General features: G+C 45.9%; 1 protein-coding gene across 1 annotated transcript; it reads right to left on the minus strand.

Moving 5' to 3' along the window:
* Window positions 1-1,275: 1,275 nt before the first annotated feature.
* LOC115322217 (phospholipase A1) lies at window positions 1,276-24,969 on the minus strand. The gene is made up of 6 exons (XM_042292544.1): window positions 24,961-24,969; window positions 24,695-24,820; window positions 15,743-16,042; window positions 7,356-7,608; window positions 5,752-5,946; window positions 1,276-1,514 (listed from the first exon to the last, which is right to left on the minus strand). The coding sequence occupies exons 1-6, from the start codon at window positions 24,967-24,969 to the stop codon at window positions 1,276-1,278; spliced, it is 1,122 nt and encodes a 373-aa protein (XP_042148478.1).
* Between the last annotated feature and the right edge of the window lie 30,591 nt (window positions 24,970-55,560).

The raw sequence follows: 55,560 nt of genomic DNA on the forward strand, positions 1-55,560 counted from the left end.
ACAATCCCACACAACGTCTAAAAACGCAGCTACTACATTACAACGTCGCACGCGAAATAGCCTAAAATACACGCACGAGGCATTTGTTACATAAATAGTGTAGAACTTCCATTTTAACGCCAATATAACATATAAAATTGAAGCCTGTAAAAAATATTTTTTAACAAAATATGTAACAAAAACGTTTGACACTAACTACGCTTATCAGTAATTCGCTCAATCCGTTCTGTTTTTGCGCAACACTATGCGAGCTAATATGCTACACTCAGCTTCACTTTAAGTCTTACAGCGGTCGAAGCTATGACCCGACAAAGCAGCACCAAAAAGTGCAACGTCACGGCCCCCATATCCTTTGTGCGTTTGTCATACCGACTAAACCATTTAAGCTCAGGAAATACGGCGGACGCGATCCCTTCGCTTTTGTGTGTGCATGTTTGGTTTAGCCGGCGGTATCGAACGAGGTAGAGGGCCTTAGAGCGATGAACTGACATCTGAACGTGACCGACAATTGGCCGCCGCCACTCTGCACATTCTTGACCACTAGACACGTCACCTTATAGTTTTACATCTAGATCTTAACAAAGTACTGCGCACAGCTAATGTCTCATTGATCTTTAATGACAGTACCGACGAGATAGTTGTTTCGTTTTAGTCCAAAAGGTGCTCTTACGAAACGAACTCGGGCTGCTTCGCAATGTCTCGGCTAGATATCGTCAGCTGCGGTTCTGTAATTCGTCTTTTTTTTTTTTTTTTTTGAGCTAGCCATTGATTTTTGGTGTGAACAGAAATAAAAAAAATAGTTTATCATGTTTTTTACAGCTATCGCAATACGAATGTTGGCTTAATTTTTCGTTAAAGCCTCAGGATTTGGTACGGTCACGTGTCTAGTGATCAAAATTGTATAACATGGCGGCGGCCTATTGGAGGACACTTCTGCCTGATGAACGGGATACCAGTTTATCGGTCTAAGCCCCTCTATCTCGTTGGTGGTACCATATCGCCGGATAGACAAGAAGTGCCGCAAGAATAAAATTTTTGGTGCTGCTTCCATTACAACAATTATTAACGAGTTTTAATTGAGCTTCTAAGGTATTCATAAAAATACATTAGAAAATCAATTGAAACTCATTGATATATTTAAGGGTTGATTGGGCTTCATGGGATTGTAGTGTTGGCTTCGGTCGCACTTAATGCGAAATGAAGTGTAGAATGTCACTTCATTGATCGCCACGTATTCGAGTCAGTTCTTCTTCCCTTAAAATTTACTGTATGGCTCTACGATTTGCTAATGCAAAATTCTGCTTGTGCGTTAGTGTTCAGTATTTGGATTCCTCGTCCAGGGGCATCGATACTGTAGTAGCCCAGTTGACCGAGGTCTTTCTTTCCGGGGACGCATTTGTTTTTCTTCAAAGCTTCCAGTCCTCCGAGGCAAGGTGTTGACGTGAAGTTACAGTGGTCGTTTGTGAGGGACTCCAGGTAATACAGGGTGGAACGTTTGTGGCTGCAGAATAGGCCTGAAACCCGAGAGCATAGAATAAGTAACGCCGCACAACCGTGTCTGTAGTCACTGACAGCTTAAAAAACCCGTGGCATAGTGAGTTCCAGGCAGCTTCCTGATTCAATAAAAATGCGGCATTAGCCGATAAGAACAGCCAAGAACGAATCAGGAGGCAAGAAGGATGAGCAGCCACACCCTACTTTCGTAAGCTGTCACATTCTTAAAACGTCTGTACGTCTACTTTCTCGTACAACACTTGGAGAGCCAATCACCGCAACTTACGGAGGCAGCTCAGCGAATGACAAGGCCGAAACATATGTTTAGACCAAAAAACGCAGTCTGAGTTTTGACATTAAGCAATGCAAAACTCAGACAGCGTCTTTTGGTCTAAACATGTTTCGGCATTGTCATTCGCTGAGCTGCCTCCGTAAGTTGGGCTGATTGGCTCTCCGAGTGTTGTGCGGGAAAGCAGACTCACGGGGTTTTTTAGAGTCTATAGGTGCCGAGAACCTAAAAGGGAGAGGAGTAGACGAGAGCGCGCAGGGATTGCAGAATGCCGAGGTCTGGTTGGAAGGATTAGTCGGTAGACCTAAAGCCACATAGCAGCCTTTGTCTCCACCGCACTCGCCAAACGCGTTAGAACGCGATACGCCGGCCTCCGGCGTTTGGCTCGGCATTCCAACGTCCCTTCTTGTTTCCTCCTCTCCCTCAGTTTCTCGGCGCACAGGTATACTGATTTAAGCGCGATCCAAACCAACGCTTCTTTTTGCGCCTGTAGGTCGTGCGGCTGCGGATGTGACGCATTTCGTAGCGTTTTTGCTGTTTCCGGGCGCGCTTTCTGAGTCAGAACCGTGCGCGTTGGTTTGGACGGGCGAAACTTCGGGCGAGCGCGCACGCAGGCACGAGCGCACAAGCCAAGTGCAACTGCGACAGACTGGCCGGCCAGACGGCGAGAGAAAGAGAGAGAGAGTGATCGCGTTGTCATGTTGGAAGAGAATAAAAGGGAGGGAGGAGAGGGCAGCCAGACGGCGAGACACGCGGAGCCGGAACTAGCTTGCCCTCCTCCGATTGGCCGGGGCACAGGAGCGCCCTGCTACGTCACCGCGCGTTTTTGTGCGCGTTGAGAAAGAAGTTGAATTCAACCAACTTTTTTATGCGCGCCCGGAAGGAGCGAAGAAGCGGCGCGACGTCACGAATATACGTCACATCCGCAGCCGCACGACCTACAGGCGCAAAAAGAAGCGTTGGTTTGGATCGCGCTTTACGGCGCTTATCATCCCGGCGAAGAACGCCGAACCGCTGGGCTGTGAAGGCATGCGCGGCGTATGGCCTTTGCCAGAAGAAAGCTACGGCGCGTGCTCAGAACGCGTCCCACAGCGCGGTGGGCAAAGACAGTGAGAGACTTTCCCGCGACGAGTCGTGGTTCAACAAAATTATTGGCTGCATCTTTTTTTTTTCTTTCTTTTTTTGGACATCCCTGGGGCAACGTAGAGCTGTCCTATAGGTCGCTTTTCGCTCGATAAAGTTTCTAAGGATCGGTCTATAGATTTATATACTCGCATTGGCTATTTTTTAAGATCGGTGTAACAGTTTTGTTAGCGACTTCCGGGGGTAAATTACAGACATCGGAAGCGCCATATCAACGTGTTATCAAAAAAGAGTGCCGATGCTTCCCTACTTTAGTCCGTTTCCCAACAAGTACGACCAAATCCGACGAATCGATGGAGTCAATCAATCAGCGCCAAAAGTGCGTCGTCAAGGCTCTCGTACTCTTTGTGTGTTTAATATCACCGGATAAACCGTTTACGCACAGAAAAGAAAAAAAAAAAATGGATCATGGGGCAATCACTGCGCGTAATTGGTTTAGCGTGGATACACTCTCAGAAATGGAAGGTGTAGTACTAACACCCGTTGTCCCTTATACGACACCCCAAAAACTACAATTCGACGTTCAGTTCACCGACGTCGAACCGCGACGATACCAACTTTTACGAGCGGCTTGATAGTTGAGTAATATAACTCATTAAAATATCTAATTTACGCATTAAAGAGTACAGGGGCCCTAGTCTTCAACATCGCCGCCTGCTCCGATTGGTCAGCGGCGCGGAGCTGACCAATCGCAGAAGACATGGATGTCCCGGTCCCTCGGTCCCGCCATGTAGTTGTGTTTGAGACGTTCTCCCTGTCTTCCTTGTCGTCGTCTGTCAATACCTCAGTCTCAGGTTTTTCACTAAAATATTTGATATACACCTGCTTCACTTGCGCCCTTACATTCTGTTGATTAGAGCATCAGGAAAACACTCAAAGGTTTGTTGGCCCTGCTGCGAAACCTCAGTGCTTTTTTTTTTTTTCTTGCTGCAGTTTTTGACATGTACATTAGCTGAAGCGAAAAATAGGGACTCTAACCAAAAATTTTTAATAAACATTTACCCGACGTTTCGGGACCAGTTCGGTCCCTTGCTCACGGGTGAGTGACGAAAAGAAAAGAACACGTGTCGTCTAAGTGCACATACGGATGTAGGGGGCTTTGCTCACGTCACGCAGTCCCGAGACGTAGCTGCTGGGCAGGGAGCCCGAAGAACGATTCGCGTTCCCCTTTGTGCGCTAGATAAACCAGGACTCAACGAAGAGCCGCTTTCGCCAATTCTTCTCCAAGGCCAGCACGCTGCTTCCCTCGAAGTCGACAGTGTGGCCGGCTGCTCCTGCGTGCTCCGCGAGGGCGCTCTCCTCCACATCCTTCTTCCGGACATCATATCTGTGTCGCTCAAGCCTCTCTGCGAAGTTCTTACTTTCGCCAACGTATGAGACCGGGCAATCCTTGCATGGTATGCGGTAGACTAAGCCTTGGGCCCTTTCTTTGGGGGGCCGATCCTTTGGGAGGGGGAGGCGATGACCGATTGTCGACACGGGCTTATGAGTCACCGCAATCCCTTTCTGGATGTACTGGTAACCAGGAATGGCAGTGGGCTAAGCTTCTCTGTTTACAGGAAGCCAACTCATACTGGCAGATACTTGGGGTTTGATTCCCACCACCCCCGTTGTCATAAAGCGTCGGTGGCCTCTGCACTCTTCAGGCGCGCCTTCGCCACCTGCTCCACAAAGAAAAGCCTCCAGGAAGAAATCAAGGTCATCACATCGGATCTCCGCAAGAACGGCTACCCTAAACGGTTTATTCTTCGGATACTCGAGAAATCAAGGCATCCACCCCTAGGGCGCAGCAGTCCCCCTTCCGTTCGCGTCTGTCCCCTACATTAGCCGCACCAGCGAGACCCTTTCCCGCGTCCTCGGTAGCTACGGGATTGCGGTGACTCATAAGCCCGTGTCGACAATCGGTCATCGCCTCCCCCTCCCAAAGGATCGGCCCCCCAAAGAAAGGGCCCAAGGCTTGGTCTACCGCATACTATGCAAGGATTGCCCGGCCTCATACGTTGGCGAAAGTAAGAACTTCGCAGAGGCTTACGCGACACAAATATGATGTCCGGAAGAAGGATGTGGAGGCGAGCGCCCTCGCGGAGTACGCAGAAGAGGCCGGCCACACTGTCGACTTCGAGGGAAGCACCGTGCTGGCCTTGGAGAAGAATTGGCGAAAGCGGCTCTTCGTTGAGTCCTGGTTTATCCAGCGCACAAAGGGGAACGTGAATCGTTCTTCGGGCTCCCTGCCCAGCAGCTACGTCTCGGGACTGCGCGACGTGAGCAAAGCCCCCTACATCCGTATGTGCACTTAGACGACACGTGTTCTTTTCTTTTCGTCACTCACCCGTGAGCAAGGGACCGAACTGGTCCCGAAACGTCGGGTAAACTTTTATTAAAAAATTTTTGGTTAGATTCCCTATTTTTCGCTTCATGTCTACTCCTAACCAGGCAGAGGGCTGCCGAACGTTTACCTTTAATGTACATTAGCTATTTAGTAAGTTGTATCACACAGCTATCAAGCCACTCGTAAAGGTTGTTATTGTCAATTCGACGTCAGTAGACTAAACGTCGAAATTTAGTTTTGGGTGGCATATATGAGACAAGGGGTGTAAGTACTACACCCCCTGTTTATGAGGGTGTAGCAAACGCACCAAGAAGACGATTCCCGTGATGATGGGCGCTGCTTGAATGACCCCATCGGACCGTTTAGCGGCGCTGCGGTCGGAGTTAAAGTGAAACGGAGTTAGACTGTAACTCAAGTGTTCAGCACCTTACGAGGCAGTGAATGCGAATTCATTTTTAGCGTCTACATCTTTGTGGGTATTAATCTCGTATCTTACTCAATGCACTGCAGCCTGGTTGCTCCTTCCCGCCGTTGACGTAGAAGTCGACGTGTCCGATGGGGTTATAAATGCCGAACTCTTTGAGTATGGTCTTGTTACCTCCGCTCGTGTGAATGGCGTCCACAAACACCGCGTCCCTGAGAGACACGTAGACACTGGTGTCCGCATATAGAGGCGCGGCAGCGTCCAGAGCTGCGTAAGATGACAAAAATTAGGTCGGTGCATAAGCCTCCTGCGTTACCCAGGGGGCGCTGCGAAAAGGGACCTGTTAAGACTTTTTTTGGGTAGTAAAAACTTGAGCGTCTCAAACCGTCACCCATGTACACGCGTGCCGGCCCTGGTGCGGAAAGCTAGATACCGAGGAAAACGCAAGGAAACAGCAAACTTTCGAACGGCCTCGAAGCACAGTAAAAACTAAGACGCTAAGGGCATGAGCCGAGAGATGTTCTGGGCATTATTTTCCAGAGAGAAGAGAGGCGTACCCCAGCGGTGGTATCATGAATCTTTCACTTTCGATATTCTTGCGGCGTTGAATCGAGCCCATTTCGGACGTCCAAAGGTGTTTTTCAGTTTTTCAGCACCACACAGAAAGACAAAAGCTCACCCATCGTACTATGAGTAGTAGGAGGCCCAATCAGATGAGCTTGTACTACCCAAAATGAGGGCACCACAGTTTATTCAAAGCTTCAGCTCAGGAGTCCTATAGTATACTATGCTGCATAAATTTCCGTATTCCTATGGGTGGGTGGCACAAGAAATGAGTGGAGGGATTAAAGGGATGCTGAACCAAACATTTCAGTGTCTATAAGTGGCGCACGATCTTTCCACGACCCAGCAGCCTCCTCCTCTCCCCTCCTCCTCTTCCCTCCTCCTCTCGTTAAATTTCCACGCGAAATTTTCCTCTAAATACATTTCTCCGCTTAGCGGGGAAAATGATGTCACATGATTTTCTGTCGCGTCACCCATGAAAAAATTGAGTTTCTCCGCTAGATTTAGTGGGAAAATTGACTTCACGTTACCTCAACACCAATTCAATTTCCAGCTAAATTTAGCGGGGCGGGACATGGCGACGGCGACGTCGAAGCCGCTCAACGCGGAAACGGGCGCCTAAGAGCTGTGCTCTAAAACAACAGCAACGGGCGAATATAGGTACAAAAATAAACGAATCTACTTTAAACTTATAGTACTTGCAGCTGCATCCCATCAATATCATAACAAAAAGCTCCCATTAACTGCTGCCAATCGCCTCCTCCTATAAAAAAAAATGCTACGAGCGGATGAACTTAAGTCAGCGGATGTCAATACACCTAGAGCAATTTTATAGGCCTTCAGATGGCTGCTCTTCACAGAATTTGCGATACGCTGGGCATCGCAGATGCTATAAGATGTGGAGGATGCATAATAATAAAAAAGCTTATTTATACAAACACGAAACAAAACATAATAAAAGAGCTTTGATGCATTAAAGCTCAAGCAACGCACGAAATTTCAAACACGTGCAGTGGTACTAAATTAGTTATATGTACGCAAAAAAAATCAAGTATCATATTCACTCCACGAACAAAACGAAAATGCATTCCATATGTGTGCCAAAGACGTACCTGAAATTCGTCCAATCAATGTACCGGTGCTATTCTTGAAGTGCTTCGCAAAGAAACCGACCACTCCCGCGCCCAGGCTGTGACCAATAGCATGGACGTCTGAGGCCTTCAGGGCGTCCGGGTACGACTTCATCAGGCCCTGTACGAGTACAGAAATTTGTCTTCCCACGAGGGCTGTGTCACCGGCGCTCTGTATGTAGTTCAGTTGGGAAGCACTTCCTCTCCAGTCCACCAAGATCACGTTGAGGTCTTCCTGCATTTTTTTTTTTTTTGTAGTGTGGCTGAGTTTATGTTTGAAATAGCTCTATTTTTTACGCCTATATACCGACACGCTCTTTGAAAACAAGTCGGCGTTTGCCGAGACCAGGTGTACACTCTAAAAACAGCACGTACATCTACTTTTCCGCACAACGCTCGGAGAGCCAATTACCGCAACTTACGGAGGCAGCTCAGCGAATGACAATGCCGAAACATATGTTTAGACCAAAAAACGCTGCCTGAGTTGTGGCATTAAGCGATGCAAGTGCGACGTTTTGCATTGCTTAATGTCACAACTCAGATCGCATTTTTTGGTCTAAACATATGTTTCGGCATCGTCACTTGCTGAGCTGCCTCCGTAAGTTGCGGTGATTGGCTCTCGAGTGTCGTGGAGGAAAGTAGACGCACGAGCTTTTTTTAGAGCGTAGGCACTACGGGTGCGTAGACACCAGATTCGCGTGAAACGTCTGCGCAACTGCAGTGCCGACAAGAGCGCCACCGCTGCGGTGTTACGTCAGGGTCGAGTGTTGGTGTACGAAAGAAAACAACAACATGCGGCGCGCAAGTTCTGCTGCTTCCTGCACAGGAAGTTCGATGACGTCAGAACGCTGAGCTCTTCTTGGCTGATTGAAAACAATAGTGGGTAGACCTCAAGGCAGCTAGCATTGAGGCCTACCCACTATGCTTACCTAAGCCAATCAGAGCTTGGCATCGTTCTGACGTCACGGCAACCCCTGCGCGAAAAGCAGACAACTTTCTCTCCGCATAAAAAAAAAAGAAGTTTGGTTTATGGTATTGAATATACGAATTTTAAGGGCGCACAAAAGGTTCAGCTTGGTTCGGCTGGCAGAAAACTGAGTCTTACAAGTGGCCAAGTAAACATGTGCAGTCGTCGACAATGCAAGCCGAAACGACCGAGTGACGGCCGGAAGGACCCCGGGGGGCGCTGCCTTCACGCCAGAAGTTGAACTATAGCTGCGAGGGATGGCATGCGGACGAGGTGCCAGGGTTAGTGCTATGTGACTCAACGGATATTCCTTTTCCGCATTTAGAAACGCCTCAATGTGAACCAGTCCTGACTCGGGTTTACTCTTTGCTGCCGCCCCTTTCTCGTCGTCGCTTTTATTATCTGGGCGCGAGGTATCTTTTCCAGAGAACTGATTTTTTCCATGTCCGAACGAGCAAAGGTTGTGACAAATAGAAACAAGCTTAGTAGAACCGCGTGCGCAGAAACGACAAGCGCAGTTGTGAAGCTCGATCAGGCTCAGTCAGCATGCCAATGCAGTCTCGTCCGCATGCTGAATCTGGTTACTAGCTCAACTTCTGGCATTGGGGCAAAGCCACCGGTACCTTTTGGTCGTCACTTGGCCGTTTGAGTTTGGATTGTCCCCGACTCTATTTTAATACCCGTCAGCACAACCACACTCTGCGTGCCTATCCCTCCGAAGAGCCGCCGGTGCTCAGTCGCACATGTGCACACCGCGTCGACATACTCAGAGATCAGCAACACATGACTTTTGAGGATCGGGAGGACTGCCTCTGTGCAACCGGTTCGCTTTGAATAGTGGGTAGACAGAAGGCAGGGCTAAAACGAAAAATCACCTATACACCCGCTCGTGCTTGAAAATAATATTAAAAAATAGGAGCACCCATTGCAGGGCTAGTGTCGCGACACATGCGCGATGGGGTATGGGCAAGAAGAACGACGTCCCTTTTCATAAAACCATTGAGATACGATATTGTAGGCGGCTAGTCGCATTCATTCTCGAAAGGATTGGTCAGGTGCGAAATACGTTAAAGCCGGTCTTGGCAACTCGCCGGGGGGGATCGGTGGCCGAGTACAGCGCTGTTAGAATGACATGAATGTTGCTGTAACTACCATGCAATAAAGAAAAAAAAAAGGATTGGTGGCCGAGTGGGCTAGCGCACACCAGCTCGAAGCACGTGGAGCGAAAGCTCTCGCTGCAGAACCCAAGATACTGGGTTAAATCCTCTCCCCTGCTCGTTTCGATCTGGATGAGCATCATACCGACAGGTGGTCGCACTACTGCGTGATGCACGTCAAAGAACCCAGACAACCGTTGTATGCGCTGGATAAATTTTTCATCTACAGCTGGGAGACTCGTCGCCCGTTGAGAGAGACCAAGTTCTAGGCTTTATAAATATGCGCACAACGCAGTTTTTTTTTTCTTTTTGTACAACTCGCCCAGCTTTTTTGATGCAACAACATGCAGTCCACCGTGACATTTTGACGCAAAGCAAGTTTTCATATTGGATTCTACCAAAACGCCTAACTTGAGTGGCGTCTTTTCTTTTTTTTTCGCTGAGAGTTTTGATTAGGAGTTGGCCCGAAACGCCAGCACCACGGCATGACGCAAAGGAGTGGAATGATGAATATACAATTAACAGGAGATTAATCTCGAAGAGACTCGATAACCATGAAAGGTTTGGTCAATTCTTAACCGCAGCCCTGCGTAGTTCAGGCCGCAGGCACCAATAACCCATGTCGCTTAACCCCCAATTGTTGTCAGGTATAGCGTAGCACTATGCGCTTCTGAAGTATTCACTATATAAGGACATGTTATAGGTCTGTTTTATCTTCTTTCTTTCTTAAGACTTAAATATAAAAAAATAAAATGCTGATCAGCTTGTCAGCAGTGCTCTGGCATGCTTAAACCCTCATAGAAAGGTAGCATAATTTCCCCTCCTTTAGAGGCATCAGACATGGCGAGTAAACAGGCTGGCACACCTATTTTGAACAGGCGCAGCTCTGACATGTGAAATTCCTGACAATTATTTTTGTGCGAACTCTCGAAGGTGTGTGCGTAGGTTCCTCGTTGTGTCTGTACACCCACCACTCAGACTTTAGTTACGGACAGGTTTTGAAATTCCAGCGTGGTGCGTCCCCAGTATCTTTTGACTGATCCGCTGCCAAAGTGATTGCGCCTTTACCCAATCAGTATCTCAAAAAACAACTCAGAACGCAAAAAAAGGTGAGGATAATAGGGTTTGCTTTGCTTTTATTTAGCTCTCAGTGACTTAAAGCGAGGCCCCCTTGCTCATATCCCCCTCTTCCTTGAGGGAGCGTGTGCATAATGCGACGGCACCAACGCGGTGATTGAGCACGTGCCCGAAGCTGAGTATACGCCGACGCGTCGGTTGGATCTCAATTCTAGCCACACGCTGACGAAACACTGGTATCCAATTCGTGTCTGCACTAGGCTGTAGCCCAATGAGGAGTGCAAGTTCATGTGCTTTTTGAGCAGGTGTTGCGGTGACTTCAGAATTCGCCGAGCTTTGATTAGCTCCAATTGCAGGATAGTGGATAGACCTCGAGTCAGCTACTGTTGAGGTCTAACCACAATCCCCCCTTCGGAGCCAATCAGAGCTCGTCGTTCTGACGTCAGTGGAACCTCCACGCAAGGAAGCAGACAAACTTGCGCTGCTCCCCATAGTGCCAACGTATCGAGAGCGCAGCAGACCTTGTCTATAGCGGTGTTGGTCCGACACCGCCGAATATTTTTGCGTGAATACCCGCCTAACCAATACAGATTGGTCGCAGAAAGAACTAATTGACAATGAAACGCACAAAAAAGATGCACGTACGACGCGACATGATACGAACTTCATTCTCATTACACATGTGCCGGTGGCGAAAGCGAGGCAATACAGCTCGACGAAGGTCCAGACCGCCCCCCTTTTAGCAACCACGACAGTGTATTGGAGTAAAGAGTTATTGATTTAATCAATGACAACTTGGGAAAAACCGGGCGGGGGCTCATTATTTTCAGGCGTCTCGCTTCGCGTGATTCGTTTTGTGGAGTCGGACAACGCCGCAAGGTCATTGAATTCAAAGTGGTAGCATATGCGGAGCGCAATTGCGTCTGCTTCATTTGCAGGGGTTGTGGTGACGTCAGAACGCCGAGCTCTCATTGGCTTTGATTGAAGGAGAGTGGGTAGACCTCGAGGCAGCTTGCTTTGAGGTCCACCCACTATCCTTCAATCGGAGCCAATCAGAGCTCGGCGTTTTTCTGACGTCACCAGAACTCCTGCAAAAGAAGCAGATGACTCGCTCTCGGCATAAGATGCACGAGTGGAACGCCACGTGTCCTTTCACGTGTCCCTTCAGCCGCAGTCGCGCTGCCAATACGTCGTACGAAAGACAGTCTTCAGACACTGCCTCAGGCGTGTTTCCTCCTGGTACATGACGGTCACATTGTTCACACAAACACCGTCTGCAGAACAGTTGCGAAGCATGCACGAAGTTTCCAAGATGCCGCAGATAATTACGTCAACATGTCTGCCGCCAACGCAGTAATAACAAAAATTGTGTTGCGTGCATGTTTGGACAGCCGGAAGTCAGTCAGCCTCAATGGCAGTCTCGTGTTTCACCAGTAGATGAGAAATTCAGCCAGCGCAGCTGTACGACGGTCAGCCTGCGGGGTCCTTGACGCGTACCACGCGGTATAGTGATACACGTGGTGTTAAGTAGTGGAACCACTGACCTGCACGGCAGACCACAGGACCCGGGCACTTACCATCCGCAAGCATGCCACGGCGCGAGACTACTTCTTCATAAACTACCATCAAGAGACTCGCGCCATCCTGAACAACTGGCTGCAGCCAAATTGCTGTCACTACCACCTCTCGCTCTACCAATCAACCGGAGCGAAGGCGGCGCAAGCCGTGACGTACATCAACGGACCGCATATAAAAAGGGGAGCGCGGGACGAGGCGCGGCGCGCGACCAGTGGAACACTTGGTCTGGTTGAGCCGAGAGCTACCATTCATCTTCTCATCTTTTTAATTATATCATCTAAAACCGTACCCTGGCTTGACGTTCCTGCGTTCTCGTCCATCCCACCGCTGCCACCAGTTGTTAGGTTCCGGAGGGAGGGACGAGAACGCAGGAACGTCAAGCCAGGGTAGGGTTTTAGATGATATAATTAAAAAGATGAGAAGAGGAATGGTAGCTCTCGGCTCAACCAGACCAAGTGTTCCTCTGGTCGCGCGCCGCGCCTGGTCCCGCGCTCCCCTTTTTATATGCGGTCCGTTGATGTACGTCACGGCTTGCGCCGCCTTCGCTCCGGTTGATTGGTAGAGCGGGAGGTGGTAGCGACAGCAATTTGGCTGCAGCCAGTTGTTCAGGATGGCGCGAGTCTCTCGATGGTAGTTTATGAAGAAGTAGTCTCGCGCCGTGGCATGCTTGCGGATGGTAAGTGCCCGGGTCCTGTGGTCTGCAGTGCAGGTCAGTGGTTCCACTACTTAACAGTGGCCAGATCGAAGCGACACGAGGAGGGTATTTGTGTTTTTCATACGGTGGACGAGAACGTCAGTCGAATATTTCTAGATAGAAATGTACGCTGGTTTCGCCTCCTTCGTTGGGTTCCCTCTCGTTGTAGATTAATATAATTAGACCTCCCAGATTCTGCGTGCGACAATGAACACGCGGCCGTTTGTTCGAAATATCGTGCGCAAACTTGAACATGTATTTATTGAAGGCAGAAGAGGGAGTCGTGGTATCCTTGAAACTTGGCCGAATTGATTTTGCATTTGTGATAATTAAAAACTTTCCGCCTGTCCACTCTGGCGAAGAAGGAAGACCAGCGAAGCTGTACTATGGTGGGAATGAAGTAATCGCCGGCTGCAAGTCGGCAAGCCAGAGTTGAAAGGTTGAAATGGTTGCCGCCATCTATGAGCGACGGCGGTAGCTGTCCGGGATATTGTGTCGACATTTATTTGCTGGCGGACACGATCCTGGAAAAACTAGCCCTTAACAGCTCCGATGTAAAAACAGCGCGATTATGGGAAGAGGGACGAGTACGGATGCACACGGACAGAGTGGGGGTTCGTCCTTTTTTCCCATCGATGTTTCTGAAGCGAGAATGCTGCAGCTGGGCTACATTGGGTGCAGCTGGGCTCGTCAATGCACTTCCACGAATCGGGGCGCCTAACTTATGTACGCAAGGTTAATATGTTTCTCCTGTTTTGGCGCCCATATTTTGATATTTTTATGAAAGAGCTCATGGAGTAATGTTAATGCGGAGGTGTGTGTTGAAAATGAACCGAAATATCAAATAAATGTGAATGCCTGCGCGTACTTGCAACGTGCCATCGTGGACAGGAGTGGTTATAACGCGCGAGAGGTTGCCATCCCATGCCGGATGCACTCTGACAGGACTGAGAAATTGTGATTTCTCTCTGAAATTAATTGCTCTCCCGTTTATGGTCGCATCGCCACTTGGCCGTCCGCAATACTCCATTTAACTAAAAAAATAACAACGAAAAAAAGTTTTAAGCAGTCTGGTCGAGACACGCATGTCAAAAATTAAATTTTACGCGAAAAAAAAAATTTTAGAGCAGTAGTGATGGCGAGAGATTTATTTGAAGTTCTGCGCGCAAACTCCATGACGTCACGGAATGGTCATCCGCTCAACGAGATGGTCATTCACTCTTTCCACCTCAACGTGAAGGCGAAGCCGATCCACTTCTCCTCCACGCGTCCGAAATTTCGAGAGAGAAAGTAAGTGAAAAGGAATTGACTACCGACCACCGTGCTACCGACTAAATCGCGTCTCGCGCCGTCAATATTGCTCTAAAATTATTTCCTGACACGCGTGTCCGAACCGAACTGTTACTTTTTTCTTTTTGAGGGGGAAAGGGGGGTTTAAATCCGGCAGCAGCCGATGCTATATAGGATCCGATGGAGTCGTCTTGGCAGTGGAAAACGTGCATCGTTTGTAGTAATCATGGACTGTCGGCGTCGCCATCTTGCTCCTGGTGTGTGCACTGTCCACGTCAATATTACTAGATCGAAGTAAGTTGACAAGCCTTCTAGAAAGCTTAACGTCTTTTCGTGGTGCGTTCTCTCGGTGGCGCTCGATATGCTATCGGCCCGCCATTTATGGGCAAAAGCGCCGGAACCGGTGGAACGTTGGATGCATATTGCCTGTGCTGGAAGGTGATTTTATATTGCTTCTTTTTTTGTGTGTGGTAGACATTAAGCTTGCCGTAAAGTTTAGATAAAAAGAGCGTCATTCGAAAACCGGTCTGCTTATAATAAATACTTCGTTTTATAAGACCTTATGCAGCCGTCGCTACGAGGTAATGGTACCAACCAAGCAGCGTGAAGAGCGGAAATCACTATAGGTCGTTTCTGCTCATGGTTGGTTCACCGATGATAAACCAGGTACAGAAACATAACAAACACCATGATAGTGCGCTTTTGGCGCTCCTTGGTTGGCCCCATCAGCTCGTGTCGTCTGCTGATAAGAACGCTTTGAACCGTTTTGAAACGCCGCTTTTTCGTGGAGCTTGCCGATAATTCTATCAGCACGTTTGTTCCAGATCGCCTGAGAGTCTAGGATTTGTTAAGGCGCGCCCACGGTTGCTAGACTGGTGCGGGACAAATGATTTTTAAATCCGCATTGATAAGCCATCCTTCGAAGCAGGGGCGTCGAAAAAGAGGGTGAGGGAAAATTAAGACTGACCGCAGCCGAGGCTATAGTACCCGGTGCAACCGATTAAGCAGTGACAAAAGTACACCGTCGTCTTTTTGCGCTTGCCTGCAGCGACTGAAGCAATCACACACGTTGAATGTATCGGGATCCTGCGCTTTTAACGCGAAAGCCTTACTTGTCCCATTACGAGAAAAAGCGGCGTCGGCGTTGTGCCCGAAAGACGGCCGTAAATATCCGTCATCAAGCACGCGCCGCTCAAGGTCAGAGCGGACGCGCGTCAGAAATAAACCACAAAGAAAAGCATAGCTACGCAGATGCATCGTCACGGAAGCCGTGGAGCCGGCGGGGACGCCGCGCATGCGCAGTGGGAGAGTGGGATGACACCGCCGGAGAGCCGAGTGAAAAAGGAAGACGTGGCGCTCTGCGTGTATGAATGCGATTCATGTAGGAATGATTCCGCATTCCTACACGTAAGCAGTCTTAAGTGTCTTCGGCGAATTTTTTTCTGTGCGTGATTGGTTTAGCCGGTTAGAGAGAAGCGCACAAAGACAACGAGTGACGTAACAATGCACTTTTTTGTTGCTTCATTGACCATTGGATTGTAAGGTTGGCTGCGGTCCAACTTTAAGTAACACGGAGCATAGAAGTACTAAAAAGAAGGGGGTTAACCTTATCAAGAAGGGCATCCTTGGTTTCCGGAACGTACGTTGTGCTGGAATTCTCGAGCCATCCGTGCACCACTATGACGAGGGGTCTCTGAGTGGCGAACTGAGTCAGCGTCGTGTTTCCGGATCCCGGTTTGTAGTCCAAAGTCACCGGCGTCTGGCGGCTGCTTCGGGAATACAAAAGAAGTGCCGTCTTCACATTGTCGGGGTCATCCGGAAGACAAGTCGGGAGAGTCAGTCCGTCGTCGGACGTGAAACAGCCGACGTAAGCGTAGCAGACGTAATCGCCGCTGCTGTCCTTTATCTGAAACGAGAGTTTGGTCGCATCTTTGTTTAACCATTTGTTTCTAGCACCTTCTCAAAAATGCATGCGGTGGCATTTCCCCATGGTGTATACTAAAAAGAAACACAAACTATTGTTCGGACCCTAGCAAATGGCCAGGCTCAGAAAAGGAGTTTTAAAAACTGCAATGTGCGCAGGGGCAAGGGGGAAATTAAACGTCATCCGCATTGTCCCTGCGAGTATCGACTTTTTTGTCCGATCCGTACTCTAAGCTTCGCCATTCGCCTTTCGCTGGCAAGTGGCGAATGGCGATCCTGGTATTGTTTGCCGTGGTTCGTTCTCTCGTATTCTGAAAGAAAGTTGGCTCACGGTCTTTTGTTAGCGTGCAACGTGCAGTATCAATGGCGAAATGGGGAATCTGCTGTTTTACCAAGATTAAATAATCAGAACGTTACCGCTCGACCTTACGGGTTGTGGTATTATAAATGTGGGTATTTTCACGTCTTTGGCACCTCTTCACTTTGGCAGCGGCGGCAGCGCGGATGGCACACGGACTCTAACTTCTTGCCGGTGCTACTTTCAGTTACCCCGACTGGCGGTGTGCTGAGCCTATCTGGAAAACTGCAAGCCTCTGGATCTGCCTCATTTTCATCGACATTGCTGTGACGCTGAGCCTGCCTTGGAAAGCTGCAAGCCTTCGGATCTGCCGCAGTTTCGCCAGCGTTGCAAGTCATCAACGGTGACTCGCCATCGTTACAACGCATGTTGCTTCAGTTGAATTTCGAGGCTATGGCAGCACCACAATCGGTTGTGCGATAAAAGGGTCCATCGAACACACGGAGCGTCACTTTGGCAGCGGCGGCAGCGCGGATGGCACACGGACTCTAACTTCTTGCCGGTGCTACTTTTAGGTTGGTCTTTTATTTAACTTTTTAACTATCTAGCGCCTCGTTTTAGTATTACCGACGCTGCTGCTGCTGCCAAACGCTGCATTTTCTTTTAATGTGTTTGTGCGCATAGTTATTGCTTTGTCTTGGAGTATGTCGAACAACGATGACCGTTTGTGTTCACGATGTGACAAAGTGTTTGACGATGATGAACACGCGTTGTCTTGCTCCGAATGTGGGTGTGTTTACCACCTTGGCGACTGCTCTGGTGTGTCCGAGTTGACTTTCAAATCAAAAAGAGACAGTTACAAGAAGGGTTGGCGGTGTTTCAATTGTAAACCGGGCAGATCGAAGGGGAGCCAAGTTAGCAAACCCAAACCGGAGCTTGACGTTGCAAGCCTGCTTGCGGACATAAACCGTATGCTAGACAGCTTGGCGCCTCTAAAAAAGACGATAGACAGCATTGAGAAAAAAGTCCAGGAGGTTAGCGATAAGTATGACACCTTCCTAAAAAACCAAGTTCGCCACGAAACCGAAATTAACTGCGTAAACGGATGGACACCGTAGAAAATGAGAATCCGGCTCCTGAGGTCGGCAGACTGCGGGATGAAATCAACGATCTTGAATGGCAAACCAGAAAATTAAATCTGGAGCTTCATGGGGTTAATCTGACTGAAAACGAAAACTTGCTGGAAAAGGTGAACAACGTTGCGTCCCGGCTGCAGGTTCCGCCCCTGACAGAGACCGAGGTAGTCGCCGTACACCGACTACCCTCAAGACGTGATAAAGTGCCCACGATTATCATCCGTTTCGCAAGGCAGTCTGTCAGGGACCAGTGGCTGCAAAATAAAAAAAAAGCTGTCGGGAACTAAGCCGGATGTTTTCATTGCTGAAAACATGACGAAGCAGAATAGAGCGCTTTTCTGGGTGGCTAAAGATTGGGCCAAAACGTCTGAATTTCGTTGTGCATGGCATCGAAATGGAAGCATTCTGGTACGAAAGCGGGATGGTGAACAAGCGTATGTCGTAAAGAATGAAGATGACTTGTCAAAGCTGGCGTAGGGGTGATGTGGATTATTCCTTACTTTTTAACTTGTTTCTTTTTCCAGTTCATGGAAAATCAAGCTCCACTGTTTCCGAATGAAATAAAATTTTACCTTGAGAAAGAGGGCAATTTCAATTTAAAGTGTTTTCATTTAAATGCGCAGTCCGCGGTGAACAAAGGTAATTATCTTGAACTGCTGTTTGATCAGTTCGGTGTTAATTTTGATATTGTAATGATTACCGAGACTTGGTACAATGATGACTCTGACATTTTTCGTTTACCTTCACACGACACATTTTCAAATCGCATTTCGAAGCGTTGAGGGGGATTAAGCATTCTGACTAAAAAAGGTATCGACTGTGATGTATTAAGTGATTATTCCTTTATAACGAAGGACATAGAAGTGTTATGCTTACGTAATGGTCAAAATGTTTTTGCTGTATTTTACCGCCCACCGGATGGGAACCTATTAGCATTTTTCGAAGCTTTCGAGACTTTTTTGGTATTTATAAATGGCAATCAATACAATGTCATTTGCGGGGGGGATTTTAATATGGATATGTATTCTGACACCACCCCGAAAAAGGAAATGAACAACCTAGTCAGTATGTATGGATGTACTAATACCATTGTCCATCCAACAAGAATTACCCTACGCTCTGAAACTACGTTAGATTATTTAAAACTAAATTTCACACAGACAGACTGAGCAGCGGAGTGATAAGCTGTGACCTGAGTGACCATCTTCCAATATTTTTGTGTGTTAAGCTTACTGTATCTCGAAAATCTATGAAACATCGACCTGCGGTTTTTCAAAACATAAATAAAAATAGCCTCGATGCATTTAGACAGGACATCGCAGCTGCTGCTTGGGACAACGTGCTAATGCAAACAACGGTTGATGATGCCTTTAACACATTTTTAGAGCAATTTCTTAGGCTATATGAACGCCACTTTTCATATATATCTGTAGTGGTATCCAACAAAAGTCGTAAACCATGGGTAACATCCCGTCTGCTTGGAAAAATTTGAAAGAAAGATGCGCTATATAAACGTTTCATCAAGACGCGTGACCCAGGTGTCCTTAAGGAGTTTAAGACTTTCCGAAACAATTTAACCAAAGAGCTGAGGAATGCAAGAAAGAGTTTCTATTCTTCCCTTTTTTCGTCGGCAAACGGCCGTACCGACATTATGTGGAAACATTTAGGCTCACTGGTTAAAGGCGCTCCTGCATCAAATAATATCGAAACATTGCAGAATAAAGGTGTGAAGTTAACCAATCGAGAGTCGGCCAATGTGTTCAATGAATATTTTGTAGACATAGGTGTTAGCGCTGGTGCTAACGCTGATGTAGCTAATGCTTGTAAACATGTTTTCCCCATAATTGTAGTTCCATCTTTTTAAAACCAACTGATAGTTCGGAAATTCTTAATGTGATTACACACGTAAAAAACAGCGGGAGCTGTGATGCCGACGGCTTACAAATTCTCCCAGTCAAGTATGTAGTTGACTTAATTGCATCATTGTTAAGTTATATTTTTAATCTATCTTTGGAAACAAGTGTGTTTCCCAAAAGAATGCAAATTGCAAAAGTAACTGTTATATATAAAAAAAGGTGACAAAAACGAGTTAGGTAACTATAGGCCTATTTCTATACTGCCTGTTTTCTCTAAAGCTTTGGAGAAGTTACTTTATCAACGTCTAGTAGATTTTTCAAATAAGTGGGACCTCGTAACTTCATCGCAGTTCGGTTTCAGGAAGAACTTTTCAACTGAAACTGCACTTCTTAATCAAAAAGAGTATATTTTGGAAAATTTTGAGAACAAAAAATATGTTTTGGGGGTCTTTCTAGACTTTACAAAGGCATTTGACTGCCTTAGTCATGTGGTTTTACTTAAACAGCTTGAAGCGTATGGCATCCGCGGACAAGCTTTGCTACTTTTACAGTCCTACCTAGAATATCGCCAACAGTATGTAAATGTAAACGGTCATTCATCCACTGTAAGGTTCATCACGTCAGGGGTCCCACAGGGGAGCATATTGGGACCTTTTCTATTTAATTTATACATTAATGATATCGTTAACGTAAATAAGCATGCAAAATTCGGGACCTACGCGGATGATACGAGCGTATTTGTTTCTTCCGATACTTACGACGATTTAATCGATATGGCAAATCTGACCTTATCAAAGATAAAAAGTTGGGAAGATAGCAACTCCTTGAAAATCAATATTCATAAAACAAAAGCTGTGATTTTTCGTCCAAAAAACAAGCCTGTGGTGCTGTCTAAAGTACTCACTTTTAGCTCTACTCCAATCGAAATTGTTAGTTGTTTTAAAACTCTTGGAGTCATTTTTAGTGAGGGTATGTCTTGGGATTATAATCTTATCCCAAAGTTAGCTCGAGTAGTGGGTATTATAAATCGATACAGATCTGTGTTAGCAACAAATGTTAAATTATTGCTTTATAAATCATCATTCTTCTCCCACTTAACGTATTGCCACCTTGTTTGGGGAACGTCAACATTTACCAGTATTGAAAAACTTTTTATGTTGCAAAAGAAAATATTGAGATGTATATGCAACGTGCCACGCGACTTTCATACCGCTGATTTATTTAAGATCTTTCAAATAATCAATATTCGTAAGTTATATCAGTATCGGCTTTCTACTAGTTATAAAAGTGAAAAAATAAGAGGTACATGTCTTTTGGAAAACCTTGCGTCGCTGAGTAAAACTTCTCAGTATCCTACCCGTAACCCAGAGAAATGAAAGATGGTCACGCAGCGAACAAATTATAGCTCTCAAATGTTAAGCTCCACACTCCCACATTTGTTAAACAACCTTAACAGCAATAACATTGATCTAGAAAGTCTAACCTTTAGAGACTTGCGCTTATTATATGCTTGTACATGATCCTTTTCTCTCTTAACATTTGCAAAAAGTGCTTTTAGTTGTGTGCACTGATTTCTAACATCATTGCCTCTAGCACGCTATTATGTTGCTTTTTGTTTGTTTTCCCGCATGCTTCCTGCTGTCCATTGTAGGGGCCCAGGGACTCGTCAAGCTGCTTACTGCAGCTTATTTTCTTGGGCCCTACCATCATAAAGGATGGAAATAAACCATTATTATTATAACTCAGGCACTGTGTAAGGGTAGAATTTTTAATTTTGACCAAACAGATATATGTTTGCGAGTGTTTTTGTTATTTCAATAAAGTTATTGTGTTATTGAATTAAAGTTAGGGAAAGAAAAAGACAGCTGGCGAAAAATTGGGCCAGGAGCGGAGACAGAACCCGCAACCTTTTCCTGTTAGGAACGACGCCTTAACGTTGCATGCTGAAATGAAGTGCCGCGTCACTGCCGCAATTCGGAACTAGCGCGGGTCTTAAATCAGCAACGGCTGTCGCCTACACTCTAAAAAACGTCTGTGCGTCTACTTTCACCACAACACTCGGAGAGCCAATCACCGCAACTTACGGAGGCAGCTCAGCGAATGGCGATGCCAAAACATATGTTTAGATCAAAAAACGTAGTCTGAGTTGTGACATTAAGCAATGCAAACGTGACGTTTTGCATTGCTTAATGTCACAACTCAGACTGCGTTTTTTGGTCTAAACAGATGTTTCGGCATCGTCATAAGCTGAGCTGCCTCCGTAAGTTCCGCTGATTGGTTCTCCGAGTGTTGTGCTTGAAAGTAGACGCACAGACGTTTTTTAGAGTATACCGAGTTAAGCGAATTTGAAACTAACAGTACACAGAGAGCTGATCGAAAATTGAGTCCGCCGAAACCAGTGTCCGGGATGGTCTAATCGGTTAAGGCATCGCCCTGGGCAGGTCAAGGGTGCGGGTTCAATCCCCGCTCCTGGCCCAATTTGTTACCAGCTCTCTTTAATTTTCCGTTTCCCTCACTTTAATTCAATAAGTTCAATAATCCCTCTCTCCCCTCTTTGTTTACAATATTACAACTGCTGCACTTTTTAGTCTCCATCTTCATGAAAATACATAATCTTCATTTATATATATAGATGGCGTTAGGCAGAATCGTCGGAAGGTGTAGCCGACCAGCGAAGGAAGGCAGAGATTAACGAAGGAAGGCAGAGATTAACGAATTTTATATATTAGCCAACTTATCGCGAAGTAGCCCCCAAATAATGTCCCCCTGGCTTGTAACTCCCCTGCACAAACAGCATAAATGTAAGTTTCACGCCTGTAAAGATCTGCAAAGTAAAAAAAACAAAAAAACTGTACTTAAAACACCTCAATGGCGTATGTGTGTATGTAATGCCGGAAATAATTTAATTACCAATCAAACGCCAGCATAAGCTAATGGTGTCGAAAGAAAAGTAGGGCATAATAATTATATTATTTATGAGCGCACCGGCCATTGAGAACTCGCGGCAAGATTATAACAATCACGTTGAATCAAATATATATCTTTCGTAGTCCTTGCTAAGACGCTCTGATCCCATTAAGCATTCTAAAAAAAATTCACAAGGTTCTAGGAAATAAAAATAATAAATCATGAATGATAGTATTGCGGACTGTCAAAATTCTGTGTAAAAAGTTACACCTATATCGTTCCTTTTTTCACCCCGCTAACGTCTCGATTTGGTTGATGTAGAAGATTGCTCACCTTCCGTAATGCATATAAATGCTTTTTCTTTACTTTTAGACGAAACGTTTAGTTAGTTTTTACTATTTACTGGTAGGGAAATGCTCTCCGGATTGCCTATGTTGTGCGGAAATATTTCACTCCGATTCCTATAATTGTAATTCGAAATCCAGCGTCTAACGACGGCATGAACGCAAACAAATTTACGTAGAAAGCGAAAACTCAAACGTAACCTCCACTGTATTTCAGGTACAATCTCAGAAACATTAGGGGTATATGTGTTTGTCATAGCTTTTCTCTTGAGGCTTTCTAGATTACAGCATGGCCTAAATCGATTGCGCCTTCCGAAAATTTTGTTTAAATTGCGTAAAACATTTCACTTGACCGAGAGCTGTTTGTGTGTGTGTTTGTTTTTTGCTTTTTTTTTTAGATTTCAACATTTAGTTCTTTCAAATGCCAAAACCTTCTTTTTCTTTTGCTGAGATTGAAATTATCAAATAAATCTGGACCCGCGTGATATAGTGATTGTCACACTGTATATAGCGTGTCCCAAGTCACCAGGCTTGATCTACCGGGTGATTCAAGGAGACGGCAGGCTCTTTAAATCGACCGGAAAATTCGGTTTCTTAACCTATTCCGCTACGACTTTGTGCAGCGTTGCCCACATATGGTGCTTTTATTTTTCTTTTCTTTTTTTTTTAATTTGCAAAGAGCGAACTTACCTGAGGAAAAAGTAAAGAAAGAAAAAAGCTTAGCTCCTCTGGAAACGCAGCGACGCCACCGGTCTTCAAACAACGCAAGACTGCTCGCGGCCACCGTAGTTCTTTAAAATGAACATAATCTTTTTTCTAATTTACCTTGGTTAAAAATAAATGCAAGCAATAAAAGCAAAACTTGAATTAAAAAAAAAAATAAAAGAAAGCGCTGTAGCATGACGGCGTTCATGCTGCCGACGGATTTCTTCTGCGTATCGTCTGCTTTCTTTCGCCGGTCGGCTACACCTTCCGACGCTGCTCCTGACGACATCTATCAATACGAGCGTGAAACTCGCCCTGCAACTCGACTTAAGGCTGTTTCACATGCTGCAATTCTCGTCCAAAATTGGTGCGATTTCCAATAAATCTGCGTTTAAAATCGCAGTCGCACTGTCGCAGCGGCTCTGCGACTGGTTTACACCAAGTTGTTTTTTGTCACATGAGTCGGTGCGATCGGTTTCTCGTCAACCAGCGGTTCATTAGTCAGCTTTCAGCTGCGAAATCGAAAAACATTGAGACACTTAAAATCTTTTGGTTTAATGCCTAATTATTAGAAATTTCTAGTTACCTATTGTATTCGTAAAACATTTATGTTTTTTAAGATGTTTTTGTTGCATTTGAGGCAAAGTCAAACGCGTCGCGTCCGTGTCCGAAGAGCCGACCGCGTCGGCAGATATCACGCGGTTCTTGGAGCGTGTGAAACGAAATATTGCGATCGCACTCGCTGCGTCGGCCGTCGCACCGATTTTTTTGCGCACAGTCGCCGCATGTGAAACAGGCTTTAGTCGTCTGCGTCGCCGCCCGCCGTTCACCCAGGCAAGTTTCTATACAGGACATAGCGCTTGTCCTGTATACTTCTTGTCCTTGTCTTTCTGTTGCGCTATTTTATATGTTTTACCAAGTTTCTTCGTCCTATTTTTTACAGAAAGGGAGCTACGATTTGTAATTTTACAACAAAAAACCGACCTGTGAATCACACCTTTGACGAAAAGTTTAGATTACTACGAGTATGCGTCGATTTTTACGATTCATTTTAGATCGAACCTTGTGACTTGGGACACCCTGTATATTAAGCTTGATGAAATGTCGTTCACAAAATCACTTGCATTCATGGTCGCCATATTAGATCACATAATGTAAAGACAGACAAGTCTTAACATAGGAAGCGTATAGTACTTTAGCGAGTTTAAGAATACCCTACAAAAAGCTTTGTGTACGCAAAGAAATGGGGTCATCGCCACTGTGCATTCGCAGAACCCAACCCCGTTTCTGAATGGCGGCGATGCTATTTATTTGCGCGTGAAATTCTTTTGCGTAAGGTATTTTCGACCTTACCATTACGTATATGTGTAAGATCGCTCGAGAACTAACCTTGGGGAATAAGGTGTCCCAGAAATTTCCTGGAAGCACTCCCTCAAGGAGGTTTAGAAACGCTCCGAAGAACCGTGTGATGCTCCCTACGACAGTTATTTTTGACTGAGAGCTGGTTTCTGGGTCCTGTAATTAATAGAAATAAACGTATAAATAAGTTGAATGCTGAGTGCTGAAAAACTATTTCATAAAATGACTCATTTAGATTTGTAAATCTGAAAGTCTCATGTTGGCCGCTAAAAATTATGCAATGAGCACAAACAAACCTTCTTCATGGATCAAACATGGATCACCAACTTGGGCTGGTTGGTGATCAATGTTTGTGAGGGTAAAAGCGCTAAAAACAACGGACGAGTAAAAGAAACGAACAACACAGAGCGCTCTGTGTTGTTCGTTTCTTTTGCTCGTCCGTTGCTTTTAGCGCTTTTACCCTCATAAACATCCTTCACTTGTTTGTTTTTTTTCTTCACTCCCACTGATTCAATAAAGCACACTTTTCTGAATTCAACCGGATAATATTTTTGCACTGGTTTTAGCGTAAGTATAGACATTGTTTCTTTTTCATATTTTTTTTATTGTTGCCACATTTTTGCACGCGGGCAGAAAAACAATTGCTATCTGGTTTAATACTTCCTCGAAAGAATACGTCACAGTAACGCCATTTATTAATATTAATATTTCGTGAACATAATTAATTTACACCCTCCTGTGGATCTTACTCTCAGTATGCAATACAATCAGGCTACCCAAACTCGGTCACTGAGCAGATTGAATTTCTGCTTAACCTCGGAGGTTCTGGGGCAAAGCGCCGGCCTACGGATGGCAGTTGGCGGGTTCGAATCCCGAAAGTTTCCCAGGTGGCCACAATATTTCTTCAGTACTCGGCTGGAGCGTCCCCAGTGCGGTTCTCTAACTCGACATGCAAAAAAACCGCCAAATTTATTTTTTGAGTTTATGATTTACTATTTTATTTCGACCGTAAACAAACGGGGTCCAAGCTCGTTTAGTTTGATTCGATGGACGGTTAGGGAAGGTAGTTGGGCAAAGTTTAAGTAAGCGTGGATCATAATATTGAAAATTTTGAAGAATAATATAGAATATGTTTTAGTACTAGTTTCACTTTCATAATTTTATAGCCATATCAGCTCAACTTTACTTGCTTCATTCCAGTTAATTAAATTAAACATTTTGTTATGCGTAGGGTGACGACGGAGCTTTGTCATGTTTAGCGATCCCAAAATCCACTGTTATATTGTTTCACACACTTTTTTCAAGCACAAGAAGAAGAAAAAAGGTAACTATATTAGTATTATTGTTTACTAATTTGATTTGTAAAAATTTATTATTATAGTGATGGTGTAATTTCGAATAAAATTATATTTACATATGCAATAATATAAATGTTTACGCAAGAAATATGATAACCCGCTTTTCTCAGGTCACAAATAGTACACCTATATTAGAAATTTTCAGCAGTTATTTTGTTGGCAACTGAGAAATTTCTAGACTGTGAACACACACACCGGAGCGCAAACAAAAGAAGTCTGCCAATCGGTAGCAAGCTTCTTCGCATACCTTCACGATAGTATGCAAGCAGTAATCTTTTTTTGCTGTTATTGTTACGTGAATTCAACTAATCTGCACCCTCTTGTAATTGTTACTTTCAGTCTATGACAGAGTAGGGACACACATACAGAATACTCGGCAGGCTGAGCCGCCCACAGTTTCGATCAAAAATTAACATGGTTCAAGCTTTTTTTCTTTGACGCGATCGACAGCTGTGTCAGGCGGTCGAAAGGTTTCTATAAACGGGCTATATGTGACTTCGAAGAGTCGAAGGTAAATGCCTAAGCCAAGCTACAAACAGGTTCAATTTACATTAATTTTTCTAGGTGTCTACTTTGCTTACGACTTATATTTGAATGATCAGTGAACTTCTACAATTCATCACTACCCTGCGAAGTATTTGGAGACTTGGGCGGGGGTGAGGGTGAGGGGGGTGGGGGGAAGGGGAAGGAGTAGGCGGAGTGGAAAAAGAAAATGGCTCGCCTCTTATGAATCCGACGTATTAAAAAAGCAATTACCCCCCCCCCCCCCCCCCGCCCTCCACTTCTGACCTAGATACCTCATACATCGCCTGCAAAGTTGGTTTCAGTGTCTTTTAACTAAGCTCTCAGCATATTCGTCTTTATTATGAATGGTGATTAGAATTACCAAGAAAATTATTATCATCAAGAATGTATTAATTTATTTTTCTCGTAGCGTGTAGAACTTACGTCTGACTGCGAGCCGACAGACCCCGCCATGCGGGCCAAAGTGATATCAATGGACAGTTCCGTCAGAAGGGGCAGAACTTGAAAAATAAAATGAACATAAATTGTATTTACATCCAATCTGTAGACTAAAAGTATTGTTTTAGGGTGAGAAACTAGTAGGTGAAGTCGGAAGGATTTAAAGAAATAGTACTCACGGATTAAACAATGGCAGAACCTCATTGTCACCTCTGGCAACAATAGAATAAAAAAATGCGGTCTGTTAAAAATGAGAGATGAGGTCAAGGGCCGGAAAATGGGAAATGGTGTATCAAAATCTATATTCTCTAAAACACTTACACAAGACAACGAAGGAACAGAGGTGTTCATAAACACTTTACGACGAGGTCGATGCAAGCTTGCATTTAGACGGTAGTCACAATCCAGCGTGTATACCCCCCTAAGCACCGATTCGCATGCAAATAAATAAAACCGTAGTCCCTGCCCGGTTCTGCCAGCTTGACTTGGAAGATGACAACGGGTGCTCCTATATACATGCAATATTTGCAAACCAGCGTTCAAAGTGAGCTAATCTGACATTCTTACTATTATTTCTAATTTTCCACATCACCAGAGTGTATACTCTAAGAAAGTACGCGAATTCACTTTCTTGCGAAACGCGCAGGCAGCCAATCATGTCTAAAAACAGAAAGATCCCAGCGAACCACAAAACTCAAAATTAAACTAAATTTAAAAAAAAAAACTACTTGCAAAAGGGCAATGAGATTGTGAACCTATACTTCGTAATTAGCAGGAATCCTAGCGTGATTAACCGAGCTGTGTTCTGCAAAAAAAAAAAAAATCTACCGATTTTTTTTTTTAGGGTAGGTAAAACATTACGTTTAGTTGATTCGAAATTGTAAGGTGATACGATTCATGTGCCGTCAAGCTTCCCTCCTTAATCGAGGGCTAGGTTTTGAGTCACGAGCCTCAAATCTCGTGCCTCCAAATGCACACGTGAGTCCCCTGGCAAAGATCCTCGTTGAAGTGAATGGAAGTCACGTGACATCATCGGATGAATGGGGAGAGGACAGACTATAGTCCCCTGACAAAGTGCGTCATCTTTTACAACTAACTGCAGCGAACAAGCCTCGCCATGCTTGTTGCTCCTATACTCCACCGCTTTTGCTGTTGAACGTGCAGAGAAATGTTTCCACTTAAAAGAAAATAGCGTGCGCCATTCACCTATAAGCTTTAAGAAAATGCAGATTCATTTCCTGTGTGAAGGTTAAATTATGCAGCGAATGACACGTAGACTTTCAAGATCACGCGCCACTGCTACATATTGTATCAAAATGAACAATAGCGAAATAGCAGCACCCTTATCAGTGAAAAGGTATGAAATGAGGATTTTGAAATTAAGTAATAAAACTAAAAACAACGTCAAAAAAATTTTTTTTTAATTTTACCGTAATATGTAGGTTTCCACAAAAAGTGAATAGGTGCACGTTTTTTTCTAGTATGGGCCTTGCCAATCCGAACCTTTTCACGAGATAATTTTTTTATGCAATCAACATACCAGCGCCTGCCGCAATAAAATTTTAAAGGTGCTAAGTAGACTCAATATAAAATTATTAGAATAACGATGATAATAATAAGTGAACTTATAAATAAGAGGTACCAAAAAAGTGAACGAAAGCGTGTTTCGTCGAGGAGATTGTAACATACCTCGCTCGAACAACAGAAGTCCTCGAAACCTGTGCTTCCGTCGTTGGTATGGGCCGGGATGAAACTGCGGGATTCTGTAAGCGGCGATGGGTTCGAGGCTATGTCAGAAAGATACATGCCATCTGTTTCTGTTGCGCAACCAACAATGACAATATCAGAGAGAAAACAGTCAACCTGATATATTCCCTTTTCTTTTTCTTTTCTGGAGATTAATGTGTTTCAAAAACGAGCGTGAGGGCTCTGCATGTTTTGTTTTGCTCCACTCACTAGCCTATTACTCAACAGCTTTGAAACTTGTATTATTTTTATTGCTGTCTGGTGTTTAATGAAAACAACCACTCACAGTAGAAAAAGAAAAAAAGAAACCGTTTTTTTACTCAAATACAGCTTTCAGCACTCTAGAGTGGTAACGCGTCACTAGCAGCGCGTTACAGTAAGTTCGTTAACGTCAAAACAATAAAACGTGCTAATTCATAATTAAAAAGTACCGGAAAAGTAACATGCGTTACTTTTTATCGGTAACTGACGTTTTTTTTTTAGGTAATGTAGGACGATAACGTGTGTCCTTTATTTGCAAGTAACGAGTAAAGGTATTTCCTTGATTTTTTTTTTTTTTGGTAACGCCTAGGCTAGAACACTGCCTGCATCGCATGTCGCTTCTCCCCTTAACTTTAAACACAAAATAACAGTAATAGTATGTTTTAAAAAAATTAAACTATTTTCCTTTTTTTTTCTTCTTCTTTTTTAAAAGGATGTTTAGGCAGTGAATGCTGCCTCAGAATTGTGCGAGGATTTCCGCCGTAGATGAGAAATTTCACCAGTGCAGTACAATCGCTAGTCTGGGGTCCTTAACGTGCATCACGCAGTAGTGATTACACGAACGCGTGACGGTACGATCCTCATTCAGATCACAACGGGCAGGGGCGGATATCCAACCCAGGATCCCTCGGTTCTGCAGCGCGAGCTTCTGTGAGCTTCCGTGAGCCCCGCCGGCTTGTATACTCAGGCTCGCCAAAAAACCTGACTTTAACCTTTCCACACACGTTTTCGACTGCGTTAATAAATCTGGCTTCCTCCGTTCCCGCACTCGCAGAAAAGAAGAAAACCGCTTGATCTTTAATCTTAGATCTGAATTCCCAACGGTTTAAACAATGGAGTAATTTTCGGTTACTAGCACTTCCACCGTTTTTGACATCCCCCTATTTCTTTTTATCTTTCTCCCTAACCTTCCACGTTTGTTTGGCTTTGGCGTTTACGGTTTCTCCTTCCGAACTTCGTCTCTCTTTCCGGTTGTTCGCTCTGGCTGTTGTCTTTCGTTTTGCTATATCTTCCTTCTTGTATCTTGTGGCTATCTAAAACTTTGGCGTCGCTTTCCGACTGCGGCGCGCGTCTTGTCCATTTCATGTTCCGTGTAATCTGACGAAGGGCGTGCCCGAAACGTCGCTCCAGTTCTATCGACTTCAGAGCACAAGAGTTTCCGCCAACGGTTCCTGAAGGGACGCCGACGACTTAGGAAGGGGCAGCTCGCGACACCTTGAACCTTCAGCAGTTCAAGATTCATTCAACGGGATGCAATCTGCCTGCAAGGACGGTCCGCCAACAATCAACAAATAGGAAGTGCCAGGCGACCATGTAACGACCACCAGACTCTAACGCTCGTCAGCGGGAACTCCAAGCAAGAATCGACAGGTCAGCTCTAAAAGCCGCTACTTGAACAAGGTACATTTGAAAGGCAAGCACGTGAAGAGGTCTCCAGCACGTCGAATTTCGGTGAAAAAGCAGGCTTCAATTCAAGCAGAGGTAACGTAAATTTTTTCTGTCTTTGAACCATTTCCCATTTTATACATTTTATAATCAACAACTCGAACCATCCTCAGCGCGTGAGCCTTTCTTATTGAAACGTTTTCAGAATTATACTTTTGCGCAGACTATTTAAACAGCCACAAACGGAAGATTAAAATGCAGCGAAATATTCGTCCTGTCAGCGACTGGGAGTTGCCGCTCTACAGAAAGTGCGGAATTCCGAGGCAGCTTTTAAAGTGCCTGAACACTTTTTGTGTCAGAACTGTCAGAAAAGACTTGGAAACGTGGCAGTATGGAATGCGGGTCACTTCTTGACAGTTTTCAGATGGCAGAGGGCACCGTGAAAACGATTAACGCGATCATCAGTGCCCCCTGAATTATGCCACCGCTAAAACGACCAAGAGCTTTATGGATACGCAAGATAATGTCCACGCAAAGCGAAATGAGATCAAGATCACCACAGCTGTTATAACACAAATTGGAACGGGAATTCGTGCTGCGCACTCTCTCAAAATTATGCCTTCGCGGCTTTGTTGTTTTAGTCTTACATTGTTTTGGGGCCCCTTCGCGGTTTCTCCAGTGTAGTCGGCGGCTGGTCACCGCCGCGAGGCGGATGAGGGCTTTTTTTCTCGAAGTGGTTCCCGAATGTGTCAAGTGACACGGTCAGTGAACCGTTCTGCATGAAGCTCTGGCCGTCGGCAGCAGAAAAGCGTCAAGTGCAAGTAATTTGGGAATGGTTTCCACGTGATGAGTGGGGTTTGAATATTTTGATGCTATATAGATTTGTCTTGTTTTTTATGTACTTGCGTACTTCCTTTTCGTTACATACATGTGAACATGCGTGCTCTTGTGATCGTGGCTTTGAATGTGCTTTGTCTTGTTTCAACTGATCTTGTGCACTTCCTCCGAAATGTGTTTTGTTTTGTGTATACCCGCTTGTTTTGGCGCGCTCTTCTTTGCTTTGGGCTCCGAGACTTTTGATTGGTGCTAAGAAAACCCTCTGGGATAGGTTGCTTGGATGGCTCCAGAATGCTGCTAAATGCAATATAAGCGGCTGCCAGAAGCCCGCAAAGAGGGCGAAGACTTCGAAACACTTTTTTGTCTTTCCTTCTGCGACACCTTCTCTTTCCCGCAAAGGGGTTGGTGCCCAGATATCATGTCGTGAACATCACCCTGTCTCTGGAGGCCAACTTGCACGTCCGACCGCCTTCGGCTCTGAAGTCTTCCGCCCCCTAGCTCGCAAACTTGGGACCCTTTACGACTATGAAGGTTTTCGGCTCGCCCGCCTTTGCGTGGATTCTTGTTTCTTGAGTTCAGCTGTTGTCGGGGCACCCATGAAGGTGTGGTCAAGTAGGACGGCAGGGGAAGTCGCCAGAGGTTAGGAGTAGAACCACCAAAAGCTTAATGTCAAATTACTTAATGGCCAACGGGATTTTTAAAGAGTAATTTGTCTACGTCCCATAAATAAACAGTTGTTTGTTAATAGCAGCATCATCATTAACAGAGAAGGGCCTATTTTCTTTGTGGCAGCAGGACGTGGGAGAAAGCTCCAGAATTACTTGTGCCGTTCTCTCACACTCGTGTCCTGACAAATGCGACAGCTGCACCAGCTCGCAAAATAACCAACGCGCAGCTAATGGCAAGTACACCTGTTTCCGGGAACGTTGTCAGGTATTGACGTTGTTACCACCACACCTCACACTAAACGACGTGCGAGGCGTCATCCCCGAGGCAACAAGGTACATGATTCAGAAGGCGAAGAACCTTGATACGGAAGGAGTCTTGTCTTCACTGAAGGTGTATACTATGGTTCAAAGTCAGGGAAGAAGACGTTAACGCAGTGCATGCATACTACAGAACAAACGAACTGGATTGCTCAAGGCAAAGCCCGAACAAGAAAGATGTGCGCGTGAAACTTGGAGAGACCCAAGGGGTTCGAAAACGCTTTATGACCCAGTCCCTGCGAGAAGCATACGGCATCTATAAATTTGCCCACTCGAGCTCCGCGATTGGCCTCACGAAGTTGATATCTTTGCGTCCTTGATGGGTCAGGTGCTTGCCCCATCGGGAGGTGCGTGTTTGTACCTATTGAGCCAACTTCCAGCTGTGCCTCGTGGGACTCAAAATTGCGACATGGAATTCACTTTCTGCGGAATATCTGTAGGGCCCCTGCCTATGCCCGCAGCCTACCTCCGCTTGTTTTCTCGGCGAGTGGGAGTAGTGCTTAAGAGCAAAAACGTTGGATAGATTAGAAACATTTGATAATGGACATGATGAGGAGATAGTAATTGCCACATGGGAATCAGATGAACTAATCAAGAAAAGACTGACCTCCACAGCGCTTATCAAAGAGCTTCCAAAAACTGTAATAACGTGGTTCCCCTACAACTTTCTACGGCGCGTGCAAGCAAAGGCCATACATGACAAGAAGAAGTCGTGTGAAAGAGGTGCAACTGTTGTACTTTTTAAGATTGCCGAGAATTGAACCGTCGGGCTTGCGGACGAAGAAAAAGGCATACCACTGGCAAAAAAAAGAAAAGAAATCAGCGTCTTCACGTGTGTTGTCAAATCAAGGAAGTCGACGCAAAAACAACAACACTTTTATTCTTTATTCTTTATTCAGGGAACTCCTGCAGCGCCTAGAAGGCATTATTGCAGGGGCGAATAATAACGAAAAGAACATATCAACATTTGCAGCACAAACTATACATTCCTGTAAAGCGTTCCAGTCCTTGACCGTCCTCACAAAAAACGAATTTTTGCAGAGCTCCGTCCTAGTACAGTATTCGCGTATCTTGTGCACATGATCATTACGTTTGGAAAAATAATTTGGTTTTAAGAGGTATGATGAGCTATTAATACCAGTAGCTTCATGATAAAGGTTGTATAAAAATTTCAACCGTAAATTTTTTCGCCGAAGATCCAATGACGCCCATCCTAGTGATTGTTTCATGTTAGTTACACTAGAAAAACTTGCGATGATCTAACTCATGACTCGGTGCAAGCATATTTGGCTCAGTAAAAAATTAAGACGCATCTCGAAGACAACGCCCCAATTTACTATCGCCTAACTTACATGGTGAACAGAACAGCACACAAAAAGACGGGACAGAGAAAAGGAACATGCACAATTACACACAAGCGCTGACCTGCAACTGAATTTATACACAAAAGAAAGAATAAGAGGACGTTCTGAAAGACACGCAGGGCACGCAGTGCGTGTCACACGCGACACGACACCATTACTTGCAATGTCTTTGCCCTATAGTCCGATCTAAAAAGAACGTTTCGGTTTGGCATCCCCCCCCCCTGCCCCCCCGGTCCCCCCCTCGCCCAAACTCACACCCTTTTTTTACCTGGTCAACACCCCAGATTATGACTTTTTCGATGGTGGAGGAGGCTTTGCAAAAGATCCTGCAGGACATTTTATGACTACAAAATGAGATAGAGCCCAAGCGCCCACGGATGAGGAGAAATCCCGACGTTGAGTGACTAACGCTAAATAACTTCCCGTCACCATTTTTTAGAGCGCAGCTCTTAGGGGCCCGTTTCCAGCCTGAGCGGCGTCGGCGTCGGCGTAACCGGGGGGGGGGGGGGTCACGTGACCCCCCCGAGGTCACGTGACCCCCCCCCCGAGGTTACGCGACCCCCCCCCCCGAGGTCACGTGACCCCCCGGGGTCACGTGACTACCCGCAGGTGACGCGACCCCCCTCACTACCCTTCCCTACTCCTCCTCAAGAGCTGCGCTCCAATTCGGCGTTACAGGGAGTTGTAAACGGCTTTAATTTTAGAGCGCAGCTCTTAGGGGCCCGTTTCCGGCTTGAGCGGCGTCGCCGTCGCCGTCGCCGTCGGCGTCGCCGTCGCCGTCGGCGTAACCGCGCGGTGCATCATGGGAAATGTCCCATAATGCACCGCGCGAGCCCCCCCACCGGGGTCACGTGACCTCGTGGGGGGTCACGTGACCCCCCCCCGAGGTCACGTGACTCCCCTGAGGTCACGTGACCCCCTCCTCAAGGTCACGTGACCCCCTCCTCGAGGTCACGTGACCCCCGCCGATGTCACGTGACCCCCCGATGACGTCATCGTCACTGATGACGTCACCGGCATCCACATCGTCATCGTCATCATCACTGATGACGTCACCAGCATCCACATCGTCATCGTCATCATCACTGATGACGTCACCGGCATCCACATCGTCATCGTCATCATCACTGATGACGTCACCGGCATCCGCATCGTCATCGTCATCATTACTGATGACGTCACCGGCATCCACATCGTCATCGTCATCATCACTGATGACGTCACCGGCATCCACATCGTCATCATCACTGATGACGTCACCGGCATCCGCATCGTCATCGTCATCATCACTGATGACGTCACCGGCATCCCCATCGTCATCGTCATCATCACTGATGTCACCGGCATCCACATCGTCATCGTCATCATCACTGATGACGTCACCGGCATCCACATTGTCATCGTCATCATCACTGATGACGTCACCGGCATCCACATCGTCATCGTCATCATCACTGACGACGTCACCGGCATCCGCATCGTCATCGTCATCATCACTGATGACGTCATCAGTGACGTCACTGATGTCGTCACCGGCATCCGCATCGTCATCGTCATCATCACTGATGACGTCATCAGCGACGTCACTGATGACGTCACCGACATTCGCATCGTCATCGTTATCATCACTGGTGGAGCCATCAGTGACGTCACTAATGACGTCATCGGTACCTGCATCGTCATCGTCACGGATGACGTCATCAGTGACGTCAGTGATGACATCATCGGCATTGGGGGTCACGTGACCCCCAAGGTCACGTGACCCCCCCTGGTTAGTTTACCCCCCCCCCCGTGCCCTTCCCTCCTCCTCCTCAAGAGCTGCGCTCTAATTCGGCGTTACAGGGAGTTGTAAGCGGCTTTCATTTTTTTAGCTATTGTTTAGCATTTGTTAAATGCAAACAAATCCGGCATCAGTCAGAGAAGAAGCTTCAGTAACGTCGAACGTTCCTAGTGATGCCTAGAGAACAAAATCAAACTATTTTGTCAGTAAACTACAAACATTCAAGTGTTGCAATGAAAAGGTAGTACAATGACTATATAATCAACCAAATGCAGCACCCTAAAAACCAAACGCGCCTCAAAGCTATATTTTCATAGGAAATATCAGAGACCTAACTGATAAAACAGCTCACGTGTTATTTTAGGGATCTACCAATATTGTTTTGTGTAAATAGAAGGCAATGTTAACTGTTTTGGTCACAAACGAGTCGACCAAGATATAAAGAAGCGTTTTGACACTCTTGGCTCGTTGGCGACCGCGCCAAAAACATCCTGACTTTCGGTCGCTCCGGTCTCATGTGTTGGCTTCACAACAATTGCATCCGCCGTCTCCTTCGGATGTTTAGTTTCAATACGTGGAGTATATCAAACACACGGCGGGTGTCTATTTTTACAGTGAGCCACGCTGCCTTTGCGTAAATACCAGCAGGAAGCCCCCCCCCTGGGTCACACACACACACACATAATCGACTGCAACGTTGACCTGGTTATACATTTTTTTATTTCAAACAAAATAATGCAACATGTTTTTACAGATATAAAATTACCGGTTGGGAAGGGTCCACTGGGATAAAGTTAGAAGTAAATCAAGGATGATTATTTCTTTTGATTGAAACAGAAAATTGGTGTTTTTTTGTGTTTTTTTTTTTATTTCAGGCGAATTAAACATATAGTTACAATGGCCGAACTCTATATGTTTTTCTGAAGATGTAGAAAAAAACGATATATTCAGGACCAAAAAGTTCAGGTTCAAGGCTTTATATGAAAGTGCCCTAAAGATTAGCCGAAACATTTCTTATTACGAATGAGTTGCTCAAAAAGAAAAGTTTGCCTTTTTTTTAAGTAAATGATCAGACAAAACGAACTTTATTCATTAAAGCAGTAAATTTTGTGTGCATTCGGCTTAAGGAAGTGATAACGTGGACAATTGTATTCTTTATTGCACGCGCCTTCAAAGAGGGAAAGCGTCGGAAGAGGAAGAACAGAGAGGTTAACCGTCGATAGCCCTGATTCGGTACTTTGTTTTGGGGAGGGGGTTGTGGGGAATTAAAAGCGAATGGAAAGGATAGGAGAATATAAAGCATTAAACACGTCTGAAAAAGTATAAAACACATTACGCATGAACTACGTGTGTCCATTACAGGCAGAAGTTTAGCCGCGTTTCCTTTAGGAAACGCAGAGAAGCTTTTGAGGCGCTCGGTGCTTTCTTAGGGCTATCCCCGGTACCGAGCACTTTCATGATAGAAAACAGTCGGCTGCCAAGTTGCAACAACGTGCTCTTGAGGTCTTCTCTTTCCGTGTCGTAGATTTGACAGTCGCACAATAGGTGAGCAATTCATTACATTTACACGTTGGACACTTCGATGTTCTGGCTTTCCCGATGCGCTGAAGGAAAAACTGTGTATAAGCGACAGCGAGCCTGAGGCGATGTATGGCTCCCTCTGCCCTCCGGAGAAGATCACATGGAAGTTAAAAGATGAGATTTGGGTCCAACGCGTAGAGGGAAGCAAAATGGTAGGAGACGTCGTGCCACAGCCTTCTCCTTGCGCTGGCGGTGCGACTATTCATAAGACACCTAATGTCATTCCGACGATATAGAACTGTAATAGTTGCATCTGGAGAATGGGCTGACCTCGCACCTGCGTCTGCAGCCTCGTTTCCAGGTAAACGACAATGACTTGGTATCCATTGAAATTTGATAGTGTGTCCTGGAATCAAAGACTGCATAAGAGGGGTCATTTCGAAATCCACCTGGTCCATATGGCCGCGTGGCAAGATTGCTGATATTGCTTGAAGGGACGATTTGGAGTCAGAAACTTTTTTCCAGGGGTGGGACGATCTCTTCAAGATGATTTGAAGTGCTTGATGAATTTCCACTAGCTCTGACACCGTAGAGAAAGTTAGGGGGATCGGTGGCCGAGTGGGCTAAAGCGCACACCCAGCTCGACGCGCGTGGAGCGAAAGCTCGCGCTGCAGAACCCAGGGATCCTGGGTTCGAGCCCCACCCCTGCCCGTTTCGATCTGGATGAGCATCGTACCGGCGTGCGGTCGTGTATCACTACTGCGTGGTGCACGCTAAAGACCCCAGGCCAGCGGTTTTACACTTGTGCGAGTGAGGGACCACTTTTCTTTTTCCATCAGTCCATTCGGCTTGCCAGTGCTCTTTTTGCTTTTGAAACCACAATTGTAAGCTGCCAGAGATATTTTTTCGCATTTCTATGTTAATATTGTAGGGCAAGACCGCATGAACCGCCTTAACAAATGCCGTCGGCGAGGGAGTCTTCTACAAAGTATTTCTTACTGCCTGCAGGCTTGTTTCCATTTTTATTGCTATTTGTTTCCTTTAATTGACTTTCTGAAAATGTCTCGTATAATAATGTTTGCGAAGTGTCTGCAGTTCGCTTTTCTCGCTGCTCTGACTCATGGGCGACACCTGTCCATAATCGCAAGCACTCACCGTCGCACACATATGGCGTGAAGGAGAGGTAGGGTAGCGAGTGTGCCTTCTTTCCCGAGGAGCTCCCGAAGGAGGGGGAGGGGGGACGCATATCCCGGGGGGGGAGGGGGAGGGGGGGCCTTGTTTTTTTATAGTCGACGCCTTTCAGGCCGAGATTTGCGAGGCTGCGTTGTTTGAGGCTAAAAATCTTTCTGTGGTTGTCGCTTCTCTGCAGTACACCGATGCGCGGTGAAAAGCACACTTAACGAAACTAACACTCCGGAACAAACGACGAAGATGAGAGTTATTGCGAAACTTCCTAGTACTGTTATTGTTTGATACGAAATGCCATATGTTACTACAATTTGAAGGAGTGTTTTCCCTTTGGCACGCGGGTGTGGTGCGGCCAAGCAACACACGCTAAATCGCGATGCCTACTCCGCTGTTGTCGCTTCTCTGCAGTACACCGATGCGCAGTGAAAAGCGCACTTAACGAGACTAAGATTCCGGAACAAACGACGAAAATAAGGGTTATTGCGAAACTTCCGAGTACTGTTAGTCTTTGATACGAAATGCCATATATTAGTACAATTTGAAGGAGTGCTTTCCCCTTGGCACGTGGGTGTAGTGCGGCCAAGCAACACACGCAAAATAGCGATGCCTGCTCCGCTGTTGTCGCTTCGCTGCAGTACACCGATGCGCGGTAAGAAGCGCACTTAACGAGACTAACACTCCGGAACAAACGACGAAAATAATGGTTATTGCGAAACTTCCGAGTACTGTTAGTCTTTGATACGAAATGCCATATGTTACTACAATTTGAAGGAGTGTTTTCCCTTTGGCACGCGGGTGTGGTGCGGCCAAGCAACACACGCTAAATCGCGATGCCTACTCCGCTGTTGTCGCTTCTCTGCAGTACACCAGTGCGCGGTGAGAAGCGCACTTAACGAGTCTAACACTCCGGAACAAACGACGAAAATAAGGGTTATTGCGAAACTTCCGAGTACTGTTAGTCTTTGATACGAAATGCCATATGTTAGGACAATTTGAAGGAGTGCTTTCCCCTTGGCACGCGGGTGTGGTGCGGCCAAGCAAGACACGCAAAATCGCGATGCCTACACCGCTGTTGTCGTTTCTCTGCAGTACACCAATGCGCGGTGAGAAGTGCACTTAACGAGACTAACACTCCGGAACAAACGACGATGAGAGTTATTGCGAAACTTCCGAGTACGTTAGTCTTTGATACGAAATGAAATATATTAGTACAATTTGAAGGAGTGCTTTCCCCTTGGCACGTGGGTGTAGTGCGGCCAAGCAACACACGCTAAATCGCGATGCCTACTCCGCTGTTGTCGCTTCTCTGCAGTACACCGATGCGCAGTGAAAAGCGCACTTAACGAGACTAAGATTCCGGAACAAACGACGAAGATAAGAGTTATTGCGAAACTTCCGAGTACTGTTAGTCTTTGATACGAAATGCCATATATTAGTACAATTTGAAGGAATGCTTTCCCCTTGGCACGTGGGTGTAGTGCGGCCAAGCAACACACGCAAAATCGCGATGCCTGCTCCGCTGTTGTCGCTTCGCTGCAGTACACCGATGCGCGGTAAGAAGCGCACATAACGAGACTAACACTCCGGAACAAACGACGAAAATAAGGGTTATTGCGAAACTTCCGAGTACTGTGAGTCTTTGATACGAAATGCCATATATTAGGACAATTTGAAGGAGTGCTTTCCCCTTGGCACGTGGGTGTAGTGCGGCCAAGCAACACACGCAAAATCGCGATGCCTACTCCGCTGTTGTCGCTTCTCTGCAGTACACCGATGCGCAGTGAAAAGCGCACTTAACGAGACTAAGATTCCGGAACAAACGACGAAAATAAGGGTTATTGTGAAACTTCCGAGTACTGTTAGTCTTTGATACGAAATGCCATATATTAGTACAATTTGAAGGAGTGCTTTCCCCTTGGCACGTGGGTGTAGTGCGGCCAAGCAACACACGCAAAATCGCGATGCCTACTCCGCTGTTGTCGCTTCTCTGCAGTACACCGATGCGCAGTGAAAAGGGCACTTAACGAGACAAAGATTCCGGAACAAACGACGAAAATAAGGGTTATTGCGAAACTTCCGAGTACTGTTCGTCTTTGATACGAAATGCCATATATTAGTACAATTTGAAGGAGTGCATTCCCCTTGGCACGTGGGTGTAGTGCGGCCAAGCAACACACGCTAAATCGCGATGCCTACTCCGCTGTTGTCGCTTCTCTGCAGTACACCGATGCGCAGTGAAAAGCGCACTTAACGAGACTAAGATTCCGGAACAAACGACGAAAATAAGGGTTATTGCGAAACTTCCGACTACTGTTAGTCTTTGATACGAAATGTCATATATTAGTACAATTTGAAGGAGTGCTTTCCCCTTGGCACGTGGGTGTAGTGCGGCCAAGCAACACACGCAAAATCGCGATGCCTGCTCCGCTGTTGTCGCTTCGCTGCAGTACACCGATGCGCGGTAAGAAGCGCACTTAACGAGACTAACACTCCGGAACAAACGACGAAAATAATGGTTATTGCGAAACTTCCGAGTACTGTTAGTCTTTGATACGAAATGCCATATATTAGTACAATTTGAAGGAGTGCTTTCCCCTTGGCACGTGGGTGTAGTGCGACCAAGCAACACACGCTAAATCGCGATGCCTACTCCGCTGTTGTCGCTTCTCTGCAGTACACCGATGCGCAGTGAAAAGCGCACTTAACGAGACTAAGATTCCGGTACAAACGACGAAGATGAGAGTTGTTGCGAAACATCCGAGTACTGTTAGTCTTTGATACGAAATGCCATATATTAGTACAATTTGAAGGAGTGCTTTCCCCTTGGCACGTGGGTGTAGTGCGGCCAAGCAACACACGCAAAATCGCGATGCCTGCTCCGCTGTTGTCGCTTCGCTGCAGTACAGCGACGCGCGGTAAGAAGCGCACTTAACGAGACTAACACTCCGGTACAAACGACGAAGATGAGTTGTTGCGAAACTTCCAAGTACTGTTAGTCTTTGATACGAAATGCCATATATTAGGACAATTTGAAGGAGTGCTTTCCCCTTGGCACGTGGGTGTAGTGCGGCCAAGCAACACACGCAAAATCGCGATGCCTGCTCCGCTGTTGTCGCTTCGCTGCAGTACACCGACGCGCGGTAAGAAGCGCACTTAACGAGACTAACACTCCGGTACAAACGACGAAGATGAGTTGTTGCGAAACTTCCAAGTACTGTTAGTCTTTGATACGAAATGCCATATATTAGGACAATTTGAAGGAGTGATTTCCCTTTGGCACGTGGGTGTAGTGCGGCCAAGCAACACACGCAAAATCGCGATGCCTACTCCGCTGTTGTCGCTTCTCTGCAGTACACCGATGCGCAGTGAAAAGCGCACTTAACGAGACTAAGATTCCGGAACAAACGACGAAAATAAGGGTTATTGCGAAACTTCCGAGTACTGTTAGTCTTTGATACGAAATGCCATATATTAGTACAATTTGAAGGAGTGCTTTCCCCTTGGCACGTGGGTGTAGTGCGGCCAAGCAACACACGCAAAATCGCGATGCCTACTCCGCTGTTGTCCCTTCTCTGCAGTACACCGATGCGCAGTGAAAAGCGCACTTAACGAGACTAAGATTCCGGAACAAACGACGAAAATAAGGGTTATTGCGAAACTTCCGAGTACTGTTAGTCTTTGATACGAAATGCCATATATTAGTACAATTTGAAGGAGTACTTGATCCTTGGCACGTGGGTGTAGTGCGGCCAAGCAACACACGCCAAATCGCGATGCCTGCTCCGCTGTTGTCGCTTCGCTGCAGTACACCGATGCGCGGTGAGAAGCGCACTTAACGAGACTAACACTCCAGAACAAACGACGAAAATAAGGGTTATTGCGAAACTTCCGAGTACTGTTAGTCTTTGATACGAAATGCCATATATTAGGACAATTTGAAGGAGTGCTTTCCCCTTGGCACGCGGGTGTGGTGCGGCCAAGCAAGACACGCAAAATCGCGATGCCTACTCCGCGGTTGTCGCTTCTCTGCAGTACACCAAAGCGCGGTGAGAAGCGCACTTAACGAGACTAACACTCCGGTACAAACGACGAAGATTAGAGTTGTTGCGAAACTTCCGAGTACTGTTAGTCTTTGATACGAAATGCCATATATTAGTACAATTTGAAGGAGTGCTTTCCAATTGGCACGTGGGTGTAGTGCGGCCAAGCAACACACGCAAAATCGCGATGCCTGCTCCGCGGTTGTCGCTTCGCTGCAGTACACCGATGCGCGGTGAGAAGCGCACTTAACGAGACTAACACTCCGGTACAAACGACGAAGATGAGAGTTGTTGCAAAACTTCCGAGTACTGTTAGTCTTTGATACGAAATGCCATATGTTATGTTACTACAATTTGAAGGAGTGCTTTCCCCCTGGCACGTGGGTGTAGTGCGGCCAAGCAACACACGCAAAATCGCGATGCCTGCTCCGCTGTTGTCGCTTCGCTGCAGTACACCGATGCGCGGTGAGAAGCGCACTTAACAAGACTAACACTCCGGAACAAACGACGAAAATAAGGGTTATTGCGAAACTTCCGAGTACTGTTAGTCTTTGATACGAAATGCCATATATTAGGACAATTTGAAGGAGTGCTTTCCCCTTGGCACGCGGGTGTGGTGCTGCCAAGCAAGACACGCAAAATCGCGATGCCTACTCCGCGGTTGTCGCTTCTCTGCAGTACACCAATGCGCGGTGAGAAGCGCACTTAACGAGACTAACACTCCGGTACAAACGACGAAGATGAGAGTTGTTGCGAAACTTCCGAGTACTGTTAGTCTTTGATACGAAATGCCATATATTAGTACAATTTGAAGGAGTGCTTTCCCCTTGGCACGTGGGTGTAGTGCGGCCAAGCAACACACGCAAAATCGCGATGCCTGCTCCGCTGTTGTCGCTTCGCTGCAGTACACCGATGCGCGGTGAGAAGCGCACTTAACGAGACTAACACTCCGGTACAAACGACGAAGATGAGAGTTGTTGCGAAACTTCCGAGTACTGTTAGTCTTTGATACGAAATGCCATATGTTACTACAATTTGAAGGAGTGCTTTCCCCTTGGCACGTGGGTGTAGTGCGGCCAAGCAACACACGCAAAATCGCGATGCCTGCTCCGCTGCTGTCGCTTCGCTGTAGTACACCGATGGGCGGTGAGAAGCGCACTTAACGAGACTAACACTCCGGAACAAACGACGAAAATAAGGGTTATTGCGAAACTTCCGAGTACTGTTAGTCTTTGATACGAAATGCCATATATTAGGACAATTTGAAGGAGTGCTTTCCCCTTGGCACGCGGGTGTGGTGCGGCCAAGCAACACACGCAAAATCGCGATGACTACTCCGCGGTTGTCGCTTCTCTGCAGTACACCAATGCGCGGTGAGAAGCGCACTTAACGAGACTAACACTCCGGTACAAACGACGAAGATGAGAGTTGTTGCGAAACTTCCGAGTACTGTTAGTCTTTGATACGAAATGCCATATATTAGGACAATTTGAAGGAGTGCTTTCCCCTTGGCACGCGGGTGTGGTGCGGCCAAGCAAGACACGCAAAATCGCGATGCCTACTCCGCGGTTGTCGCTTCTCTGCAGTACACCAATACGCGGTGAGAAGCGCACTTAACGAGACTAACACTCTGGTACAAACGACGAAGATGAGAGTTGTTGCGAAACTTCCGAGTACTGTTAGTCTTTGATACGAAATGCCATATATTAGTACAATTTGAAGGAGTGCTTTCCCCTTGGCACGTGGGTGTGGTGCGGCCAAGCAAGACACGCAAAATCGCGATGCCTACTCCGCGGTTGTCGCTTCTCTGCAGTACACCAATGCGCGGTGAGAAGCGCACTTAACGAGACTAACACTCCGGTACAAACGACGAAGATGAGAGTTGTTGCGAAACTTCCGAGTACTGTTAGTCTTTGATACGAAATGCCATATATTAGTACAATTTGAAGGAGTGCTTTCCCCTTGGCACGTGGGTGTAGTGCGGCCAAGCAACACACGCAAAATCGCGATGCCTGCTCCGCTGTTGTCGCTTCGCTGCAGTACACCGATGCGCGGTGAGAAGCGCACTTAACGAGACTAACACTCCGGTACAAACGACGAAGATGAGAGTTGTTGCGAAACTTCCGAGTACTGTTAGTCTTTGATACGAAATTCCATATGTTACTACAATTTGAAGGAGTGCTTTCCCCTTGGCACGTGGGTGTAGTGCGGCCAAGCAACACACGCAAAATCGCGATGCCTGCTCCGCTGGTTCGCTTCGCTGCAGTACACCGATGCGCGGTGAGAAGCGCACTTAACGAGACTAACACTCCAGAACAAACGACGAAAATAAGGGTTATTGCGAAACTTCCGAGTACTGTTAGTCTTTGATACGAAATTCCATATATTAGGACAATTTGAAGGAGTGCTTTCCCCTTGGCACGCTGGTGTGGTGCGGCCAAGCAAGACACGCAGAATCGCGATGCCTACTCCGCGGTTGTCGCTTCTCTGCAGTACACCAATGCGCGGTGAGAAGCGCACTTAACGAGACTAACACTCCGGTACAAACGACGAAGATGAGAGTTGTTGCGAAACTTCCGAGTACTGTTAGTCTTTGGTACGAAATGCCATATGTTACTACAATTTGAAGGAGTGCTTTCCCCTTGGCACGTGGGTGTAGTGCGGCCAAGCAACACACGCAAACTCGCGATGCCTGCTCCGCTGTTGTCGCTTCGCTGCAGTACACCGATGCGCGGTGAGAAGCGCACTTAACGAGACTAACACTCCGGTACAAACGACGAAAATAAGGGTTATTGCGAAACTTCCGAGTACTGTTAGTCTTTGATACGAAATGCCATATGTTACTACAATTTGAAGGAGTGCTTTCCCCTTGGAACGTGGGTGTAGTGCGGCCAAGCAACACACGCAAAATCGCGATGCCTGCTCCGCTGTTGTCGCTTCGCTGCAGTACATCGATGCGCGGTGAGAAGCGCACTTAACGAGACTAACACTCCGGAACAAACGACGAAAATAAGGGTTATTGCGAAACTTCCGAGTACTGTTAGTCTTTGATACGAAATGCCATATATTAGGACAATTTGAAGGAGTGTTTTCCCCTTGGCACGCGGGTGTGGTGCGGCCAAGCAAGACACGCAAAATCGCGATGCCTACTCCGCGGTTGTCGCTTCTCTGCAGTACACCAATGCGCGGTGAGAAGCGCACTTAACGAGACTAACACTCCGGTACAAACGACGAAGATGAGAGTTGTAGCGAAACTTCCCAGTACTGTGAGTCTTTGATACAAAATGCGATACATTAGTATGTTACTTGAGATGATAATCAAAAGTCCTGAAAACACTCATAAGCATATCGTAACGGTTTCGCCGGGTAGCGAGGCCTGAACTATTATATTTCCAGTACTATTAAAGTGAAAACAATTGTTTTGCTCAATGTTTGCTTAAATTCTTCACGTGTTGGTAAAATGCAGCAGGATGCAGCAGAGTAGATACATTGAAGCAGTTTTGACGCAAATGGCATAGTAATCATATCACTGCGTGCCAAAACAAGTAAGATCATCTGGGGAGACCGAGGATTAGTTTCGAGTGCCACCGAAATCTCGATTCCTTAGCACATTCTCATATATGAGCCCCCGTCAAATTTCGGGAACCTCGGCCGTGATTCAAGCCCACTCACTGGGGATGCGTAGGTCGGTGCATCGCCTTGGTGTTCACCCAGGCTGCGCTTCTCAGTCATGTCCATTAGTGACTAAACCACGATCCGGATGATTCGACTATAGTTATTGTTCATCGCGGATATTAACATTATGCGGAAAGGCAGTGCAATTTCGTTTCTTTCAGTGAGTGGGGCGGAAACTGGCTAACTGTTTGAGTTTCTATGTCTGCTCCACATGCTCCTGGATTACATGCCGTAAATCATTCTTCGTCGTTTCGTGCTCTATGACCGTCATTTTATTCATGTACTGCGTTGAGCCCACCGGCGAAAGCGTTTCGTTTGAAGAGAAAGTTGTCGTTCGTCATGTTATAAAACAATTCGCTTCCCGTATCCTCTAATATAAATAACAAAATTGATGTGGATTCTGCCACAATTGGCTTCGGATTTTGCGTCGTATTTAAAACAGCGGTTTATTTGATTTTATACGGTTCACCTACGACTATTTATTATACAGATGTATAGGAACATATCTGCATGCTTGTAAATGCCTACTCCTGCCTTGACCCTTAACCGGGTTGGCAGTAATGTGGAATATAACATGTTGTGTCGTATTTATACAGGGTGATTCTTAAAACGTGAGCCATAGGGTGATTCTCAAAACGTGAGCCGTAAAGCCGCGGCCAAATGTGATTGAATTAGCACCCCTGCCCGTTTCGTCCTGGATGAGCATCGTACCGGCGTGCGGTCGTGTATCACTACTGCATGGTGCACGTTAAAGACCTCAGGCTAGCGGTTGTACTGCATTGACTAAGTTTCTCGTCCACAGCTGAGAGACAATTCGCACGTTGAGGCAGGCTGAGCTCAAGCTGTGTAAACATACCCACACCCCAACTTTTTTTAGCAGGCTATCGTAGGAAAACAACTGCGGAAAGAGCTGATGCCCGAGGAAGCAGCTCTGCTCCGGAGTACTCGTTGTGCTCCATAGACCCTTTTATTGCGTACAAACGTGAACAGCTGCCTGCGTCCAGAGTGACTCCCTGCCACTCAGTCTTTGCAAGGCTGTAAAGCATGCTTTAGTCACTAGTGCTAGAAAACAAATGATACAGGGACAACAGAGTTGGAGATTTAGCGAGGGCCTTCGGCTACACAATTTAACGTCTTAGAGAAGATACGTTAATTAACAAGAATATTTAAAATATTTCAGCAGATATCGCATTGCTTGATTCTTTCGGCGTTCTTTTGGAGAGGTGATGGTTAAATGTTTCATCTACGTTTCAAACAGCGGTGTTAAGGTGGGGTTTTGTTCATTGTTTTTTTATGAACCGGAAGTTCGCTAGGACGTCAAAGACTGGAGCCCCTTCTGGTGACGTTTGCAAAGAAAAGTGTCTGTACATTCTGTGCTCCCTGCTCCTCATCAGCATGATCACTCTTGTGTAAATGTTTCTCCGAAGGTTCTGCATCGCCATAAGGCTCGGCGATGTCACTGCTGGCAGTAAAGCGCGCCGTCTCGGGTGCTCAGAAGCTGCATTACCCGACCGAGTGAGCTCCGGCTCGGGTAGCCCATCTCTCCCTGCCGGCGTCCGGCAGGGGCGCACTGGTTCTTCAGGAAGAATTCTTGACCCCCGATGCACGCGTGAGACCTGAATCTGCAGCCCGTGTCCTGAAGGGACTCGAGGAACAGGACCGGGGCTCGCTTGTGGTGGCACATCACCCCTGGAGGACAAGCCAAGTGCAGCCGAGAATCAACGATATTGGGTATGTTCGGACACAACACGAGAACACCACACTATTTCAGCGTAGTAGATTTTTGTATCGGAGCTATAATTTTTACGAGGATCAACCATTACTTTTGTCAACTACAGGTACAAAAACAATTGACAGTGGTAAGATCTTCCACAAAATCTAATGTTGGTATTTTAATATATGTATATACAGGGTGTCACAAAAAAAATTTACAGGGTTTTTCTTTTTACCGCAAAAATAAACTAGGCATCGCCGAGCGCTCATTCGCCACCCAAAGGTAGCGCTAGAGGTCACAACCAGATGCCAAAGTTTCAGCCCTATCCGATACCTTATTCAAAAGTTATGCGTGATTTTCTGAAAATTTCAATGGGAAAATGGAGCCCATTTTAGCCCGTTTTCGGTTTCTGGTGCCATAGAGCCCCATGTATTCGAAAACTCCGTCGGCCGTTATTTTCCCATTGAATTTTTTAGAAAAACACATAACTTTTGAATAAGGTATCGGATCGGACTGAAACTTTGGCATCTGGTTGTGACCTCTAGCGCTACCTCAAAGCGGAAAATGAGCATTCGGCGATGCCTAATTTATTTTTGCGGTAAAAAAAAAAACATGTAATTGTTTTTGTACATTAAGTACATGATACAGTCAAGCGCCTGTATAACGAAGCGTGTGGGGCCGCGATAATTCTTCGTTGTACACGTCACTTCGTTATATCCGTCGCGCACTTCCATGACCCCAATAAACCAGATAAGCAAACAAATAGCCCGTTGTACAGGCTATTTCGTAGTAGAAGCGTTCGTTGTAGCGATATTTGACTCTATACAAATATGTATTGTTTTTGCGCATCCAAGATGGCGTCAAACGGTCTCCACAGCGGCGAGGACTCGTTGGTTTCGGCGCAGCCATCACGTAAAAAAGTTGGCCAATGACGAGGACAGAAGTAGGTTTCGATGGATGCCCGTACGTCTACCCACCCGTATGGCACGCCACGATGAACGAAAGGACCTTGACGAATGACCTGAACAAATACATATTTGACCGAAATTGAGGTCAGCGATATATTACACTGGACATAACATATATATATATATATATATATATATATATATATATATAAATTGTAATATTGTATAACTGGGAGTCAATTTACGATACCAATAAACGCTGCATTTGTTTTTGTTGTTTTTCTTTTAATTTATACTATATACATTGTAACCACTCCCCTCTATAATGCCTTTGGTCCTGAGGGTATATGAAATAAATAAATAAATAAATAAATATATTTAGACGCTGAGTGTCCCATATCGCAGAGTTCGTTTTCAGGCTAAAACTTTGTGTGCGTGCGAGCGTGCCTGCGTGCAAGTGCGTGCAAGTGCGTGCAAGTGCGTGCAAGTGCATGCAAGTGCAAATGTGTATTGTTTTTGTTTTTTGTTTTTTTTTTAGGAGGGGATTTTTTTTGTTTGTTGAGCTCCTGGCCAGTAATTGCCTTCCTGAGTATTATGGAAGGAAGGAGGCAGCTTTTCCTCTCCCGCGCAAAAACAGCTTTCAGAATGCTCGAAGACGTAGCAACTGGTCCGAATGACGCCAGGGCCTGTGTACGTCTTACTGCTAATTAGCATAACCAGGAATGTTATACGGCCTGAGGGTTCATCTGCTCGTTGCGCACGCCCCCCTCCCGCGCGTTTTTTCTTTACTTCTTACCCCAAAGACGGGCAGGCGTGATTTTGTTTCTCCCCGACCTCAACCAATAGCGGTGCGCGCTTGGCTGCCTCGTCATCGCGCCTTCCCCTCGCTTTCGCTATGTTGCCATCTGATTGACATATATATGCTGCTCTTCGCGTTCTGATGAGAGAAAAGACGCGTTTTGGAACACTCGCTCGCCGTATATCACTCTAGAAAAATCTGGTGCGTCTGCTTTACCGCAAAGCACTTGAAAGAGAGAGAGAGAGAGAGTTGCTGCAATTCCCGAAGAAAGCTCAGTTCAAATGAAAATATCAGCGCCGAAAAAACACAGAGACACAGACGAAGGGAAACAGGACAAGGAGCGCCTTGTCCTGTTTCCCTTCGTCTCCGTCCCCGTGGTTTCTCGGCGATGTTTCTTTTTTTTCCTTTCGTTTACACTGAAGTAATTGGCCCAAATCTCCACTTTAAAGCTGCTTAATATTCAAGCATTCGATATTTGTATTGTTTAATGCGTTTGTTAGAGAACCGTAAACCTTGCACACGGAGCGTATTCTGAAGGTACAGGGTATAGCCGTAAGGACCGAAACATTTGACACGCCTAGCAAAATTTGAATTCCTAACGAAGATATGTAATTTTTGGCCCGCCAACGTAAATTTGCAAGTAGTTTTATGTATATTTTTTTACAGCTCAATTCTGAGGTAGTGAAATATTAAAAATAAGCAAAATCCGAGGCCGTGTATGTACTATGTCCCATACCAGCCGGTTTGTCGTTCACAGACTGTCTTACGAGCTCGCTCCCGGATGACTTGCTGAACGCAAAAATGCTAAAACCTATGGCAGAGGCTGGCGATACGCAAGATAATACCGATAATTAATACTTTTAGCGAAATCAGGAACGACGACCACCTGGGAACAAGCTCGCAAACCAGTGTACAGCCGACGAATATCCGGTATTGGGCCTAGGCAATGTACGGCCCCCGTTCTTGCTCTATTTTTTTATTTTACCACTTCCTATTTCAGCTTAAAAAAAAGACTAATTCTTGCGAAGCTACGTTGGCGTGGCCAATTTCCGGTATGCACGTTTGGGGTTGCAATTTCGCAAGGCGTGCCAGATGTAAATGTTATAGTCCTTACAGCCGCACGCTGTGTAAAAAGAGCTTAGCGCACCTGTTCCACTCTTCCTCTTTTGGAGACAATAAATTCATATTAAAACGTTTATATAAAATGGAGTGCCGACGCAAAAAATGACCGCATCTCCACGTGGTGAATGATGTTGATTGGGGCGAAGCTCTGGTGGTGCTTGTCCGCGTAGACGCTGAGCCGCAGCATGCCGAGCCTTTCGTTCGTTTTCATCCATGTCAGAAAGAGAATGTGTGCTATGGAACGTGGTTATATACGCATTTGAGCATTTGACCGCAGGGTCCTCTCGCCTATAAACGTTGAGCCAATGCATGCAAAGTTTAACGCGATTATATACGCATTTGACCACAGGGCCCTCTTCTGTATAGACGTTGAGCGGCTACATGCACCGCTTCATCCATGACGTCCCCAGCTCTTGAGTTACTACCACATCTCTGAGCCCCCTACTCGTCCCGCAGTCGTGGCCGAGGGGTTAAGGCGATGAACTAGAAACCCAATGGGGTCTCCCAGCACAGGATCGAATCCTGTCGACTGCGCAAGCAATTTTTTTCATCATTTCTTTTTTTTTTTTTTTTGCCCTACACGAGAACGTGAGCATGTGAGCTCACGAGCACGATCACGAGCATGAGCACCAACAAGATCGATGTGAGCACGGACGCCGGACGGACAAGGCTAGACCCTAAGGAGCTTCGCCCCTAATAATGACAATATACCCAACGAACGTGTTCCAGGAATTGTCAACAATTATAGCATCGTTGCAATACATGACACATACTTTAATGCGGGTTTCTAAATGACATTGCTTCAACCCAAACCCGTGAATCAAAATTACGAGGTCCTTGTGCGTCGCAAACTCCTTGAGCAGACGAAACCCAGACACTGTTTTGTAGTCAGGCAACTGTGGGCAGCCCAGGTTGATTCGGGAGTAAAGTTAGAAAAGAGTGTTGATAAACTCTGGCGCATCCGGAAGTCCTATTGGGTGCACAAGCTTGGTGCTTCGTCTGAAACAACCCAGACCCGGGTAGCAGACAGTGTCGTTTGGACGTTTCGACATAATCTAGTTCAATTCCTAGAGTGAATAAAAAAGAGCACGCGACGCGGTGAATCATATCAGGACACATGAACGCGTCTATCCATGCAAGCGCGGAAGTTCAATTGGAACACTGGATTTTGATACCAGAGTTTGTCCTGCATGTACACACAAGTTCCAGACCTACCACACTCCCTGTTTTCACGTGAAGTCCGAGCAGTGTCAAATCAAATCAAATCAAATCAATTTATTTTCACCTTGTACAAAGAAGATGAAGGAGCTGTGGAAAAAAGCTACAGTATTGCAGCTTGACGAGTCCACAGACCCTTAATGTTGGCAGCTAAGCAGAATCGTGCTAAAGTATTCACAAAAGAGAAAAACAGAAAAAAAGGCGGGGAGAAAAGTAATCATTACAACAACACACTCACAAAAAAATCATTGTGATCATAAATGTGTAGGGCGCACACATCCAAACAAAACAAAAAACAAAATCGTGAAAAATCATACTCTCTCGTCAACGTGTCAACGCTACAGTTCTATGGATCAATCAAGCCGCGCCAAAAGTGCATTGTCATGGCGCTCGTCGTCTTTGAGCGTTTTCCATCAATCACGCACAAAAAAAAAAGCGCAGGACCACACCGCTTTCATTGTGCACCATTGGTTCAGTTGGTAATAGCGAACGCGAAAGGATGACAGGGGCCATGACGAGACATTGAAATCTGTGCTGAGGTTCCGAGCGCGTAAACGTCACGTCTCAAGATTTGTTGCCTTTGCCTGATGCTCGCGTAAGCACGGTGACTAACCACTTTTTCCAGTGAAAATGTAAACATCTGAGGTTTAATTACCAGGAAGCTTAGTATTTGTCGCAAAGAAACAATAGCTCTTGCGATCCGTCATCTACGAAAACGATACATTCTTCGCACTAAAAAATCATTCGACGTGGCACACTACTACTTGAGAATTGTTATATTCGTATAGTTTTGTATAATCATTAAATTTACATTACAAAATCGAAAGAGTCCATGATTTTTATGACATGTCAAATGACGCACCTCGAGGAACACATTTTTAATATTGTTGTCCGCGTGAACGAAGCGCGAGAAGCCAGTAATATATCCAGAGGTACTCGAGAAGAGTTCTCCCACAATTCATTTGCCAGGTGCACGTTCGCAAACTGTAAGCAAATTGGAAGAAAATATCAAAACTATAATTCGTCTTGGAATGTGCGTAGCAGCAACGAACACTTCCTCCTAGAATTTCGAGTTCAGAGCTGCAGAGACATTCGAGTCGGCCCACACGGAGACCGACTTTCATCAACGTTACCTTGAAAATATTCGCTGCATGAAATTTTCTTTCATTTTACGGATACTGCATGTGCAGAGTAAAACACTGTCGCGTAAACAAGCGGTCCGCTAGAATGTTCCTTCTTTTTTTCAAAGAAACAGCGTTAAAAAAGAAGGCCATACTTTTTTCTTTTCTTCTTTAGATTCCCCGATTTCAGCATGTTTCTATACAAAACAAAATCAAGTAACCAATGATGTAAAAAACATTAATTAAATGTTTTTTTACTTCCAAGATCGTTCTTGTGGCATCTTGATAACCTACTACATCAAAGAATCGAAACCAAATTCAGTACTTCAAAACAGCGTAAATTCCGAACTTCTTCGAGCTGACTACCACAGAATTTCAAGTTCCCTTATTGTCATTTCTTTGTCTGCCTGATATTATACTATAGACCTTTTCTTCTTCCTGTCGTTCTCAGCCATGTGGTTTCTGTATCTGGTATGCGGACGAGAAAATAATAAAACATTTTAACCTGGATTATGCGAGAAAATATAGGTGAAGCAAAACAAGAATGTGTGACAATCACGCATGTTTTCGTAAACACCTTCCAGCGGCGCGTGGAGAGATAAAAAACGATGTTTTTCCGCATACCAGAAGTGATGACATTTAAGATGGTTGCGTCCTTGTGGAAAAGGTGTATAAGCCAAGGGAAACGCACGCGTAGAGCCAAAATCAACTGTCATTCGTCTTTGTAGCTAAAACAACACACATGTGGAAGAAGTCAGACTGTTACGAAAACTCCATGTAGACTTCAGACATGTACCTTAACGGCCTAGCTGGCTAGAAATGTGTTTTGAGCCAGGTCCTTCCGACGTGCTTTTCTGTGAGTCGTATTCGAGGTCATTTTGTGCGCTTCAACCAGGCTTTGGTAGCCATGAGCCTCTGAAGACAACACCAGGCAGCCCACCAAAGTGGCCACTGTAAAGCACGTCGGAAAGTAATACTGCTGAGACACGTGGCTTTTTAATGGTGTCTCAGTCGTGCAGGTACGAGACCATTACACTCTTCGAACTGTTCGGAGCTTGATTAAATTGTTTTTGCAGGCGCGAATTGATACTGAGAGCCTCCTCCATTACAGTGAAGCAGGAATTTTATCTGACTGAAAAATCTAAGTTTCATATTACAAAGCGAGACTTCTTTCCTGTGATTCCTTTGCGACTGACCACAATTCAAAAGCTGTTAATAAAACAGTTAAATTTTTTGTACTAATTGGGTGGGCTTAACCTTTGTGGGATTTAGTAAATTAATTTTGTATGCCGTGTAGCTGCTGCCGGAAATTTTTGAAATAGTAGCGACTGTACAAGCAACCTCGGGGCACGAGTCTTCAATAAAATATTGTTGCAGTATGCTGTTGTTTTTGTTACTGAGGTTGTTCAGCTTTTTGAAAATATCAGGATGATGAAATATCGTGACCTCAATGGATTTTTTCTATTTGGCTTCTTATTCGAGATAATTTTCATACAAGACTCAGGTAAAATCAGGTAGGCTTGTGACGAGGCACGAGCGTACCGTCTGTGTGATGCCTATTGGCGACGTGTGCGATCAAAAGCGTCGCTCTGATCGGCCTTCCGCCATTGGCCCAGTGCTGACTATGACGTCAGCAAAACGTTTCTGTTCGACGGAAATAAGAGGAGTGGAAGAACTTCAATGGTTGGTGGTGTTGGCAGCGTTGGTTTCAGAGCGCAATGATTTCCAAGCTTCCGCGATTCTCATTACAAACACCATCGAATTTGCTGTTCGCGAGGTAATGAAGTCACGAGAGGAAACCATAGGGGGGCGCCACCAAAACATCTCGCCGCTAATACTAGTTATGAATGCTTCAATGTTTCGTATACTCACGAAAAGTGCAGACGACTGTGTCGGTGACAAGGCTGGGTTGTGTCTTCATATCCTTCTGTATAAAGTGGGAAGTGAAGATGAAATGGGAGACCTGTTCATTTAAGAGTCCGCGTGCTCAATGATCAATCAGTTACGCTGTTCTAGTTCGACAAAATATGCAAAAAATTGGTTTCCTCTTGCGACTACAATTCACTGGACGCCATATTTGAGGGGAATGTTTAATGCGGATGTCCACAACGAGCTCACATTACTAGGCAGCTAAGACCGGTAATCTTGATGGTGCGGAATGCACCGTGCAAAAGAACTGTGGAAGCTGGCCGTCAGCACGCGCTCTGCGTTCGCGCACACAGCTATGGCCGCCAGTGAATACTCTCTGTAGTCGCGCACACGGCTATGGCCGCATGAACTGCCGCTTGCGTCTCAAGTGACTTCCGGTCGCTCCGTCTTTGCAAGCCTGTCGAACTTGCTTATGTCACCAGTGCAAGAGAGCATAAACGCTGCACGGACAACAAAATGAGAGATTTAAGTAGGAGGCAAGTTGGTTTACAAGGATATTCTAAAAACCTTAACAGATCTCCCGCTTCCTCCTTTTTTTGGCGTTCACCTGGAGAATTGATTGTTAAACATTTCATTGACATTTCAAGCAGCGGTGTCAAGGTGGACTTTGTTCATTCTTTTTATGAACCGGAAGTCCTCTGGGACGTCAAAGACTGAAGCATCGCCTCGTGGCGTTTGCCATGAAAAGGGTCTTATACGCAAGAAACAAGGTGTTTCTGAAGTGACGAAAGAAGTAGAGTGAGAGAGTAAAAAAAAAGAAGACGATGAAACACAACTCATCTGGCGCATGGGCGTACCAACCGGGGGGGCAAGGGGGGCGCTTGCCCCCCCAGTTCTCAGAGTGGGGGAGCAAGGCACGTGTTTTGCCCCCTCTGAACAGCCGCCACTGGGCAGGACAAACACTGTCCGGCGGCGCCCAAGGGATACCAAGGGCGCCGCCCTCGGGCCCTTGGGGGGGTGGGGGGGAGGGGGGGGGGGGG

Source organism: Ixodes scapularis, unplaced genomic scaffold, assembly GCF_016920785.2.
Source record: "Ixodes scapularis isolate PalLabHiFi unplaced genomic scaffold, ASM1692078v2 PGA_scaffold3__209_contigs__length_174095766, whole genome shotgun sequence".
In the NCBI taxonomy this organism is placed as follows: domain Eukaryota; kingdom Metazoa; phylum Arthropoda; class Arachnida; order Ixodida; family Ixodidae; genus Ixodes; species Ixodes scapularis.

Excerpts from the sequence above, each read along its gene's own strand:
- LOC115322217 (XM_042292544.1), bottom strand. Across the intron at positions 16,043-24,694 it reads GGGACACCTTATTCCCCAAG|ATAAAGGACAGCAGCGGCGA; the intron begins GTTAGTTCTCGA and ends CTCTCGTTTCAG. Across the intron at positions 7,609-15,742 it reads AGGATGCCCTTCTTGATAAG|GAAGACCTCAACGTGATCTT; the intron begins GTTAACCCCCTT and ends AAAAAAATGCAG.